The 72,089-nt window shown below is 41.1% G+C and overlaps 1 protein-coding gene across 2 annotated transcripts; it reads left to right on the forward strand.

The window, feature by feature from the left end:
• The first annotated feature begins 571 nt into the window (after window positions 1-571).
• Window positions 572-53,703, forward strand: mafa (v-maf avian musculoaponeurotic fibrosarcoma oncogene homolog a (paralog a)). Of its 2 annotated transcripts, XM_037247300.1 has the most exons (3): window positions 573-2,151; window positions 8,472-8,537; window positions 47,784-53,703. In XM_037247300.1, exons 1-2 carry the CDS (start codon window positions 1,136-1,138, stop codon window positions 8,497-8,499), a joined length of 1,044 nt encoding a protein of 347 aa, XP_037103195.1. In that variant the 5' UTR covers window positions 573-1,135; the 3' UTR covers window positions 8,500-8,537; window positions 47,784-53,703. The 2 variants fall into 2 exon arrangements, with proteins under 2 accessions (XP_037103194.1, XP_037103195.1); XM_037247299.1 differs by lacking the exons at window positions 8,472-8,537; window positions 47,784-53,703 and adding an exon at window positions 8,348-8,457 and having other exon boundaries at window positions 572-2,151.
• The last annotated feature ends 18,386 nt before the right edge of the window (window positions 53,704-72,089 follow it).

The raw sequence follows: 72,089 nt of genomic DNA on the forward strand, positions 1-72,089 counted from the left end.
CACAACAACATCTTCACTTAAACTGTCCGATAATCCCAAAACTGATCATATATGGCTATAAGGTATGGCTATTGCATTGAGGAAATACAAACATTGGTGTGTAAATATTTTTATTATATCGTTTTTTTATTGTGATAATTATGTGAGGGAATTTGAAGAAGGCATTTCAGTCCCTGGTATGCCCAAAAGGTGGCGGTGTTGAGTTTTATACTGGTCCACAAGCGCACGCGGCGTGCTGTTGAATTTACAGTTTTTTCTTTTTCAAACATTTTCTTCAACATGAAGAACATAAGTTAGGCATCTGTATGTTTAAAGACTTTGTAAAATATATGCATGAATATATACATTGCAGAAGTGTATGAGTTACTAATGGACAAACAAAAAATTAACAATGTTGCCTTATATTCCAAAGGAAAGTTTTTAAAAGTGATCCATAGTTTCAGAAATAAAACTAAGAAATGGGAATGGCTCAATGGCATGCATGTTACTCTACCTTCCACCGAAACAACTGTCATTTATGCAAACAAGAGTAGAGAAAAGAGTTGGGACATTCTGCTTCCCAGCTGAGTGTCAGCTGACGGCCTTTGACAGTTGACACGGGAGGAGGGGGAAAAAGTTTTGTTTCTGTAGTCGACTAATATGCTAATTAGCCATTGGAGTGTGCGACCCCATTGGCTCGTCGTCCGAGACAATTTCCCACTTGCAGCCTGACGTCATGTGCGCTCCAAAGCTCTTAAACTCAACTGTTGTGTGATGCCTGCTTCAAATAATCGCTCCCGTGTCCAGCCTTCACTCGCTCGCCCGCCCGCCCGCTCGCTTGCAGCCGGCTGCTTCGGGTCGCGATGTCTCCGTGAGAAAAGGCGCGTGAAAAGTTGTTAAATGTTTGAAATACAACGCGCGCGCCGAGAAGGGACTCCGCTCCTCGTGTGCGCGACACCCGGCCGGTGTGTGTGCGCGACAGCCTGCGCTGAGCGACGGCCAAAGTAGTCCCAGCCAGGACGCATAGAAACTCTTCTTCGTGACGCTTTCGACAAACTCCCTCAAAGTGGCTCACGTTCTCGCCAACCAGCCCGGCGCGACGGCTGCTCTTCAGCCCGTCTGGAGGACTGTGAGCAGCAGTAGCAGCAGCAAGAGGATGGCATCAGAGCTGGCAATGAGCAACTCCGACCTGCCCACCAGTCCCCTGGCCATGGAATATGTTAATGACTTCGATCTGATGAAGTTTGAAGTGAAAAAGGAGCCGGTCGAGCCCGATCGCACCATCAGCCAGTGCAGCCGCCTCATCGCCGGGGGATCCTTGTCTTCCACGCCGATGAGCACGCCCTGTAGCTCTGTGCCCCCCTCCCCGAGCTTCTCGGCGCCCAGTCCGGGCTCGGGGAGCGAGCAGAAGACACACATAGAGGACTTCTACTGGATGTCCGGTTACCAACAGCAACTCAATCCAGAGGCGCTGGGCTTCAGCCCCGAGGACGCGGTCGAGGCGCTCATCAACAGCAGCCACCAGCTCCAGTCGTTCGATGGCTACGCCAGAGGCCAGCAGTTCGCAGGCGCAGCCGGCCCGGGAGGCGCCATGGCCGGGGAGGAGATGGGCTCAGCCGCGGCGGTAGTTTCGGCGGTCATCGCTGCGGCCGCCGCACAGAACGGGGCTCAGCACCACCACCACCATCACCACCACAACCACAACGGGTCCGGGGGAGGAGGAGGGGGCGGCGGAGGTGGCGGTCACCACCACCACCACCAGGCGCCGGGCGTCCAGTCCAACGGCGTCTCCGGGACAAATCACCACCCGCACATGCGCCTGGACGACCGCTTCTCAGACGAGCAGCTGGTCACCATGTCCGTGCGGGAGCTCAACCGGCAGCTGCGGGGGGTCAGCAAGGAAGAAGTGATCCGGCTCAAGCAGAAGAGGAGGACCCTCAAGAACCGAGGCTACGCGCAATCGTGTCGCTTCAAGCGCGTCCAGCAGCGGCACGTCCTGGAGGGCGAAAAGACGCAACTGGTGCAGCAGGTGGAGCACCTCAAGCAGGAGATCTCCAGGCTGGTCCGGGAGAGGGACGCGTACAAAGAAAAGTATGAGAAGCTCATCGGCAACGGCTTCAGAGAAAGTGGCTCGAGCAGCGACAACAACCCTTCATCTCCGGAATTTTTCATGTGAGTTTCCATATATTCGCGCAAAAAAAGAGAGAAAAAAAGAATCAATGAGTTACTCAGCCCCGCTTTAAAAGTTTCTGTTTGAACTTTTTTCCCCCTTTCCCCATTTTGGCGCAAATGCCCGATAAGAACAATTTTGTCTTTTTTTTTTTTCTCCACCTTACACATTTTAAACAGGTTGTTGGTTTATACAGGGAGCGATGTGCTTGAGTTCACAGAACTCTCATCTTTTCTATTATAAATGACCCATTTGTCACAAGTTCTCAACTCTCATTAGATCATGCAATGTCTGATTTGGATCAGACTTGGTTCAGCGAGTGCACGCGTGCACTTAACTTGCCCTTTGACGTTTCTTTTTTGTTGTTGTTGTAAGTTTGACAACAGTGTGCAGATGCTTGTTAAAGTGCATTCATGTATTTGTTTTGTTTTATTTGCCAAACTTGGAGGATTGCCAGCCATTTCATGCATTTGCTTCTTAAGAGACTTTATGTTTTCATTTGTTCAGGGTTATTGAACTATTCTGCATGCTGGACATGTATGTTATCTCCTTTTTAAATGCTGTTTTATTTCTCTGTGCGATGTCTTTTTTTGTAATTGTTATTATTTTATGAGATGACTACAGCATGGCATTTTTTCATTTACGTCTCCTCACTTTTTTGGGACAGCTATACAAAAAAGTGACAGGACTTCCCCACCTGTGTACAGTGCGATGGCGTTTCAGCTGTGTTGAAGTGCACCACCACCCAACGTCTTTAGGGTGCAATGACTATGACGGAAGTGGATCAGCGGGGATCCTGCATGGGGGGTGAAGGAAAGCTTTTTTTTAAAAATGTTATTTAAATATTATTCCTCTGCATTCGACAAAAGATGAAAGTGTAATATAATTACAAAGTTTTATTATTTTAAGTTGAAGAGACAAACAAAGGTGCCACCGTTTAAACCTGATACAGCTCATAGGCAAAAACATTCAGACTTGGTTTAAAGTGACTGGCTCGGGTCAAGTGGCTGCGGTGAGTAGGAGTGTACGGTATATTTGGAGCAAGAACTCCCTTAGCCACTATTTTCAAAAAGCTAAATTCTTCAGCATTTGAGCTTGTAATGCTTTTAGAGGGGTTTTTGTGAAAGAAGTATTGTGAGTGCAGTGCACCAGACACTCTGGCCTGTCATCATGATGTAGGGAGTTAAGAACAACTCTTTTCCACAGTTACTCGGCCCATTTAGATATTTGTGACATGCAATACTTTCAATATCACTTCAGGAAAGTTAATTTAACAGACTCAATTTTTGCTAAGCAATAATTCTTAGAATTGATCATGTTTGGACAATGTTAGATGGTCAGGGATTGATACCCTGCATGTATAAAAAAGAAGAGGGAGCTCCTTATGAAAATATGTGAATTAATCTTCCATCATACATACATCTAAATATATATATTTTGCTGTGCAAAATGATTTCACTCACTAACCATATGTGATGTTCATATGTGCTCCTTTTGTCATTTCATACAATTAAATGATACGCAATAAATGTATAATTGCTTTCAATATGTTTCTCACTTTTTTTTTTAAACTGGCTCTCAGAATTTTCATTGTGATCCGAACAAACAAACAAAACAGCACAAAAAGACGATTATTTTCTTCATGTATTGTTTTCCCAACCACCAAATAATTTGATTTTAGCAGCTTGTATACACCCCCAAATTATTAAGCAAAAAAACGAATGGGAACACAGTGCATGTTGAAATGATTAGAAGCAGATATGTTCTGCATGTAAACATTTCAACACATGCTACAGAACCACATACCGCATTGATTGATTCATGCAGTGGCCTCCATTGTTGTCCATTTATACAGTTGGCAGTTTGATTCAGATGTTTCCTATCCTCCAACCAGGCTGAAAAACACTTTCTATCAGTGCAAGTCAATTTGGAATTAGATTCACAGCAATGGAATTGGTCCATGAATCAAAACACGACTAAGAAAATAAACGTAGTTGCATATAGGTGTATTTTATAAATTTGGATATTTTTTTTCTTTCAATTGCATGTTCTCGTCAATGAGTGTGTATGTGTGTGTGTCTAAGCAAGCATGTATGTGAGGATGTATTTTTTTTTTAGACAAACGTGATATGTGCATGGAGCTTATTCACACTCATGTCATGTTGCGTGCTGCTTGATCTGTTGTCAGATTATTTAGACAATATGTGTGTGCTGACGCTGTTATTTGTGAATCTTTCAATTCCACCCCACTTCATCCTGTTTGTCAGAGGGCCTGAATGTTGGCTCGGAGCAGAGTCCGAGTGCAAGGGGGTGGGGGTGCAGGGAGGGGATGGTCATGTCATGTGAGAGAGTGCTGCAAATGGGCCAGGAACGGTGGGCAGAAGAAACACAGCTCTGTAATTTGCTCACTTTTGGGAGATTTCTCTTAGACTTAAAAAACTCAACTTTTTTTCCTGGCAAGAACTTCTTTTTAAACTTCTGCAAGTTGTGGGTCAAAGAAAGTATAATGGGCATGATGTTTTCCATTGTTTCAGGACAATTAGGATAAACTGACAGACAGCGAGCCTTGAACATAATTGTGCAAACTTTGTGACCACTTTGCATCCTACATTAAAGACACCATTCCAAAGCTGCAAATGAGGCACCCGCATTTTATCATCAAATCACATCACTCATGGTAATGTGGAACACTTTGGGTCATTTTTGCCAACCAACGCATGCATGTCCACTTTTATTCCGGTGATTTCCTCTGAGGTGTATGCTGTTTTGCGCAGCCGACAGAGGGGAGAGACTGAGACAATAGTTGGGCTTGTGCTGAATTAAATGGTTTTGCTGATGATTAATAGTCGTGTGGCCCACTAGCTCCTGCGATGTAGAGATGATAAATCGAGAGCGGAGCTCCGTGCAGCTGTGCCGCTGTCGGGTTTTTGCATGCGTGCACATGCTAGGCAAGTCACGGCCAAGCCGCTCTCCTTCTTCCTCACTGAATCTAATTACATCTATTTGATCAGAGACGCAGGGCTGCTATTTTCATATTTCGTTAAAGGAATGATTATATTTCGAATGGATTGATACTTGCTTGCTTTTGTTCCCATTCGGAGAGCATATTTGCAAATGCAAAGGGAATCTTTCAAATAGTTGGGCTTTCTTTCATTTGTTTTATAGCCACGTTTTTTTTTTTTAGTGGCATGTAAAAAAATTACATTTGGGTTTCTGGTTAAGATGTCCCCTTCCAACTTTTTTTTTTTTTTTCATTTTGATTGTTTCCTCATTGGCACACATTGAGCTAAACTAACAACATGCTTGCATATTTTGGGAACTGAAAACACACAAACAAACATTCTTTCTGTTATTCCTCATGTCACGCTGACATTTCACTGTTTGGAGAATGATCTTGTTCACAAAAGCACCGTGCATGGTCATACAGAGATAAATCTGTGGCATTATATTGTGGTTTGGAGTCAACACGAGGGCAAAGTGTGGATGTGAAATCTTTAAAAGCCTCACAAGAAACTTGAGTAGCAGAAAATAATCTATTGTCTTGTTGCTCATGTGTGTCAATGTTTTTTTTTTTGTTAAATGTGCATGAACATGCATGTACACTATAGGTGTGAACATGTGAGCATTTGTCGACTCATGTATGAGTGCTTGTACGGTATCACCTTGTCATCTTCGAGAGCCGAGGATGAGTAGAGGTCAAAAGGGACAGCGCACAAGGCTGCTTTCAAAGTCATTAGAGTAATCTCTACCCCAGGGGAGCCCACATTCATTTCCTCTGCCCAGAACCCACAGAATGGGATGGACGAGCACATCCGACATACAACACAATTCGGTCAGTTTGAAATGATTTACTTTTTTTCAAACCCATTTCCTGTTTTGCCTTAGACAAATTCAGTGAAGTAATAGTGACATCTTTGCATATGCAGTGGATATGAAAAGTCTACACACCCTTGTTCAAATGCCAGCATTTTGTGATATGAGAATATCGACAAAGATTAATCATTTATTCTTTTCCTACTATTAATGTGACCTATGAAATGTACAACTCAATTAAAAAATATATATTTTTGAGAGCGGGAGTAAAAAATAAGTGACTGAGAAAATGGTTACACAAGTTGGCACACCCACTTAGAACGAGGACTGTGGGTGTATTTAAAACTCCCCAATCATATTCCAACTCATAAATGGGAGTCAGCATATACCTACAACTATTTAGAATGCCTCAAACAAACCCCAAATAAAATCAAGATGTTCTAGTAGGTACCAAATATATCGGTCACAATTACGACAAAAAGGTTTAGCTTTGGATTCATCAGACCATAACGCGTTTGACCAAATGAGATAATACAAGAGTGTTTTTGTAAAATGTAACTTCCGTCTTGTCACCCTACAGGCATAGACCGGACGTATAAAGACAGGAGATTATTGTCACATAACCTAAATGGCCAGCGATTTCCAGAAATATCTGCAGCTCCAACAATGTAGCTGTTGGTCTCTTGGCAAATTCCCTGATCAATTTCCTTCTCATCTTTTCATCAATTTCAGAGGAGTGTCTTGTTTTTGGGAATATTTTGGACCATATTTTATTCACTTGATTATTGTCTTCACTGTGTTCCCGTTATATTTATTGCCTTGGGAATTTGTTTGTACACTTCTCCTGATGTCCATTGGACAATGAGATTTCTCTGATGCTGTGGATGCTCTCTGCAGATGATTTTGCTGAAAAACATGACAAACAAAATCCTAGGAAAAGACTACTAAAACATTTTGTGTATCCTAACTCGCATTTAAAGAGTCTAAATGTCATGGGTAAATTCTGAATAGAACCCTATTTATTTATTTATTTGATAAAATATTACATGTCGTAGGTCACATTTATGGTGGAACATTTTTTTAAAATGATTTATCGTGGTCTTACTGTTGCATCACAAAAATCTGGCATTTCAAAAAGGGTGTGTAGATTTTTTTCAACAAATAATTATTTTGTCAGAATTCCATTCTAATTCAATTTCTTTCACATTACTCGAATACAGATTGTAACATGACGCAAGCTTGTTTTATTTATACCATTTTGGAGTTTTCAAAGTGTCTCAAATGGCTTTCACATCTAAGGATGGTATTTTCAGATTTTCAGCAGATGAGGAAGATAATGAAAATCCGGTCCCCTGTCATTCTATATGACTGAGATAGTGTGGAAACACTAAACTCCTTCAGAATTAAACTGACATCGGGGAGCCATTAAGGTGCTTATTCAATCCGAGAATGCTTTTGCTATTTCTATAAATCCCTCCTCCTTTTTTTTTTTTTGGAAGAGGGAAGTGACTGTGTTCTTCAAATAGACATTAAGCGGATATGTGTGGTGTCATTAGAGAGTTGTCCTTGAAAGACTGGCTGCAGGTTATGTTGGTAATGAGGTGCTCGGGACCTGTGCTGTGGTAATTTTATATGTCTGTAAATGGACCCAGACCAAGAGACGGTGACTTTTAAATAAATGCAACATCATCTCTCAGCAACCCCTTTGCACAAAATGGTGACTTGATAAAAATGTGTAGGAAAAAAAAGAAATCAGACACAATCCATATTCGTTGCATAACGAATGTTCAGATGTAATGGGAATATCTTTTTTTTTTTTAAACCCAAAACAAAATTGAAATAATTAGTCCGTATTTTTCAGTTTTGAGTGTTCTCTCTTCCTCACCAGGCCTGTTGGGTCTCCCAGCACAGGGTTTCGCGCTCTAAGCTAACATTTCCACATAACATTTATTGAGCCGCTGAGTACCTGCTGCACACACCTGCTCTAATACTTGAAAACAAAAGTGTCTCTCATGAAGTGTCAATGGCAAAGGTCAGAAATGCCAAGCATCACACTTCATTCCTCAGCGTGATGAATGTAGTCCCTTTTTTGAACAATTAATAGAGTAATTGAATGAGCTGAGCAGGTAAAAAGTATTTAGTCAACCCTGTGCAGCGACACAGAGAGATATTTCGTCTCTGGTGGTTACAGTGTTTTGATGCATGAGGCTCTTGCCTGTAAAGTCTATTTGCATGCAAATTTTTACATTTCCCTCTACATCAAACACTTACTGTGATCCATGTACTGTATTCAACCAGACAGACAAGGTGAGAGAGAATCTTGCTCAGAGTGGAACTATTTGTTTCTTTGTGATTGTGCGACGCGTTTATTTGTGTGTTTGACAGGCAGGCAGAGAATGACACATGCTGGAGGAAACTGAGGAATGAGAGCAAATGGCACAGTGTGTATTTACCTTGATAGTCATTTATCCTCTTCTGTGTTTTTTCCCAATCTTATCTGCCTCTCTAGGTCATCCAGAAAATTCCTCCATCTGTGATTTCAAGCCCCATTCCTCCGCGCCCTTGGTTCCCTGAGGTAAAAAAAAATAATAAAATAAAATAAAAAAGAGAATACCATCTTTCAGTCAGCTTTTTGTTCTTTTTGTGTAACACAAACAGTCTTTAAAAAGTCAACATAAGTTGACAATCCTGGATAGCTTTGCCATGCTTGGTATTGCTAAACTTTTGCATGTAATAAATTGTTGCTAGAGTATTTTTTGCCTAATGCCCACAGTGTCTCTTCCTATTTAAATTCCTTCCATGCTCATAATGTCTTAAAATCTGTGTATTGAAAATGTTGAATTTAATACGCACATGAATGCACTCTGGGTAGACAACACATTTTGCAGACAGATAACATTTTTAGGAACCAAAATATTTAAAATAAAATATGATAATTGATTGTGTATCATCATTATTAGTTATGGTCATGTTTTTCTTAGAAATATTTGAATTCACTTTGAAATTATTAATTCCTGTGCAAAATGTTGAAAAACGGTTCACTTACAGTGAATGCAATTTTGCATGAATGCACTTGGTGATGCTGGTTGGTTTCTTCTCATTTTTAGGCTTTTGTAGCGTGTTTGCTTTAGTTTGTATGCGCACACTAGTCAAGCGCACACTCAGATGACAATCCTCGCACACTCAAAGCCAGTTAATAAGAGACTACCTGTAGAATTTGGGAATGGAAAGGACGGAGTGGCTTACACACAATCCTGAGCCTACCCCAATCAAATCTTGTGGGATCATATTGGGTGCGCTGCATGTGCCATAAGTTGCCAACCTTTTAGCTCCTCTTCTTCCAAAAAAGTAACTAGTAACAAGTTCAACAACCTTATCTGATGTTAGTAGATACGTTTGGAGACTCCCTGCCAGCTGCAGTGGAAGCTGGAGGTATTCGTCCGACACAATCGTGCTTGTGCAAAGCTGCCGCTGGTTTATTGTCCTTGTGATTCTCACTTGAGGAGTCAGCATTTCAGCACCAAGCCGCCAAATTACACTTGTCAATTTAGCGTGTGGATCTACGTATTTATGTGGCATGTGTTGGGCACACGTCCTCAAACTCCAACAACCCCTTTACCACATCCACAACTTGATAGAACAATCATGGATTTGCTGTTTGGCAAACTCATACACAAACACCCATACTGCATGTTTCAGGTAATCAAGTACCAACATGGCTTTTACATAACAACCTCACACCAAAATAAATAATTAGGATTGCTTAAAATCAAACCTTCAGGATGTGGCTGATCATATCATTTGGAGGATGAAAGACACTTTGCATTTCAATGTTGGTACTGGCTTTACAATTTGGTGTTATAGTTTTTATGTGTTGGGTTATTTACTTGATTGTGTCTAAGTGGGCCATGTGGTGTCTGATTCGAAGCTGGCCTTTCTCCAGATCTACTTTACTTCAAAATGGAGATAGGACAAAAGCCATCAGGAGAGACAAGGACAAATCTTGTATAGATGAAATGTTTTAAGTGATGCCCCCCCCCCCCCCCCCCTTCCACACGTCACCACTGTGAGTTAGGTGCCCTCTGCTTGCGGCTGAGAAGTGGCGGGGATAAACAATGCCAAAGGAACGGATGTTAAACAAATTAAAGTGGAAAACTATGAGGATGTCTATCTCAGGCGGCCTCGTAAATCTCTGCTCCCTGGCAGTATCGACGCTCGCTGCCGATGCGGCGAAGCGAAGAGAGGCCGCGTACGGTGTGGTCTGTTCTTAGCGGTAACCATGCAAGAGGTGTGTCTTTACTTTATGCAAATCCCAGTATATGAGGAGAGCCTTTGAGCAGTCTGACCACGTAGCTCCAGGGGGACAAGCTGAGTGATGGAGATGGAGAGCCAGGTCTTGGTGTCCTTGCCTGCGGAAAGTGTGTCTGACTCCGGCCAGGACTCCGTAGATGTCACCAAAATCACTGCAACTCGATTTAAGACAAGCAGGATTGTGAGTGAGTTCGATTTTGAGATGATAACCTTAAATAATCCCACCAAATGTCCAGTATGTGATGTGAAAGTAGATACAGCAGACAAAGAAATGCTAGAGTTCAGAGTCCCAGGAGAGCTAAGGACCCAGGAAATGCTGACACAGATAAAACACCAGGTGTGCGTGTGTATATATATATATATATATATATATATATACGTATATAAGTATCAGTGTGTGAAAAAAAGTGAGATGAATGTGTGCAAATATAGATTCCAGCCGGCTGGTGTGTGATCACATAAGCATTCTATAAAGGGCTAACTCAAGCCGAGCTGACGTCAACAAAATAACTGCAGGGGTCCAATTGCTGCTTCACCTCACATCATCTGTGTTGCACTTCAACACGCTAAAAAAGCCACCTGACATCAACTGGGAATTGCAGCATTTAGATGCTCCACTTTCGGTGTACAAATAGTTAATCAGACCATATAGTATAGTACAAACTCTAACTTGCTTCAAAAGCTTTCAGAACGTTTCTGTTTCCAACCGCACCACCAGCACACTTGAAAATATAAATAATGTAATGTAATATAATATAATATAATATAATATAATATAATATAATATAATATAATATAATATAATATAATATAATATAATATAATATAATATAATATAATATAATATAATATAATGTGTAGGGTGAGGGGTGTTGTTGCAGTCTCCAACTGCCCACTTCACTTTACATCCTGTGCAAGTGGAGATCTACGTAAACATGTTTGGCGCATGCTGCTTTTCTCCACGGATTTCAGTGCCTAAATGTGCCTATCTATGTAAATACCAAAAGAAAGAAAACTCCACCCATGCACACAATTGGAATGCACTTTAGGCTAGACTTGTGCTGCGCACAAAATATATTGATAGTTCCCTTTCCGTCTTTAGAACAAACATATCCTTACAAGATAAGCTAATATCACACAAGCCCAAAAAAATAAAGGAAATTAGCCATCAATCTTTTTCACCAACCAAAACTTGTTTGCTGCCATTTTCACTTTCTCGCAAACTCATTTATTGAAGCTGACCAGCCAATTAGACCTCTGCTGCCAAATAAACAGGTCCAATCGGCTGGAAAAGCACACCACTCAGACCACTAATCGATGAGCACTGGCCGACCCCTTGCTTGCATGTGTTTCACTCAAATTGACCTGGCTGCAAAACAATTTGGTTCTTACCTGTCACATTTACACAAAATGAATCTATTTCCCTTTCCTATCGTTTGTGTCCTTACGCCAATGTTTTGCCCATCTTAACAGTTGGTTCACGTCAGTCACACATGCTCAGAGCTGCATATAGTTACAGACAGACTCCCATATCACAGTAAGGTCTATTTCTGGGTCCCAGGATGTTGCTCTCCGCAATGGAGGGCAGGTGACATCGATCCAGATTGACCTCTCATGTGGAGGGGAAAATTAATGAGACAGACGAAGGTGCAGAGGCCCGAGAGAGACAGAAAGGGCATAGGCAGAAATACATAAACAACCTTCTGGATGATTACTCCACTACTGGGTGTGATCCCTCCTTACCCCATTCCACTTCCTTCTCAGGTGGAAGAGAGAAACCGGACACTTCTAAGGAGGAGTTCACTATTTTTAGGGCTGATGTCCAAAAGTTAAAAATAAAGAGAACGGTGTACAGTGAGCAGTTTGCGTCATTACCACGTATCAGGCACACGTATCAGTTTGAGCTTTGAAGGAGCCAAACTGGGGGTACGCGGGGATCCATTTGTACGTGAAGTGGTGCTAGATTTAGTGTAGCCTGCTCGGGCAGCGCTCCACTCTGCTAATTATTTCCCTGTTCTCAGCAAGGAGCACCTCTTTCTCGCAGACAAGGGAAGCTCGGCAGTAAGTGCTTAGTCAGCCGACTTTGTGTTTGAGATACTGTTGGGTCTCTGGTGGACTGTCAGGGAGGCGGAGCAGCCTGGTACTTTGGGGAGAGGGCATCATCACCCATCAGTGAAGGGGCGAGGAGTAAAATGCTGCAGTTGGGGACATTTTTTGTCAGCACAGGCCTGATTTAGTTGCTTCCTATCGGAGTTCCAAAGAACTCATAGCACTTAAAAAAGAAGCGATTGAAATTGCTTTAATCAATAAAAATATTAGCTACTTGCAATATGAGTGGCCCAGAGATACAAATGTTTGGCTTTTTTTGGCCTCAATTTGCAAGTGAAAGTTTAATAGCGAAGCACTGTATAAATGGCATATCCTTTCAAATCAACGATGTGTTTACGGTGTGGTGACGGAACAGGTTAGAAAAATATCGCAAGGAACCACTGTAAAGGAATGAGGAACCAAAACAATGCAGAAACTGAAGACAGCTCAACAAAGTCACACATACTAGAAAATAAATTAGCAAAAGATTTGACTAGAAAAATCTGCGTTGAACTGAAAGGCCTCTCAACCCGTCTTCTGTAAGTGTCTCAACCATATTCCGTCCAAACACTTCTTCCAGCATGACCTCTTCTTCCTCCCTAACAATTGTCTTACTTATTTCTTCCATTTCAAAATCAAGTTCACTTCTGCCCTGTGCTCACCACATTGCACCTGCTTGCCTATGCTCCCTCTCCCATTACACACGTCTCCCCCCACCACATACACACACACCTTCTCCACTTCCATTCTCCCCCTCGTTAGCTTGATGAATGGCTTCACTGCAGGGAAAGTGCTGATTTTCATCCCTCTGTCTGATTTCTGCTGGCTGTTATTAATTTCAAACACTCAGAGAAAAGCAAGCGAGTCGATAAATAAGGAAATGAACACACTTCATCCTGCCATGCCATAACATTCGCAGTCAGTCACCCTCTGCAGATGCTAAGCCTGCATTTCGAGAGTTCAGATCCACGCTTGAATCACTACAGTCTTCAATATTTGTATTTCTAAAAAACCAACACCAAAAAAAGTATTTTGCAGCTGCATAATAGCTCAGGAAAAAAATATAAATAAATTGAACCACCCAAAAAATCTGACTAAAACTAAATGAAGAATAGAAGCAGTTCAGATGGGTGTTTTAAATTCATATATGCAAAGAAATTGAAAATTGGGAGGGGGGTAACATGGCAAGAGCAGCCAAATAACGATACAAAAATAAATGTTCAACTCCATTTTCACCCAGGCAATTATAAGTGATTAGTCATACAGTGACAAACAAACAATAACACCGTCAGAGACAGTGCATTATCTTTCTTCCAGATGGAAAGAATGTTGCATTTTGTGTTGGTAGTTAATTAAAACCTTGAAGCGAATTTCAATAAGCCGAATTGGCCCAGGTACTAAAACCTCAAATATTAGAAAAGGGAAAATATAAACAGGTCTGTTGCGTTTTCAGTTAATATACAGAGACTTGAACACATATTAAAACATATCATTGTGGTTTATTCTTCCCTGGGCAAGATGAAACAATCATAATAATAAACAGATAATTCTTTCGAAGAGGGGAACACAACATGAATATTAGATGAGAGAAGGCTGACAAGGAAGACAGAATGGACAGAATAGAAAATGGGAAGACCGGAGGAAAGGAAGGAGGCGTGGAAAAAGGGGGGAGAAGTGTGGAAAGGAAAGAAAAGGAACAGTGAGGAGAGAAAAGTGGAGGAGATTGACGGGAATGAGAAAATGAAAAAAGGGAGTCGAGGCGAGCTTGTAGTGCAGCGGAGCCTGCAAGTCTGCTGCGAGGCTCTCCGAGTGTCAACAGAACAATTGGATTTACAAGGCCGAGTTGCTCTTTTTGTTAACTTTTAAGCCTGGCGCTGAGTCGGAGGAGTGCGGGAAGTAAATATTTGCATCGCTCAATTTCTCTCATACTTCTGGTTAACCAGCCAGTCAATGTTCACGTTGTGGTTTTATCAGTACAGTTTGGACAGTCAGCCTCAAGAGAAAATGTCTGCTGAGGAGGCGGACAAGTTGGGAGGGCGTATGAGGGTCACGGTGGAGATGATATTGCGGGCACAAAAATGGACAGACTTGCTTTGTACTTTTCATTTGAATGTCATAAGAAATGTTTGAAAAAAGTGGAATCAAATATGTACACAACACAATCTCCATAACAGATATAACCAGGGAATTAATGAATGACTTGTTCTCTACGCTATCATAATGTGCCAATTACTAATGCTTGACGATCCCTTGAGTGATCAAGATATCAAACACAAATGCAATTCCAAGTTTTGATGAACACAGTGGAGGCATACAAACTCTTATTTTGTTGCCACGTCTCTTGATAGTAACCCTAATAGTCCTCCTTCCCAGTGGCACGCTGCAGTTGCAAACACTCACCTTCGATGGCTGTAATGAGATGTCTGTGCAGTTTGTGTATGCGTGTGTGTGACTCTGTTTGCCTGCTTGAAAAAGATGTTAGTGATCCTCATGGCCCTGTTTATCTCCACCCTTGTGTCGGAGTAGAGGGAGGTCAGAGGCAGGGCTGCCTGGATCCTCCTCCGTTCCCACAGCTGCTGTCTCACAAGCACAGTGGCCACAAGAGGATGAAAAGACTATGGATTTTTTTTCACCCCTTCTTGTCTCTACACTCACCAGGAGGAAAGATTACACCTAAGATGAAAGCAAAGCAGCTTTAAGCCCAACATTAGATGTAACCGACCTGAGCAAGTGCGCACACACGCATAATATGTGTAATTATCGTCATGTTTATTTTGACAATGAACTGGCAGTGGCAATAAACAAATTCAATTGTTCACTTGCAAAACTGCTGTATTTTGTGGCGAAAGCGAAGTCCTTTGCCACCATACTACATAACAGTAGTGTGTCAATAATTTGCTCATAAGTCAAAGCAGAAAATTGGCCAAATGATGACTCTTGAAAACTTCATAAATTGGGTCACTTGCATTTCAAGGAACAAACGTCAATCAGTAAAGTTATGCAACCACTTTTTTTTCTATCAACAAAAAATTTCAGCCTTTTGAGAATCTGAACCAGAATATCAGAATTGTTTTTTCAAAGAATGATGATCATGTTACACTGCATCAATTGTGAGGTTTGCTAATTCATACTTCATTCTGGTGCCCAGAGAGTGAGGGCAACTTTCCAGTAAACAGAAGGCCTATGCCATGACACGAGAAGGACACAGTATCTTTGCCATAGACAACCCTTTCACATATGGAGTGGTCAAGGTTACACACACACGCACACACACGCACACACACACACACACACATACACGCACGCACGCACACACACACATTTTTAATTGGCAGAAAATACATATACTATTGAACTATTACCATCCTATAATACTATTGCCAGTCAGAAAGTATATCTTGAAAAACATCCAATCTGTCAAGTCCTTTCCCAAATGTTTCAAGTCAGTTAATGCCGTACCAATCACAAGGCCTCTCTGAGATGACACACCTTGGCAGCATCTCGAACTCGCACCGCGTGTGCTGTAAATAGCCAGAGTGCGCAGAGCATCTCTGCTGTGTTTGGACCTATTTTAGAGCTGACACAGGAAACACGGCCATCCTGACAGTCACCCTGCCAACCGGTACTGCACACAGCAGCCCCGGAACCTTCTGTCACGCGCGCATACATACGTACGCGCATTCACACAAATGGCTGCTATTTTTCACCTATCATGCCATTTATTAACTTTCCAGCACATCATCCGTATAGCAAACTTCCAGGGATCATTTATTTTGCTGCATCTTCTCTCATCTCACAGTTCGACTTTGTTATTCCACAAACATTCTTTGGAAAGACAAGCACCCCGCAGTGCCTCTTGGTGTCCACTACTCATCCACACATCTCTACATCAAAAAAATCATGCATGCCCAGGGTGATTTTATATCCGAGACAGCTAAAAAGAAGCGCACTATTTGTGTCGAAAGCATCTGCCTAGTAAGCAAAAGGTAAGCAAAGGTTCACTTGAGCAGAGAGCTCAATTACTCACAACACTGATTTTTGCTTTTCGCTGCTCGGGACAGCTGGAGGGCTCGTGCTGATTGGACAGTTAATTTGGATCTAATTGAATTATTGTTTCTTTACTGGTCGGTATTTTTGGTGTGAGTCGATAATTCATTAACCTGCGAAACATTTTGGTGAAATTAAGTGAGGCTGCACGAGGAGGCTCATTTAAGCATAAAGACATAAACACGGCTTCAAACACTTCCTCAGCAGCCTCTCATATTTGAGCTGGAAGATAAATGTTGCGGGCTTCTTCTGCTTCCCTGTGTAATTATGTGCGTGGTGATGTGCTTTTACAGGCTGCTTAACAGTCGGAAATGATCTCCTGGAAATGAACTCCAATTAATTGTGACACTTTGCAGGCACACGAGTATGTGCAGAAAAACTATAATGACGCTTAACGGGAAATTGGCTCCGGCTGAAATATTTCATAAACTCTATTTTGAGTTCGAACTACTGTACCTTGTATGATTCTGACAGCTTGTTCCGAGAACACAGTACCTCGCCAAAAAAATAAAAAAATAAATGTAATGCACGCAGGGAGACAGATGGCAGGAATGTCACACTGACCAGGTACAATGATGAGAATTTTTGTACAGGTAACATTATGACTGAGGAGCTTCAACTGTTAGTCATCATCATAAACCAGAAATGTTATTTTTTTTGTAATAGCAAAGTCAATAAAAAGAAACAAAAGGAGATCTTTAGGTCTTTTAAGGTCAGTGACATACTGTGCCATGCCACGGCTGATACCTTTTGTTGCACATATTCTGATGAGTTAGCATTTTTTGCAGAATAGCACCTTTTGTTTTGTGAGGACAGGGCATTATGGCTGAATCTATGAAGGCCAAATCTATTGTTCAGACACAATCCGCTCATGAATTACACTTTTCCAAAAGAAGTGATCTCCTTAAATGGATATTTGTGACAAAGTTTGAGACACAAGTGGTGCTTTTGCAAGCTGGCAAATTGTTGCCTATCAATTTGTTATTCTTTAAAAAAAATGTGAATGCTAAATATTTGTCTACTTATTTATATGGAAAGAACTTTGGATTTATTAAATTAATACTTCACTTCAATACTTCACTGTTTGAGCCATTGCTGCTTCTTGCATAAATAAATGAGCCAGTCTTTAAGTGCATTGGATACCTCAAAAGTAGAAAAGTACTTTTCAAGTGAAACCCCATTTTCCTTTTAAAGGCCCAGTCTCCATTTTAATCCCTTTAAATACAACTTTTCCTCAATTTCAATTGAATATTTGTTCTCCTTCAACAATCACAAAGCTTTGCAGGGCTTTATTTAAACAGATAATCAGCTACTAGAGGCCCCAAGCACCACCCCAAACCAACACCTCATCTTGCCTCCCAGCCTTTGCTTCCATCTTTCAAAAACAACAAAAAGAGAGAAAAGAGGAAACCCCTCCAGAAATTAACACTATTTTTTGCAGATAGTGCAAAATAGTATTAGCCTGCAGTGCTTCACTTCCAACGACTAAAATACTTGCCTCCAGTAAAACAACTCCGGTGGAGGAGGTGCATCCCCTGCGCGCTCGACTTAATCTGCATGAATTCTTCCGTGCTTCATCCTTATATTTGGGTACGTCGCTAGCAAACAGCGTGAAGGACTGTGAATGGCAAAGGAATCTATTTCACATACAGATGCACAAGGCTTGGCGTACAGAAATAGGCAGAACAAGGAACTGATGTATTTTCAATTTCACTCTGCTTTTTACTTCCAGTTTACCACATTTGTGCACTGTCTAATTCTATTTCTTTGACTGCTTCATATATGTATATGTGTGTGTATATATATATATATATATATATATATATATATGTATATATATACATATATATATATATAACCTAAAAAATAAAATCAACATGTCAAATGTGAATTCCCAAAGCTATTGGGTTTGATAAAATGTTTCAACTAAGTGCGTGTGCTTGAGGGAGTGTGCACAGTTGAGTGTTGCACTGAGAAAAATGTTATTACATAAATGGACTATACAAGACAAAGACGTTGATATTATCATAATTAAAAGTGAACAGCACCATATGGCGAGGGAGAAGAAGCGCTCATAAACAATCAAACTGAAAGCCTCTCAGTGAACACAAGTACATGAAACCCTCATTTTTCAACGTGGACAAGTGTGAGGCTGTGATAATATGCCTTGAATAAGCGCAACACAGGTGTCATTGCTGGGCGGCCACATGTTTGGAGAGCAAAATCACTCGCACCTATGGGCGGGTGTGTTCGTATTAAAAGATGAGGCGAGATGCTTTACTGCTGCTCTCTGAGCTTGATGGTCACAACCCAAATGTGTTCTGCTATCAGCTCCATTAAAATAGCAGCTTGGTGGAATTATAATTGTGATGGTATGCTGTTAAGCAATGTTAGGGATTATTATTCAATGCGCCATGTCTGCGTTACCTCAAAAAGCCTCTCAGCTCTCATGGATGATACTCTTGCATGCATTCAAGTTTGAATCTTCAGTCCAAAAGCTGTCAACTCCATTTCTTATTTCAATGTCCCGACACACTGACGGGATTGATTAAGATCTAATTGTACTTTATGCTCAGCTATCAACTTTGAAAAGGACAGAGGAGAGTCTCCAGGGGGACTAAGAGTGAAACATTTATCCTCTGGAACATTGCTTTAAAAGAGATGATTGAGATATTTCCAAAGCCCCCCTCTCCCCAAATACCTTTGCGCCCATTTTATGCATCATTTACATTTCACTGCATAGTACGCTTTGGATAATTGAAATCAGGCCCACGGCTGTACGGCTCGATAACCCTCCTTTCTCTCATCCCGTATATGTATATACCCGGTACGTATCTTGAACCGGCTATGGTGCTGCGGGTCCAGAAATAGTCGAGTCACGTGGTTGCTCAGTGGGATCTGTTCCCCTGGCAGGAAGCTGTTATATGGTTACAGTTATTTCTGTTGTATGTCTGAGGATAGTTTTTACTGCACTCCTAAGGATCAATATATGTCATAAAAAGACTGTGTCACCCATTGCCCTCTTTATGCAGGACAGCAAGGGTGTGTGCGTGTATACATTTGTGACTGCTTGCATGCATGAGTAAGTGCACACTTGAGCATCCTGGGAGAGCAGGGACCTTTGTGTAAGTACTGACAGTGCATATACAGGTATGTTAACATTTGTAGGCTTGGGGGGTGTATAGTATGGGGTTGATTCTATGGAACCTATGAACAGTCTTTTAGATGAAAGGAAATGAGTCACAGAGTGTGATATTTGAGGTGATTTGAGACATGTTAAAACATTTAGGCCTCTATGGTCATAGTAAAGACCTCAGTGTAAAAACTGTCGCATTGTCGTTTTTGTGCCTGGAAAAATCCAGTTTACCGTTTTTGGCAGATGTTAACTTATATATTAAGATACAATTATATTCCTGTTTATTTGGATAGGGAAAATATTAATTGATTGCACAGTCTGCTGGTTGAAGCAATTGACTTTGAAAGGCTCAGTTGCTTCAAGTCTACAATTACACTGATATCAATCAATGTCATATTGATCAAGATATCTAAGAATGTATCATTTGATGAATCAATTTAGCATTTCATAGCACATATGCAGAGTATCTTTGCTATATGTGCCACCAAAGTTGTAGTCAAAGCCTGGGGACTCCCAGATGAGGTCCTGTAACAGCAAAGGCAACGGAAGTGGGCTTCCAGCTAATTGGTTCCTGTGTTAGCAACATGGGGATGGTGTCAGAGTCAGCACTTTCCCTCTCCTTTTCCCTCTCAGTCTTGCCACCTCCTCTGCCAACCGCAGATGCTTTAGGTCTGACACCCCTTAATGGCGCACAAACCGAGCTCAGATGGTTCACGTCTTGAGAAAGAAACCGTGTTACCTCAAAGATCGAACACAATTCGTTCTGGGAAGTTGGTGCAGATTTTGAAATTTTTTACCGTGGTTCAAAGTTGTCCGAATTGTATGACCTCAATGGCTTTAAACTTTAGAGGTTACACTCGACTTTTTTTCTATATTACCACTATCACAGTATATATTTTTTCCTTCTGAACAGTTCAACACTGGTACTGCAGATGAAGGTCACCATGTAAGTGTGGTTACATTGACCCTCCCCCTTCAAATACACACCTCTACCACCTGATGACCACAATGACAGTGAAGGTCCACCGTTGCTGGTAATCACAGGTTGTTCAGATAATATGTGTGCAGCTGACTCTTCTATACTCCACTCTTCCTGTTAGTTTATGTCTTTTCCAACAGTGGAATAGAAGAATGTGAAGCGTATCCCACTGTGATGAGAGTGGACCCGAAGTGAGCAGACTTTTCCTGCTCCGATCACAAAGCAGACGTCTGTCAGACCGCAGGCTGCTGTTGCGTGTTTATCATGGCAGGATGTCCTTTCACAAACAGCCTCAAATTTATGAGGCTTGAGCTCCCCCATAAACTTTATCAACACTCTCTTGGCTTTGACAGAAGACACATGGCTGGGCTGTATTTTCTTGACAGTTTAGGATGCCGGGGTGATTTGTGAACAATCTGAATGAACATTTGAGTCAGCGCAGTTGATTGCGGTCAAGGATCAGTGCTGCATCACTACTTAACTTTGCCTCATGTGTTGTTTAAGGAGCCTTGAAGGAAAGGTCAGAGTGGCCATGGCTATATTTCTGCATAAAGGGTTGTCTTTTTGAAATGGAGTAAGGTGACTTTGAGGCAGTAAGCAAACTCTTGTTTGTTGATCATGTTTCAGTGTTGTGGACAAGCAGGTGGAAATGCTTCTTAGGTGGTATCTGTAACTTGCTCTTTTCTCCTTCTGCTTAGTGCAGACACGCAGACCCATATCGGATCATTCACGACCGATACATCGCTCGTTAGGAGATATAAAACCTAAGTTACTTGAAGTAAGGGACCTTCATTCTAAATTATCCGATTAGATTAGTGATAATTTTCCATCGTCAACTCCTTTTACACTTACCGTGAAATTAAACTTGTTAAAAAGTGAAGTTCTCAACGTCCAGCTATAGAGTAAGTCACATTATACATATTGCATTATACATCACATCTGTCATTTAAGACTGCTTTATTGTTTATATGTTTTACTATTACCAGGGTTTAACCTTGTATGACCATTAATAATCTAAACTTTAGTTGAAAAAGGTTTGACAAGTCAGAGGTCGACCACCATCTTGTAACAGATTGTGTTGGCCTGATTACTTGTGTTGTTAAAGAAGATCAAGCTCCTGAACTGTATCAAACCCTACAAAAGATTGTGACCTCCAATGTGCACATGTGTCTGCTTCCAATCCTTAACAAGACCTGCGCTCACGCTCCAACCTGACGACTCCACCGCTGACCTCCTCTATGAGGATGACAGCTCAGGCTTGGCCCCCTGGCTGCCCCACTACATTAAACATTGATGGAGCTTAAAGCGGAGGCTGGAGCCTGTCTCCCACTGTGGTCTGGCTATCGCCCGCAGTAGCCAAGGCTCTACTCTGGTTGCAAGTGAGCTCTCTTTTTTTCTTAACTGAATTCCCTTGTTGACCTGATTGTGCCTTGTCCTACTGTAACAGTTATTTACACATGGCCATAAGAGGCTGCCTGCAGCTGCATGTGTTTTCAGTCTTCATTGAAATACATCGAATCTACAAAAAATGGGAGTGATAAGAGTCTTTTGCTCTTGCTGCCCGTGGGCCGTTTCACAGCAGTTAGACGTGGCTTCCTGGAAATGACTATGTGTTCGATTCCTGTATTTGCATCACTGTCGATGTGAGGTGCATTTATGTTGTGCATTACGACTCTCACCACACGGCTCGGCTGTATGAAAGGAAGTGGTAGGAGACACCGATACTTTCCTTCCTTTATCGCTGTGTAAGTGTGCGCGTGTATGTTCCAGTATTGATGCATAACACGACAATAAAAACCATGATCTGCCTTATGGTTAAAAATCTTACAACACTAAAACATGCAAGAATGTGTGAGTCACAATGTTGAGCAGTTAAGAGATGTTTTCTAGGAAGATTATTTTATTTCAGGTTCTTTTGTTTCAAAAAGTGTCAAGTTTCCAATCACAAAACTATTTGTAACATTTACTGTATAGCAGTTTTATATATATCTAACCACCTCAAAGTTAGGATATAAGATTTTCAACAAATTTGTGCAGTGATCCTCAAAGGTTCAGAGATATTTTTGGGGTTGTTTTTGCTCAACATCGACTTGTTATCAAGTTGAGGCTTAGCAGCATACCAGGCTGGATGTACAGCGTCCTGTTACGGTTGTACATGTCAGAGCAATGTGTGTGTATTTATAGAGGGAAACATAAGCTGTGTGTGAATCAAGGGTCATATATTATTATTTGTGTGTGCGTGTAAATATGAAATACTAGCTTTTTACCATGTATGTGCTTGCTTAATTATGTGCAGTGGTTCAAACTTGTGCTCAGAAATGGAGCAGAATTAAGATATAGTGCATCCCTTACATACAAGACCTTACACGGTTGGAGAAAAAAAAACCAATCACTTCTGGAACTCTAGTCAAAAAATGGAATGAAATATAATTAACTATAATATAAATAAAAAAGTAGGTGACCCCGATGCACAGCTGCAAATCTACATCTGATTTGATGAAGCACGATGGAAGTGGAGTGATTGTTGTTGATGACTGAAACAATGTAATTGCTGCATACATTAAATTGAAATTAAAACACTCTTTAGTTATGCGTGATGTGTCTAGGAGGGGATAGAGTGGATCTCTGGAGGTCAATGACTTGAAGGGACAAAACACAGCTGAATTGTCTGTTTATTCAGTTCTTTTATTATTGATGTAGAATTATTGTGCCTGGCACACAGCACAGAGGTGCATGTTCCTATTCTGTCTTTACACGGCCACTATACTTTAATACGTTTCCGTTTTAATTCAGGTCATTGTCCCTTATTCTTCACTGATATTATCAAAAGACAAGATCCATTGTCTATTTTTACATAACCATTTGGTCAAATTCCAAATTGCACTACTTTAGGCCCATTTTAATATTGGGTAATTTTGCAGTAAAATGTCTTCGCTAAATTGATTCTTTTTTTCAACCTGAAAGAGGCCAATTGATAAAATTATCTATATTGGCAAATGAAGCTTAAGGATTTGTATTAATTAGAAGAGCTCAGAGCATTTTTTTTCTTCCCTCAGGGTAGCAAAATCACTTGAGAATAATCCTCTGTGAGAAAATCACAGCTCCAAGTAACAGCAAACGGCGATGAATAAATAAGTCTGTTTAAATAAATGATCAGCGATTGTTTGGCTCTAAGTGGCGTTGCTGTAGCGCAGCGTCCTGATTTAGTCGAAGCCCTCAGCCATCCCTCAGCAAAGCCGTGGTCTTAGCGGAAGAGAAACAGCTAAAAAGCCTCATTCTTCTCCATACCTTCAATATTCATTGAGAGCACTAATTGCACCTCACAGACGGAAAGAAAAGGAGGAGAGGTGGGAGATATCTACTGGCTAATAGTCTGTTGGAAATAAAGGAGCGCAAGAAAAAAGCAGACATTTGGGGAAAAATATCCTCAGGAGGTTCCTTCTGTCTTTTCACCTGAGCATTTCTTAGCTCTAATGTTAATGCTCATTAGCCAGTCTGTGTGATATTCCACCTTCACGTATCCATGATATGGATACATATTCAGGGCTCTTTTTTACCTCCCCTGCCTTGTTTTTTCTCAAACTTAAAAGTTAGTTGGAAATAGATTTAGGAATTTTCGCTCAAGGTGCGCCCATTGGATGGTGTGGTGCTTGTCTTTGTGTTTATAAACTACAAGCACAGCAGTTTTCCAGCTGTTCTGCGCACCTCTTACTTTTACCTTTAATCTTTGCAGGGTTGATACAGTTTTCCTAATCACTGAATCTATGACTTTTGATTTAATTGGAATGAATGAGCAGATTTAAATGGGTGGGGAAGAAAAGACAATTAAACTGAAATCAAAATGAGGCATAAGTAATGTCAACATTGTTTTATAGTTTTTTTAGGGTAAATGTGCTGGCTTTGTCCACTAGGGGCACTGTTGTATCCCTTCTTCAGTGAGCCCTCTCTGTCCGCATGGAGCGGTGGAGAGGGCACCTGAAAAATTGCTGATATGCAGATTTCACAAAAAATCCAGCCATTGCCAAACGAAGCAAAAAAACATGTTTGTTTGCATTACTACAACGAATGTCTAAGGTCAGCTAAACAATGTGTGAATGTGTGTGTGTATGTGCGTGCGTGTGTGTGCGCGTGCAACTAGCATTTATAGAAAGGAAAAAAAAACTATGTCTTAGTGTTGATATTTCTGAATTAGCTGCTAATTATTAGTGTGAGTGACAATTATAAGATTTACGCTACAGTGTATAATTTTACTTTACGCGCTCTTCTTTTGCATAACATTTTAAGCCTATATTTTGCAGATTTATGCTGTAGGATCATTAGATCAATTCTCTTTGTTTGTATTGATCACAAAAGCTGCTGCAACATGGATTTTTCTCCCTTTTATGTACTCTTTCAAAGAAGACCTGCTGTTCTTTGTGGTTTGTCCAACACTTGTCTTTTTGTTACGTCCATATATAAAACTGTGTCATGCAAAGAGACTAATTCAAATTCACTACCAATATTTCCAATAACATTCTTAGCAAACATAGTTGTGTGTGGTATATTAGTTTGTGTAAAAAGGCAGGTGTAAGGGAGACAAGCACGGACGTCTTTTGGGGCCAGTGTGAACAATGTAAATGCAGGTTAAGATTGAGAAGTCATTGATTAATTGGGCCTGATGTACGGGCTCACATCACTTCTAGAGGTACGATATGGTGTACTGGCCACCATGATACCCTCACCTCTCCAAAGTTAAGTTCGAGATCTCCATACATGATGATAGGTGCAAGTCTTTGATCAACTCCCCCACCAAAAGACTTTCTTTGTTTTCTGCCCACTATTGCGACATTTTATTGTTCTGTTTACTCACATTCTTTCCGGTTCATACATTCCCATACGTAGCGAAAACTTACAGTAAATCACTTGCCAAAATAAGGAGGTAGGGAATTACCGTTTTGTGTTATCTTAACGCACAGCCGCATGAGACAAGCATCAAACCCTCTGCATCCTCACTTCACACGAGAAGCCTCAAAAGGAGAGTGGGGGAAAAGCCCCCGGTGACATGGTCAGCGGAGTAAGCGTGTCCTGCATCATGGGCCTGGCAGCTTTATGTGCCCTGAGGGACCATTACGATACGGCCTTCCAGGCCCTCGGCTGCTCCCAGAGTTGGGGTTAGAAAAGCATGTGGGACAGTGACAGGATGCCTGTTTGTTCGGACCTCATTCTTATCTAAGATGTTGCCTTCCCATGCAACAGAAAGTCGGTTATCCAACTACTAAAGAAATAATGAAATTGAACTTTTGTAATGAATAATAGGGCATGTCTAAAATATCCTTGTGCAAAAACAAATAAAAAAGGAACTTAAATTTAAACAACTAAATAGAAGTAGTAAACCGAGTCCATATGAAGACCGGATTACTTCCTGCTGTGCACGTACCTGTGGCATGTCACTGACAGATGGATGGGTCAATCAGTGTTTGTTTTAGCTGTGAGGTCGTTGCAGAAGAAAACTCCGGATTCACTGTATCAGTGTTTGGACAGATACTGTTTGGCCTAAAAGATACAAATGCTTTTTCCAAGTCAAAAGGACATGGATATTCCCTGTGGCGAATACAAACAAAAGGTCAAAGACATTTTCAAGGAATCAGAATATGATGTGAAATCATCTGTACTAAGAAACATTGCATCCCTTCACATGAAGGCGTTAGTGAGACCAGGTGTAGAGGACTGAGACAAGGTGAACCTACTAATTGAATTTGTTGGTCAAGTCTCCACCAATGATTGAATCCAACAAAAAAACGTTAAGATATACAACATAACAAACAAAATAGTCAAGTCCTGAAACTCATGGCTATAGAAATAATATGGTACGTTTCTTTGCTCTCATGACTAAAAAGCAACTCCCAAAACAACACAAAGGAGGAGACATGAGTCTATAGAAGCCTCACTCTTCAAGCAGCGCGTTGATTTCTTCGAGATGTGAGCAAGTGTTCCCTTTACTACATCTGACAGTAAAATGTGACTCATCCGGTATTTCATCATCATCATCACACTCTGCCTCCCTCAAGAACACAGCATGGGGGCTGTGACCGCTACGGCCCTGTTTTCTAGTAAGGCGTGAGCAATTTGTTATTTCGCCTTGTTATCGCAAACCAACACCCTCTCTGCAGCTGCAACATTTGCGCCATTGCTCAGTCAAAATAAATTAATAAACAGAATAATCTGGCTTTTACATAAAGATGTGTGTTATAAGTACAATAAGGAAAAAGCAATTGCAATGCTGAATGATTTGAAAAAGGGAGTTCCAACACAAATCTGTGGTTGAGGTGGTGGCACTGAGGTTCACAGTTATGAGTGAGTGTGTGCGAGAATGTGTTGAGTGTGTTTGGTCACACCTTGTGCAACATTTAGCTAGGAAAGAAGATAACACTTTTGGTCGTTAAGTTTCTGTTACCACAGTGGCAAAGTGAAACCTTAAGGAAACTGAAAAGTAACTCATAAAACAAATTAAGTGTGTTTATTATAGAATTGAACTACAATACATTGAGCTGGTTTTAGTAAGAGTTGTTTGGTGCCGTTTTATTTATATAGGTATATTTTTTTTTAACCTAAACCATTCAGTAAACAAAGGTGTATTGAATTGCCCTGAATTTGCAGGTCTTAGAGCCATAAAGAAATGATAGATGAGAAGCATCCACACCAACGCTGTCATGCAACATTTAGGCGAAAGAGTATGTTGGCATGAAAACAATACCGAACCAAGTGCACTTAGGCCCACCTTAAGAAAAGTGTCTGCATAGACAAAGTAGCAGCAAAATAAAACTCCAAGAAAAGTTATGACCAAAATAAATCTGTCACAGAACTTTCGCTCTTCTGTCAAAGTATTTCACATTACAACAGATGTTCAATAATGTGCTCTGCCTTAAGCTACTAAGGAGAAGTACATGCTCATTTATTTGTTTTGGCTTAAGAATTACTCAGTTGACATAGTGAGCATTTGGGATATGTCTTCCAATTGTTTTTAAAGTGATTGTATAATATGAGCTGCACCTTCCCAGCATTGCAAAAAGGATGGTTTCTATTTCCGCTCCTTCCTGCAATGGCATCTATATCTCACCATAACCCCGCCGTAGTTCTTGAGACTCATATCTGTCCGACTCGCACATGTAAAACAAAGCGTCCTGATTAGTTTGTGTGACCTCTGCCACTGCCAGAGTGAGCTCCTTTTGGTTTAAATACAGAATGATGCTGGACCGATAAAATCCAAATTCTAAATAATAACACCTAGAAGAGGAAAGAAATGATTCAGGGTGGTAATAACTTCTCCATGGGGTGAGCATAAGTCGAACCTTTTTATAAGAGTCCAAAAGGTTAAAGACGGGAATGAGATACGATACGGAGAGCATAGCATCTAAGCAGCATAATCATCTGAATTAACAGAAGCACTGCTAAATTTATTAAGGTGAGTTGTTTGGAGAATAAATCATCTAACCTCCTCCTGTTCAAAGCCTTACCTTGTCAAAGCTAATCTAACCTACCTCTGTCTGCTCCCTCCCAAGCCACCATGGGCCCCGCACCGCCCTCCCCAAGTGAGCAAAGCCATTTACAGCCTCAGGCAAGGGCTGGGGAACATAAGAGCAAAGTCACAGCAGAGCTGGAGACACCATCATTGTTTCCATGCAGACTACGCTATTTGCATCACACGGAGGGTCTCTCAATGTGACCCAAATAACTTCTTCCATTGGTGTATGGTCACCCATCAGTTTTGCTTCTTTTTTTTGTCAATTAAGAAAACGACCTCAGTAAAATTGTGAAGAGAAAGCATGTTGAGATGACCAAATGCTGGAATGAACATGAGAGTATCTGTCTTCATGTCTCCTCTGTGTCTGTCCACAGTGTGGTTTTCACCACAAGACTCATCATCTATTCTACAGGGAACTATAAGGACAGCCTAACAAACAAATAGACTCTGACCGCGACTAAAGATTTTGAGAAAAAACCTACACACTGACGGTATCACTGGCAAAGTTTCATGAAGGACTACTTTCATGCTTCTTAAGTATGCACCTATGTTTTGGAGCATTCTTCAGTGAGTGACACTGCTGGATAAAGGATAGTGTGTCTGCCGACAGTGCAAGTGATGAATGCCAGCAACCTGATCCAGAGATACGTGTGGGTTTCAAACTCAAATGTTTTGATCTGGTTGAGTTCCACGTTGTAGCGGTCAGCTTCAGTACATTCGTGGATTCTTGAGTTAAATCCTGCGGTGTAATGTAGAAAAAGTGAACAGTTTGCTCCAAGCGTGGCTTTTGATGACTTAATGATTGACTTGTGCTTTTGCTGTCGATAACTTTGAAAGTAAGATGGCGGCGCGTGCACACGCTGCGGCCACTCTCTGTCCCGAACGGTGTTTTGTTTTGTCGTTTAATGTGGGTTTGTCCGCCAGTTTTGTGTGTTCGTCTCGTCGTACCGGGTTGTGCTTCAAGTGCGGCGGGCTGGTTCTGCTCGACATCGGCGAAAGCGAGTTTTGTGGCGATCTGCACTTTGAAGCGGGGACATTAAAGGCGCTCGGTCTGCGCCGTCCTGGAGCGTCGCCGGACTCGCCTGCTATTCTTCCCCCGGTTGGGCGTCCGGGCCTGGCTGGCGGCCACCCCAGCTCGCCCGGCCGTGCCTTCCATTCTTCTGGCGGACGTTCGATCGCTGGACGTCAACATGCCTGCTGAGTTCTGCGGACCGGACAGTGCGTGGCTGCTGTGCGTCTGGAGCGGATGGCGCGCTATCGGGCGGACCGGGCCATTGTACGAGGGGGAACATCGCGTGGAGGTGGACTGTGCGTCTACATCCGTGAAGAATGGTGCCGGGACTTTGTTGTGGGATGCCAGCACTGCTCGCCACTGGCGAAGTTTGTGATCTCCGGGCTGTTGGGGTCCTGAACTCTCTCCCCGTTGTTTTACTTGTGTGTTAATCGTGTGCTGTGTCTCGTCACCGTGGGATAGGGGGAACGGTATTTCGGTTTCTTTGTGTGTCCTAGCATGAAGGAATTGACAATAAAGCTGACTCTGACTCTGACTCTGACTCTGACTTCCATCACAAATCTGCAATGTGTTTGCCGTCTTTCCTTAATAGCTGCTGTCAGTCTCTATTATTCCCAAAGCTACCACTATTCAGAATTCCTGTTGGGCCAACAGAACCTTAGCATTCTTTATGTTTTGGAATATTTATGGGAAGTTTATTTTTATCAGTATTTTATTGCTACTCTTGTGCAAATAAGGCCCCAATAGAGCGTCTAGCCCCTGCCCTTGCAGTAATGGCAATGTAAACATGGGAAAGTAATTTGAATTCTAACAAAGTGGAGATTAGCGGGTGACAGTTTGTGGCATGGATGATTATTTCTAAAATAATCCTGCTTTGATATGCATCTGCGGCCTGGCAGGAATTTTCAATTTGTTTTCCCATTGCTGCATGTAAACAAGCTCTAGTGTCTCCTTATCGTGGCGTCGCATGGACGTGGAAAATGCACAAGTCCTCAACCCCCCCTGCACTCCTCCATCTTTCTTCTCTTGCTCGTTTCTCCATCCTGCCAGAAGCAGGAGGAGTCCGAGCAGTGGTGCTTGTCTGGGTTTCAACAAGTCAGTTTATCATGAGCATGTAGCAGGTTTTATGTGCCTAGTTGCAAGTAATTTGCAAACATGAAGTCCTCACAACGGGCCTCCCTAAATGTGTTCTGCTTGAGGAATTTGGGCCATTCCCCTGTCTGAATAGGCAAATATGCAACATGGCAGAATGGACTCCTGTGTGCCAAAGGAGCAATCCCAACTCCAGGCCTGAGGCCTGTGATAAATATTTACACTTGTGATTGTCAACTTGGCAGTTACGGAAAGAGCTGGATGCTTATTTGAACGACTCTCACAGGAAACACACTTCAATTTAAAGTTGCAAACTTCATCCCAAAATGCAACGTTTTGAAGGTGCATTTGGAGTTAATTCCGCACGTGATTCGGCTCATTAAAGGATGCCGTGATGTATGTCACAAGGTGCCAGAGGTGGGAATGAAAAATTCAAGGTAAAAGGTTGGTATTCATTCATGAGGATGGAAAGCTGGGGGGCTATTTATCGCTCTCTCTGATTGACTGCTTTTGCCTGAAGCTAATCAGCATGTAGCTCGCTGTGTCTTAATGTTTATGGGGATTATAAAAGGATAAACAAGGTAATCCCCAATGCTGTCCAAGACTTCCAATTATCACACCGCTTCACCAAAAATAAGGTCACCATAGATTTAACCTATTAATACAATATAAGTCAACTGACATCCCGTTGCTCTTAATTTTCACCAAAGTTACACCTGACTTTAGAGAAGAACCTGGCTGGGAGTCAACGCTGATTCATCTCGGCAACAGCGGGTTGTGACTGTAGATGACGAGCTCGGGAAAGCTGCGGTCGCCGCCGTGACCGAGGCAGGCTTTATTACAGATAACAGGCAGAGGTGAACGTCTGGTCTATGCTGACAGTCCGGATCGATTCAGGGTGGATCATTTACACAGAGCGATCATTCCGGCCACACCCCATTGCTCAGGTGAAGCCAGGGAGTGACTCATGTCATCACAGGGACTTGACAGCCCTGATTTCTGTGGTGACCTTGTCAAAGCAACTACCTGAGCTAATTTGAACTTGGATGGCATGAGGGATAAGTTTATATGTTTTTTTATAATCTTTAAAATAAGAAATATATGTTGACGGAATATTCCATTCATCCTCAGTTCAAATTCTTTAAATACCGTCTTTAGTTTGAACTGTTTGAACCTTGGAGACTTGACACCTCTTTTCGTGTCGTGAAAACGTCTGACTGACTGATTTATCATACCCCACCCATTGTTTTGGTTTCACAGTTAAATTAAATAATAGGGATTTGGTCAGTGTTGAAACGAAGTGGAACATGCTTCACCTGTCAAGCCGATGACCTCGTAGAACTTGCGTATTGATTTTGAGTTATGCAGCAAGGAGGTGGATCAACAGAAACTGGTCGAGAATGTCAGGCTTAACGGCAGTGAAAAAAAATAATTGCACTTATTCTTCATACGATGGCTTTGCATGAATCATTGGTGACTCAAATTGGACTATGACGTGTTTTTTTTGCTAAAAGTGAAATAAGTAACCCATTCGAGCATTAATGAGGGACTAATTTCAATGTGGCATACTCGACAGTCATGAAATCTCTTCTCTGGGTAAAAAAAGAACAATAAGACAAAATCTGAGGGAAGGAGAGGAAAGAGAATAAAAGAGTTTCTTTTAGTAGCTCTGTGTGTGGCTTGAGGTTTTTGGCATTGAGTCAGGTGAGGTTTCCATTTCTCCTTAATATTTTATAGTTTTCTTCAAAGAGGTCCTGCTGCACTTACACGAGTCTCAATGTGCGTTTAAGATTTCCACTTCCTGGTATCTTGGACCTGTCGAGTGGTATGCTTCACTGCTTCGCTGATCTACTTCCTAACACAGGTTATCTCCCCGAAACAGTGCGTATGAACCAGAACACATTAGGCAAGGTGGAGGAGTATCAAACTCCCAAACATATTTTTAACTTGGCTTGAAGATGTGTAGCCTATTGTTTTTTTTTGTTGCTACATGTTGACAACAGCGTATTTTCAACTGATCTCCTTCAAACTATATATACTGTAAATTATATTCAGAAACAATTGGATTTAGCGTCAATACAAAAGGGTCAACTAAAAAATAATCATCAAATTTGCACGTATTATTATTCCATCAAACAAAATATCTCTTATTTTATATAATAAAAAAAATTCCGCAATGATCCATTGAAGTTCAGTTTGACTGTAGCGCTCCGTGTGGAGCCAGAGTTAAACATGCATGATGATCACACTGAGAAGCAAAACCTTGGGGTTGGCTCTGCAGACTGAACAAAGCTGTTTGCCATTAACATCACATTTTCTTGTGTATATGAAGACGTATATAAGTTGAAAGGAAAAATATATGGATATATATACAGTGTGTGTATTCATAATCAGTGCCTGGTTAGCATCAATGGAACTGCGGATTTTTGAGAAAGATAAATGTGGTATTATTTGAACTTCAAAGCCAGGGAAGGGTATAAAGCTCCTAAATACACCATGCATATTACAAAACTGTAAAGTTACTCTTTCTAATCTATGGCAGAAACTTTTTAAAGTGGTACAAGCTTGCCTCATTCAACATAAGATAGCTGAGTGAATGTCCAGTCCATTAACTATTTAGGTGCACACAGAGAGGTGGCCAGCATTTTGATGAAAAATAGCAAGTGGAATGGATCCTTGTGGAATGGCTCCTTGTAATATTTAGATTTTTTTAACTTAAATTATTTAAATTATTTAGATTTCAACATTTGAATCTCATTTGAATGAGATCATACTTAACACCTTTAACCAGACAGCATTGCCTACGTATACGTTTTTTTTTTTTTTTTTAATTCCTCAATGTCTATAGTTCTCGAGGACAAAACACTGCAAAGAACATGAGTCAATACCAAGGAGTCCTTGCATTTCTCTTGAGGGAGTTCTTGTCAACCTAGAATGTGCCTGTGTCAAGTGTTATTTCCCCATGTTTTGAAGTTCACTTCTCACATTAGGTTTGTTTGAACTTGCTCGTGCTCTTAGCACAACAGGAAGCCATTTAGCACGCAGTCCCCACCATTATTCCAGTCTGTTTCTTTCAAAAGTATTTACGGCGAGTCCTAAGCACTCTGCCAAGGGAGAAACAAAGCTTTGTTGATCATTTGGTGCAGTTAAAATTGCACCCTTGAGGTTTGCACAATTATGGCAATGGAATAATTTACAAACTAATTGAGGCAACCGGGGGTGAGTGATGACAACACGGTCGGTCATATAGTCTAGCCTGGACAGGTAACTGCCAACTGTGCACGTTACAGGGCATTTGAATGATTATCTGTGTTCACATAGTCTCACAATTTTTCTGAGCCAGTAATATTTTGCACCACATGGTCATATGGATGTGATTGTCCCTTGACCTGTCTTTCCCAGTCTTGCTCCATGCTTAAACATACATCTGCTCCTTGACCCTTGCTGATCCAAGCTGCTTTTGGGTAGTCAATGAACATAAGTTAAAGTTAATTTCCATGACACAATGTCAGAGTCACCGACGACTTACCATTAACAATGTGTGTGGGCAGTTGTAAGAGGATTACAGCGACCAGATGTCTGAGTGTTTATTTTGGGCTTTAGCTCAGACAGGTTCAGGTCCAACGGGCCTTTAAATACTGTACATTTATGCTGTGGAAAAAATACACGAGATTCGCAGTGTTCACTCAGGGAACCTCCCTAAACCATCTTAAACCACAACTCCTCATTGAAGTATTAATTGATAGATCTCACTGTAAGTAGCTACTATGAAGCTGTGTTAGCCCACCCTTTATTTTCTAATCCACTATACTCAAGTATTTATTGAAAAAGACATTGCCATATTAGATTGTTTTAATATTTTGAAATGTGTGTACAATATACAGAAGACTCTGATAGCACATCTGCTGCCATTTCTCTTACATTATTTATTTGCGTAGTTTAATCTGTAGCTATTCACAAGGCATGCCGGCCAGTGGTTATCATCCTCTAAAGCCACAAATGATTGGGAGGAGCATTTCTCATAGCAGCTGGGGTACCACAAAAAGACAGCACAGAAGTGGTCCCAAAGAGAACTCCCAAACCTCAAGACATCAGCTTTTTAACATCTATCAAAAAGCCACCTGCCCGCACCCAGAGGGGTTGTGGCGAGGGGCAGATCTGACCCAGAGCTGGCTATAACCAAGGATTTGAGGTAAGAACCTCTGTGCATGGGGCATGAGTCAATCGGCTGAAGTTGACTATTGCCACTGAGTCACCATCTCTCTTCACTGTCCCGTCTGTGCCCTCATGCACATGTGGGACTCCATTACCTCTGCGTGCATGGTGGGAATTTCAGGGCCTCCCCGAGCGTAGAACGGAAGGAACTTCAGCTGTCAGGTTGATGGATAAAGGTCTGAGTGCGACCTGGATGACTTTCACTCTTAGACATATTCAAATGGGGGGAGGGGCCCACATTGCATTGTGCCAAGAGGTTGAGATGACTGATTTATAAATATATTCGCATGGCATTTCTAAATGAACAGCACTGTTTTAATTGTAAATATGTGCTCGGAGTGACAATTTACTCACATCCTGACACCGTTAATGGAAACAGTACAGCTGGATTTGTCTATTTCACATTGATGCATTTTTAATCCATATTAACATTACATGCTCATACTAGGGATCAAACATTTATAACTCAATTAATCAAGTCTTGACATCGGCTCCTTGGAATAAATTATATTAGCCCTCTCGCAGGTCCTATATCAGTGACCTATGACTTCAAAATGTCGTAATTTTCGGTTGGTTGAACAAATATACCAAAACACCCAATATTTTCATATACTTTTACCGAAGAAATTCATTCCAGAAATATTTTACAGAATTACGTAGAGTACATTGGAAAATACAATTTTGTTGTTCATATGTGAGAGGGGATTTTCCACTTCTTGAGCAGATTTATAAAGCTCTGCCTCTCTGACATCTCTTGGCATTGGAGGTGACGGCCTCGCAGTAGAGGAAGAGCTTTGAACCTGAGCGCTACTCTGCACCAGAGGCTAAGCACCACTTCAGATCAGGGGGGCTTCCCCTAAACAAACATTTACTGCAGTAAAGACAGGGTCGGGCCCTAACGATGTAGGTCAGCGGGGCTTTTTACAGCAAGGCCCTTTATGAAGACGGAGGCCAGAGATGGACAAATACCAGGACATTAGCGGTCAGCAGCATCAGCAGGAGCCAGATCTGGACGCACTTTAATAGCTGTTTGTTGGTGCAGAGGTAGAGGCTCATAAAAAAGGAGAGAGACTCTTATCTTTTCTAGACCCATCTTTGTGTCACAGTCCATTCTGACTACGGTGAGCCGCCGTGGACCAGCCCAGACCAGAGATGGACTGCAGGTCACGTACTAATAACAATACAGCCTCGTTTTTTTGTGTGCCGCATAGCTGATTCGCAATCCTCACACCTCCAGTAGCGCCTAGCAATCATAATAGCAAACATGATGTATAAACACAGTAAACACAGACTATGACAATGGTGTAATAGATTTTCTTTCCCCTGATACCATAATCAGTTCATCCAAAAAGGTTTTATTTGGTGACTGCTCTGAGGGTCTTTCTCTGCCCGAGGAACTCTCCTCCACATGCTGACACCTTTAACGACTTCTTAAATGTCACAGAATGTCAGGCGGTGGGATAAAAGTAGAGGAGCACCTCTTGCTCGCCGCTGAACCACTGTAGTTTTTACTACTCTACAGTGCTGCTAGCCAGGACACATGCACTCAGGTGTGGCACACATTTTTTCACTAGTGACATGATTTAATGCACTTGCTACTAAGCAGGCGAATGATAAGAGCTTCTTGTCAGTGAGGGAGCACTGATTGAACACAGCTTGCCCTTACAAATGTGTGCTTTGAGCAAGTTTCTTATGAGACAATCATCTATCACATCCAGTTTCGTATAAAACATTACATGATAAAGCTTTCTCTGTAGTGCACAATCTAGTCTCCACACACGCTGCATTTTTCCCACTTTCCTCTGCCTTTCAAGAGCTTTAAAATCAGTTGTATTCCCAGGGGAGCGGACTGCCGCTGGGATGAAATGAGCATCAACTCTGCTCAATTTTCCATTGAGCTAACCAGGCAGCTCATCTCCATTAGTGTCCGCCTAACCAGCCCCACTCTGGATCTCTTTGGCTTGACAAGCCGGCTGGATGTGTGTGTGTCTACACACGCTTGTGTGATTTTACGAGAGCTCCGAGCCCTACAGCTGTGCGAGATCTGAGCGTTAGGCCGCAGCGAGGTTCCGTTAAGCTCAACAGCATGAGACTGTATCAATTACGCTGCAACAGCGATACGGACACAGCGTGCAGCCTTCAAAGACAAAGACTATGATTGCACAACATCTTAGTTCCTTTAGCCACATAGTCAGCTGGATAACCTTCGCGCAAGACCTGCATCCTGGGTGGAGGACGGGAAATGGACAAGTTTTGTTCAGATATTCAAGGAGCAACTTATTTGGGGTACACCTTGTTTCGAAACAATAACAATTCAAGAACGAGCCTTTTCACACATGTAGAGAAGGTGTATGTCACCATTACTGTCTGACAATTATCAAATTTATACAGCTCCGCCCACCAGTTATCACCAAGGAAGCTGCCAGACAAGGACCATAACTGTATAAAGTTCCCATATGGCATACTGCAAACAAAATGCAGATAGTTAATAACTCAGAAACAGACAGAACATAATTTATTTGGTAAAAGATTGATTATGTATTGTTTTACGAGGTAATATATATTCCATATAGACAGAATGCCACAAACACAATTACTCTCAGCACACATTACAACAGTCTCTTTGAAAGCTAAAGATGGACAAATTGACTGATTGTTTGGCTCAGCACCAAATAACAGTGTCGGAAAGTGCAATATAATGACGGCGATGATAGAAAAGATTCATAATGAATACAAATACAAATATTACTTAGTTTGAGATAAAACAATGATAGAAAGTTCACATGCTCGGGAATCCTGAGTAATTTCTTCATCAAGATGAATGTACTGCATTTGAAATATCCACAGAGTTGCACGTGGCAGAGTGAGCATGAGAAAAACAAAAGAGCGAGTGGATGTGAGAGTCTTCTCAGGGGACCTTAAACAAACCGATTGGGCGCAGGGAGAACACTTAGCACTCCTAGAGACACTCTAAACAGCCACTGAGGAATTGGGCTCTTACTGGGAAACTTCCTCTCTTCCAAACTAGACATCCATAGATCCCTCGCTTGTGTGTATACACGCATATCTCGCTGTTTGTATGCCAGCAAGATATATCATATCTCTCCCATGTAAACATAAAAAGTTACCATACAGTAATTGTTTCTGTAATCAAGCAGCGATAGTATACAACGAACGTTGTGCTCATTTTCCCAAAAAGTTTCGCAAGTGACTTGAGAAGAGGCAAAAAATAATTTCCACTTAGGAGACGCGGTGACCTTATTCCTTCTTCATGTTCATGCAAATCAGCATTTTGCCTACATCACCACATTTGGCTAAACAAGATGAGCTTAAATTTAGGCTGTGGGGTGTCAACACAAACACAACATAGAAATTTCATGTTTAATTAGGTACCCCCTCCCCCATCCCAAACCCCCGTCCCCCCCACTGAACACACAGACACACACAGTCTTCACTAAAGTTCATTTCAATTAGTCCCACCTCGGCCCCACTTCCAGGTCTCAGTGATTTGTCAATGCCTTAACTTATTTGTAGCATGGCAGGACACATTGCAGCATGCAAATGTTGTGTATGTTTGTGTTGCTGTTTATGTTTTGTGTGACCTCGACATGAGGGGGGGGGACTCCTGTGCCCTTGACATTTTCTTTGCGTTCTTAAGATGAATTGCCTGCGTTATTTACGTTTTCAGAAGAGATTCATGTATCCCTACTTTGTTCCCAAACACTCAAATATAATACACAACAGCCATAAAAATAACCACTGTGTAGAATGATTTAGTTGCATGTAAAAGATTATTTGTGTGTATTACATATTCTGTTTGTTGTTAATTCCAAATCGACTCTAAGCACTTGTTTTCGTATTATTTTACATCCATTCTCTCTCAAAAATAAGTAACAAAATAAAGGAGGTACAGGCATGACAGAACAAGGTACCATAAATCCCAGATGCTGTGGTCAGACGGCCTATACGTCCTTCCAAAGATCTCAAAGGTGTTTTGTGTCTGCCCTGTCCATTTTGTGCCACCCTCACCAACATAAGCCGATCAATCAGCTGTAAGTGAAGCCATCAGGTCACCTTTGAAATTTATCATTTTTTGTGTACTTGTAAAATGAAACGCCCCCGTGATGGTATGGCCGCTAAATTTAGATTACGTATATGCCAACATCCTCTCCCCTTCCTGCCTTCTAAAAAAACAAGGTTCCTAAAAGGTGCTGAGACACAGAAAGACATGTACAGTAATGCAGGTTTATAAGTCTTATAGATTATTTATTTATTTATTTATTTATTTATTTATTCATTTTTGTATTCATTCATTCATTCATTGCAAATCCATAATGATCCCAAAGTGGTTCAAATTACGGTGCATCATACTTGTGTTTCAGTGTTCATATTTTTGATAGTTTTGATAGTAAACGAGCTAATTCACTATGCATATGGGATGCTGGAAAGGTTATGTATGCAGTTAAAACAAATATATTGGCTCAAGACTTCTCTGTACTGTAAGAGTAATGCACACACATAATGCTAAAATTTTAAGGAGTTGTGACAGCAAAATATTTTGTAACTAATCAGCAAAAAAAAAAAAAAAAACTAAATTCACCTGCATGAATTACTTTCCATGCAGCTGCAGAGCCTTTTTGTTGGTTTCAGAGGTGCTTAGTAGCTCTTGTTTTCACACAATCCGTCAGTGATTATTTCCTGCTTCTGGCTTCGTGCGCGTTGATGTGTCTTTTCACAAAGCAGCTTCATTTGCATAGATTTGGCGACGTACCTCTCAAATCTCAGAGTGTGCTTGAAGGAGAGTTAAAAAAGCAATCACGTCGACGGATCTTTTTGTTTGCGTTAAAGGTCGACGATATGCCTATCAGCTTGTGCTAGATCAGCTCTTCAAGTTAAGTTGCTTGTGAAGCGATCAATCATCTAGAACAATTTTGGAAATAATGGTGTTGAAACACAAAGGTTTGTGCAGTTTGGCTGCAGGAAAAACTCTCTAAGCTTTGAGTTGGGATGTTTAGGTTTCTTTATTATGTGCTGCCATTTTTTTTCTGCTGAACGCAGCTGCTGGGGTTCCGCCATGCAGAAAGGCCCAATATGGCTCTGTCTGTTAATCAGAGTCCGGAAGCCAAAAGACAGAAAACAGCGGAGAACCACCCGTCGAAATTTAGCACACGATGGCTCCCAGCGGGCATCATTTGGGGACCGGGGAGACTTTTTCCCCCTCCTTCTCCCTTTCCTTTTTCCTGCATGGTTAGCAGGTTGGAAAGCTCAAGTCCAACATTGGTGCTGACACAACCACTCAGGGACGGCTGTAACAGCTCTCTTAGCATGGCACCTGTTATTGAGCCGTCAGAGAGAGGAGGAGGAGAAAGAGGCATTGGAGGAGGAGGAAGAAACATTACGGGAGGTCGGTGGGGACGTCCAAAACAAAGTCGAACTAACTTTTTAATTCTACGGCTTTCTAAGAAGCTGGTAAAATGGCGGCTGTAACCTTTACGGGTATAAACTCGACACGTCAACCGCGATCACTCCTGTTATATTCCACAATGTGAGCATCGATCCAGCATGTGAATAAAGCACCTGATTATAATTGGATTCACCATAGGCTACTTTTGAAACATAACCATGCATGTGTCTAAACTGTGGTCACTTAAGATACACCACAGGGACTAATAAGTTGTTTTATTTATTCACAAATAGCTGAGCAAAAAAATATATATATTTATATATATTTATATGTTTAGGTACCGTTCTGATTCCACTCTACTGTTTTTGACTAACGTAAAAAATGTCTTTCTTTTAACATTTATAAGAATTCATTGTTGTTTTGAGGTGATACTAAAGCAGTAAACAAATAAAAGTGGATCATAACCTGATCAATTGATTTAAAATACGTCACATATTACGAAAAAAAATATCTGATGGAAGAGCACATTTGGGAGGAAAAAAATCAAGGTTGTCCAAGCAAGGACAATCAGAAAGGATTAAATCCAACCACCCGCTCTCATTCACATACATCAAATGTGTTTGTGATCACAGCAATCAATCAGAAAATAAAAACAACAAGAAACTTATTGTGTTGTTACAACACATAGATCAAAATAACTATGCATTGAAATGATTTATGAATTAAATAAAAAACAAAGCGTCATCAAGCTTATGAACACCCTCTTCTGGGGGTGAGCCAATAATACCATTAACGGCATTGTTCCAAGTCATTATGTGATGAGAAACACAATAATAATTGCCGGGCTACTAATGCATAATTTCTTTTTATTGAGCTAATCACTTTGCCAAGCATTATTTGTTTGTCTTACTCTAACTCTCCGCCTTTTCTTTCTTTCTTAATATGCCATAAATCCTGCGGGAGGCTGCAGTATAAATCCCCGGTGCAGACTCAATATTGTATTTTGTGGTATGTGAGACATGTACACTTAGAAAACGAAGACATTGGTCTGGGGGGACAGTGCACGTGGACGCAATAAAATGAGCCGTTGAACTCTATACTGGATTGGACTAACTGCCAGTTCTGATCAAGAGCATTTGGAGTCGCACACGTGACATCATGTGGTTTAGGACAGTTTAGGCCCTTTCTGACAGAAAACTCTTATACGGCACATATGGCGCACTGACAAACGTGACAGATGAAACACTCTGTTTGCTTTTGTTTAAGCGCGGCTCTTCTCCTAATACGAGCCTTTTAAGTGATCAAAAAGGCCCGGCGATATTTGATGTTGTCTGCGGGGCGATGGTAGCGGTGGTGGGGCGAGGCAGGGGGTTTTAGAGGCAGACGAGGTGTCATCTAGTGATATAATGCTCCAGTCTTCTGTCACACTGCGCAGTGTCTGCTGGGAAATAATCTGACATCTTGTGCTCAACACATTGCAGCGACGGGTGGAGAAAGAGATGGGGGAGCAAAATGTATAAGGCAGAGTGATTGGACAAAGAGCGGAAGAAGAGATAGGGAAGTAAAAGCGAGTCGGCACGATCAATTGCACAGACCTGTCTCCATCATGTCATCACCTGTCAGCATAGATTTAAGAATCTAGCGTTGAGAAACCTTCATGTGCAACGGTATGATCGATGCATTCAACAGTGTATCGTGAATAGCATGGGAAAACAAAATAAAATGATGTCCTTATCATAAAGACCATCATTTGCAATTAGGGAAACTTTTCCAGACTCACAGAAAGAATTGTTGAGAAGAGAAAGTGAGAGCTTGAAAGGGTGTCTGGGTTAATCAGTTGGCGAAAGGAGAGCAGAAAAAAATGAAGCGACGGTGACAGAGTGAATAAATCGAGTCATTAAGCATGTGTTTGCGGGAGCCTGCCTTCCATATGACAGCGCGGGGTGGCAGGATGCTTCTGTTTCTGTTCATGGCAAACAGAGCAGCACACTGGCTCCTTTTGCGCTCTCCTGGGCACAGCTTTTGCCTCCTGCTTTCAAGGGCGCTGGGAAACTTTATTTACTTATTTAATTATTTAAGCAGTCACTAACCTAGGTGAAAATTGCCTTGAAAACATTCAGGCCGTGTTACATAAAATTCCAAAAAGTACACAGAAAACCTGTGACATCAGAATTGGTGCATGACCAAACTTGCAGGTGGAAAAAAAAAAGCGTCCAGTCAATAATTAAATATTCCTTCCACTGTATTTTTCCCCTTGTAATAAATAACAGCAAAACTGCAGAAAACAGCACAATAAATTAACAAGCTATGACAAGATCTTTTGCTCCATTTGGTTGGATCTAGTCAAATATTTCTGTTCCTCCTGTAATTGCAGTCCGCGATTATATTAAGTGTCCCCACTGCAATGGAACAAATTATTCACTGGCCAGTGGAAAGACACAAGACCAATGATTCCACCTCCACACGTGGAAATGTTAGCAATGTTCAAAAACTGACGTGATACATTCACATGTGAAACTGAGATGCACTTCATGACCTTTTCAGTTCTGCCTATCTGCGTTTTTGTTGACACAAACTGTATTTTTCTTTCTCGTTTATTCGGTCCTTTACATCTCTTTCACTCTGTCGTATTTAGATCTCAGTGCAGAGCTCAATCGTTACTGAGCGATGGTACCATCAGTATAGTGCATATGTTGTAAAACTGTCAGCTGCTGACAGATTGACAGACACGGTCAAGCCGTCGATCACGCCAGCGAGAGAGGCAGAAAAAGAGAGAGAGAGGACGAGAAGGAGGGAATTACACAATACTCGTGTTGGAATTGCTCTCACTATCAGAAAGTTTTTAGCATAATTTGTTTAATAGCATGACTAGATAAAAGCTGCCCAATGGTGAAACTTCAGAAGAGGGTGTTTTAAGGGACAAGGAAAATCTTTTATATTTTTGTGTGGGAGACCCTGTTAAGATTGATTTACTTAAATCTTGACCAAAGTTAACAGTGGAACCTCTAATGTTGAACATTATCCAGTTGACATTGAGGCAGATCTACTTTCCAAATAAAATTTACCGTGGAAAGTCATTATATTTTGAATGATTTGTTCCAGAGTCCAAATTGTCACCAACAAAAACACTTAGTAATTGTCCATGCAATTATTTAATTATTGAAATAATTGGCATGTATGAGCAGACTGATTTCAGATTTCATACTTTTTTTTTTTTTAACCATGAAAATTTCAGTACAGAAGGTATAAAAAGTCTGCACACCCCTGTTGAAATGGTAGGGTTTTTGCAATATAAAAAATAGACCAAGATAAGATATTTAAAAACATTTTCCACCATTAATGTGACAAATGGATTTTTTTCCCATTTGAATTGTACAGGTTTTAGTGTGACATTAATGATGGAAAAGGTTTTGAAATTATTCAAAATTCAAGGTGTTGGAGAGCTGGATTTATATCATCAATTAAAATGCACAATTTGATGTTAATTTTCTCTTTGCATGGGAGAGGGCTACGCACTACTGAATACCGCTATTTTCTTGCAGAATAATTCAACTGCATGACAAACACAGTTGATTTTAGAGCAAGTGCAAAAATAAAAGGACTATATAGAGATTAAGTGTTGCTGTGTAATTTCCAACAGATGTTGATTCAAAGGGGAAAAACTTTATTTGGTCCAGATGGTCTCAGTCAGAGGCAGAATGTGAGCGTTGACTTCATTGGCTCCAGCAATGTGTTTTCCCTCCTGATAGGAATTAAAATGGTCGTTCGTTTGTCACCGCTCACTACACAGTTTAAAACGCGGCAATGAAATGTTCCTTGGCGATAATGCACCATAATTACTCAAACGCCTGTTCTTTATCTGCAGCAGAGGGTGGACATAAGGAACATTTCCCTCTGATGAAATTTTAAATGCCACAGAGCTTACTTGATTGAGAACACAGAGAAAAAAACAAGACTTTTTTTCGCCAGCCGGAGCTATAATGCCTGTCATCATCTTGCTCAAAAACAAAGCGGCGTGTTATGTGACCAGTTTAACAGAAACGCTCGAGCACAGTCTGGCAGGAGCGTCTCCAGCTGCTGGATGCTCTTCAGTATCTGCGCCTGCAATCAGATGTAACACGCTGTAGCAACGAGGTGTAGCGCACACCTATCAGGCTTGATAAATGTATTTGTTTTAGCAGGCTGATGGGTATTGATCTCCAGAGGCGAACATTAGGGGACCCTGGAAGACGAGAGGACAGGCAGCAGCATATACCCCGCACGTGACAACACTCGCCGTAGAGGTTCGCAGTGGCCTGTGACCGCCACTTGTTTATAACGGGTGGCACAACCTCCGAAGATGGATGGAACATGCCAATCAGTGAATGAATGAACTAAATGAAATGTGCTTATTTGAGTGTAAAATTCAGCACAAATTCCATCTTGTTTCTGCTTGAATTGCTGCAGTGGAACAATCGCGTGTACTGTTCAGTGCATCACATAAGGAGATTTTCTCAATACTTGATTGTGTCCGGCCGCAGGCTCAGAGCAGTCACAATGCTTCACGGGATGCAGTATATCACAGACACGCTCGTTTCAGCCCAAGTTTCATCTTTTCAGTTTGTCTTTGAACACCTCGTCTCTGTCCGTCTCGCTCAACCTGTTCTTGTTTAAAGCTGACAGATGATCCTTCTTTAATGCCTGCTTAAAATGTCACCTCTCCACTTTCAGTCACGTTTTTCACTTTTCTCCCTGACAGACACAATGTTTTAAATAATATCTACTAAACTACTCTTAATGTGTATGCTTTAAAAATCTAGAGGTGTTTAAATGGCATTACCACTGTGAAATATATCTTAATGTACAATAATTTTGAAAATTTTGAAAATAAATTTTACTCTTCAAAATAGACAGCTGAGTCATCATTTGCCTTTTTTATATAATTTGCAGTTCCTATTAGAACATATTCAAGGTCAGAGTTGTGAGACAGTGAATGAGAAAAATGCTGCTTGCTTTGAGAGATAATCTGGTAACACACAATGTGCATGGTGCCTCCAAACTGCGTCTCTCCAGTCTCACTCTCTAGCATATAAACTAGTAAAACCCCTTAACTTGATAGGGAATTTCCTCAGCAGTCCATCATAATGTACACTTTTTATGATCTACAAGTGATATATTTCACGATGTGTGTGCAGTCTATCTGATTAGAGTTTCCACCACAGTGCTTTTTACTCATAGATGAAAGACGAGTGTTAAATGATGACTACTTTCCGCAGCGCTGCACTGAGTCACAACCCGCTTGACCCAGTGGCCTGTAAAACGGAACTTATCTGATGTAATGATTGCAATCTCTCAAGAATAGAAAAGTTTGTACATTATGTGGACTAATCAGACATTATGCATACACTGTCAGGCATCGTGGAATGTTTTAATGCTGATGATTTCAATGTCAGTGATATTTTACTATTTTGAACAAGGAAGAGATTTTCTGTTTAAAGTTGGGGTGTGTGGTAGAGAGATGGTGTTAAAAAAAAGTAGATATTGCTAAAAAAATAAAAAGAAGCTTGCGGAGCTGAATACTTCAGTGGGTGGTTACCGCAACGCATTATGACATACTTTGGGTGTAATTTGTTTTATACAACTGTTTAATAAATATGGATTTACTATCTTAATTACATGTTAATCTCAAAACACAAAGGTGCCAGGGTTATGACTCTCTCAAGCCATCCTCCAAATTTCCTGTTTTCCCCAACGGCATCCCGCGAGGGCTATAAAAGTGGATAGCAACCATTAAAAAGACAAGTGTCAATATCAGCAATACAGCCTGACCTAAGTTCTTATCAATGATGTGCAGCAGGTTTTCAAAGTCATTTGTGAAATGCAAAGACAACAGAAAAGTGGAGTTTTCATTCATTAACTGAGGATAATCTCTTTCTGAACTCTTGCATTAAGCAGATATACATTGTGGCTGTGACCCATTGGAGGTCTTGGTAGAATCAGAGCTTATCTAATGTTAGTCTTCTTTGACAGCACACTTATCAAGAGTGACTCAACAGTTCCACTACTGTTGCAGGCAAGTTGTCTCGTCATATTGTGGGAAGGCATGATTCAACAACCAACTTCACCTAACTATTAAAATAATATATATATATATATATATATATATATATATATATATATATATATATATATATATATATATATATATATATATATACGTATATAATATAATATAGTATAACCGGGACTGATCACCCACCAACCACCAGGCACAACACTTTTCTATGCGGTGTGTTAAATTTAGAAGCTTTTGTTTTTTCTTTACAGGGACTTTAAAACTAAGCAAGAGTCTGTGATTTTGTTAATGTCTTTGCAGCAATTTGCATTTTTAAGATTTGTTCCTGAGATCAAGGTTGCTGGTTTTATTGAGCCTGTACTAGACCCATGGCTGAGAAAGCAGGCAGAGAAGCATTGATAAACTATAAAATGGTTCCAATACGGCCGATCAATGTTTGTGAGAAGTTCTCGTGGGGCTTTGATTTTCCTCTCAAACAACAATCCGGGATCTCAGCTCTTCAAAGGCAAACGCCATCTTTGCTGTTATTGTAGTTGTTGCCCCGCCCCAACCCACCATATTTGAGTGATGTCACTGAGGTCGATTTTATCCATGTCCATAAAGGCTCTCCCACACTTGAATCACCCAGGAGACGGCATCTGTTGGTCTGTGCAATGGTAACAACCGCCAATAAAGGTCAATCTCCCATGGTAATAGCCAATTGGGTTTGTTCCCATTATTGGCGCTCTGAGCTGTGGTCAACAGATGGAGAACTGGCACCACCGCAAGTTAGGCTGCACTCTGAGCTGGCTTGGTTCAGTCTTGAAGCAATCTTGTGTCTCGTGCTTTGCTTCAGCTTGCGTTGGCCCGCGCATGAGTCCATCAACTACAGCGCCAATACGAGGAGACAGTTGCGTCACAAGAGCGTTGCCGGTGAGGGTGAACTGTCTAACCATTTCTGCTAATTGCCTCATTAATGATTCACCAGTGTTAGGCTGCTCTAGCACTTCGCTGTGGGGAGCAAATTGTCCTGATTGGTTTGCCTCTGTCAATTATTGATGAGGCGGTGAGCTGAAGTGCTAACACCTGGCTTTGCAGGTCCAAATGGCCCTGCATTCCCATCACATACTCTGTTATCACACACCCTGGGACCGCATTGACTCTTGAAGAGCTGCCGAGTCCTGACTGCTGCTGTTTCTCTCAGAGTGGATGTAGCATGCCCGGGGCAATGGCTGTGATCTCTGCGGTGAGGTTATTGGCTCGCTTGGCTCTCCGCTGTGCAAAAGGTGGACAATGCAGTGATGTAGTGCTTGTAGCAATTTGTGTTTTAAGTGGCGTTATCACATGCAGAGAAGCAATTGATATGATTGCTTCTATGACACAACAGCAACTAGAATGTCCCTTAACACAGTGTAAACCTCCACCAAGATGGAAAGATCATCTGAATATGAACACCAAGGATTCATATCAAGCTAAATGCTACAAGATAACTGCTGTGTTGCAAATAAACAATGAATATTACCTAAACATGTACATACTGCTTATAACCAAGTTACAAAAAGAAATACCGTGATACACGGAAACATTGGAGTAGCACCAACATTAAAGTCGCTTGTCTACCTTTGGCCTTAATTGAAGCTGATTGAAGAGTCAGCCGCTATGCAGACGACAGTGTCACTCTGAATCTCTGCCAAGTGGGCTCACCGTGCACACTCACAGGGTGGTCACTCTGCCTTTGTTTTTACACTGGCATCAGTGACAGCAGAGCCCTCCCACCCCTTATATAATGTGACCGTGACTCACTGTGTGTCACCATAAACTCTGCACACTGAGACAAAAGTACCATACAGCTCGTAATGTGCTCCACAGTTTCTCATGCTCGACATTATAGCCGTTGTATGGAAGCACTACACGCATGTGTGAGAATGTGGTTGTCTGAATCACTCTTGAATAACTACACTTTTTTTCCTGTGTTCGATCCCTCCCCTCTTTATTTTCACAGACAACTCCACAACTGAGAAGTTAGGACATCAGAGCGGATGGCTGATCGCACGAAGACACCAACAAAGCACAACATTCAAAAATGTCTTCACCAAAGTGACAGAAAACAAATCTCCCTCAAAATTGCTACTTCTGACTCTTCCCTGATATTTTATCTTCAGTTTTTTTTCTACATAACACAAAAAGGGAAACAAAAAAAAGAAAAAGACTAAACTCAAGAGACAGTGACACCGGGAGGACTACTTTCCCTTCAGCAGGAACTTCACTAATGCATGCTTCTGTAAATAGATCATAATAAAACCGTCCCCACACTCCTAATGCGGGCCACATACCAAGTCGTTCTCACCATGCCATAAACCTTCACGACTGTGTATGGACCTCATGGCTCACCATTTTCCACATGAAGCCACTATCCTTGTTCCAGACACCATGTAATTATCGTTTCCAGTATCATATTCTCATCAGCTTATTGGGAGTGTAAAAAAAGCAAAAGTTGCTTATGATTATCACTGGCTTGGTCTTCCCCCTCCAGTATTCGCTTGAGTACATGTAAATAAAGGTGGATGAAGATAAAAGCATGGAACACTACAGAGTGTGTATCCCTGCAGCTGTTCAGTACTATATTGTAGATCTTAACATCCATATGTGGATATTTTAGAAACGGTTTCCAACAAAACTTTTTTTCTAATATGAACACAATGATGTGTTTTGCTAGGCTGCATTAAGATCATAGATATAGTCTTCATATTGGTATTATTCAGATGTCTCCCTCATTCATGATCTATGTAATTCAATTGTTTGTTGTGTATGTTCTGCCCACCTCCTCATTGAGTGGCAACTTCTTTCTTTTCACGGCGGTGGGTGCTCTCATCTTGACCTAATAAACGGGGCAAAGAACACCTCATCGATTGCAATGTAAACGAGGACACCTCTGTCTTTAGTGGACCGTTGTGATAACCAAATGGACTGACAGATAAGATGCCAAATCGGTGGACAGACAAACGCAGTGGAAACGAAAGACAACCTTTACATGGACTACAGGGAACTGAACACCGCACGTCCACCGTTTAACACCCCCTACCTCTCAGTGAGTGATCTGCACAGAGGCTTCTGTCACTTATTTCCGACAACATCAATCTGCTTTTCTGCTGCATGACACCATGGAGAACCTTTGCTCATTGTTGGATGCTACAGGCGGACACTTTGTTTGGGGAAATAAAATAATTCTGACGCTCAGTGAAATAAGCTAGCACATGCTAAGAGGTTCACAACCAAATCACAAAAGTACTGCTCAAATATACCGCTGTATATATGTACAGTATTCCCACAATGTATAGCCAGAGAAGCTGCATGTTGAGTTGGAACTTGATCACTACATACGTAAGCCTCATCATTTCTCCTCACAAGTAACACGACTCATGTAGTTTTAGCTTACCTATTCCAATAGTAAAGGTTGCAACTCGGCCAAATGGGAAGCAGCAGAGTCGCTAGGTCTTAAACGTTTTAAGGGACATGTAACCTCACTTTTGATGTCCCACAGAACCTGGCCACAGTGAGCGTAGGTGGGGGAAGAGAAGAAGGGAGGCAAAGTGGGGCGCGCCAATTCAATGGCAGCGTACAAAGTGGTACAGGGCATCCTGCCAGCAGCTGTCCATTCATCCAACGTCAAAGGGATTTGTACATCTCAGCGAGTCGACAAGCTGCCAGAGAAGTCCAAAACCAAAGTAGAGTTCTGAAAGTTAATGGCATCCAACTTTCGGCACAGTTACAATTTTGATCCGTTCACTCTTTAAAGTAATACAGCGGAGGGTCCCTGACATGACCGTTGGGCAGAGTTTCCTTACCTTGACCCTCCCCACGTTTAAGGTAAGGCAAAGGAGGAGAGCAGGCAATATAAAGAATTGGAACACGCACACAAATAAAGCAAAATTCGTAATTGTTGCTGTCAGACACATGCTCCCACACAGACTAATCTAAAGAGCAAGACAATATGTAAACAGATCGTCAACATAATGGGATTGTTCAGTGTGCAAACAATAAGCTGTTAGCGTAATCACAGGTCAAAGATATATTACCCAGTTGGCCATGTTGTAGGTATATTAACATGATGGATATGTGGGTGGGAGGCCTGGCCGTTGCAATGTAAATGATAGCAAATTCTATGGATGTATTGTAGAGTCCCACACAAGGCTATGTTTCTCCTCTCAGCTTCTTCATCCAGCTCTTCATAAGACATTTCACCCATTGTTTACAATTCCCACTCTCTAATTTTCGACACAATTTACATAAGCCTCAACTATCAGAAAATCAACTTATCGATTTATCCTCCCATCAGCCCAACCCAAGTGTAATCATATTTACTGGAGATGAGTTTAGCCTACTCATAAATGTTGTATCTGCACTTTTCCGTGCTTGGCGTAAATAAGTGTCAGTCAGGATGTAGGATATTGTGTACAACAGTGCACTTTCAGCTAATTAACTTACGTGGCCTTCATTGGATTGCTTACCACCTTAGCCATTCTTTCAACTAGTTGAAAAGTCTGTGTCTATCTGACTAAACACCCCATCAATGTAATCTCTGCCTCCATGGACCACTGAAGCTGATTCATGGGAGGACAGTCATTAAAAACTGTTTTTAAGGTAGAGCATAAGTAAAAGAATAACTGTTATTCATTCAGTGTGAAAATCAAAAACCGCAAGAAATCATGAGACTAACAATTGAGAATAATTGTAAAAACAACTTTACATCAGATGGTTTGCTGGGGCGTCACGATTAACAGTGACCTCAAGCCAGACATGCTTGTGGGAACAGGGTCAAAGGTGAAAGGATTATAGAGACGGCAATTGCTCCGCTCTTAATCCCCACCTTTTGGCATAAAAACTGTACTCTTCAGAGGGTATAAAGCTGTTGAAATACAATTCACTGTCTGTTGCATTGCTTATAGAAATATTCCTTTGTCATGATGTCATGATATAAACAGACAGAGGCAGTAGATGAGGCGTATTCCTGCAGCCAGGAAGTAGCCGAGACTGAGCAGCCCTCCTTGTGTCAAAATGTAATGACAGGGATAAATATGAGTCTTTAAAGCCCATCCTCCGTCCTCATTCTGGCCAGCACATATGAACAGTTAGCCATCAAGCCATTCACTATGACGTGATCACCCAAGAAGATTTACAGAGGAATAGAGAGAATCGGATTAACCGAAAAAAAGAAGCTCTGGGCGGACCTGCCATTGATAAATGCTTTAAACCAAATCTTTAGTGTCTGATTAGGTAATGGGGGAAAACAGATGCTTTAAACTTCTTTGTTTGTGAACTCCTCTAAAGGAATCGTAAAGGATCAAGGCAAAAACATACTGACTGTGTTCAAAGCAGGAACGAGAGGGATTTATGAATATGTACAATCCTGCTGTTGAAATAAATAAATGGCCAGAAGGTGTAGACAGGTGGCGTTCCACCCTGCAATGTTTAGCCATACAGTCTGCCTTCTGACAGGTTTGATTTACTATGCTATTTGCATGCTTTAAAGCACAACTGATGAAGCTAATGTATTTAAAAAACATCAAATGGACTTCCTGGTAGCTGAGACAGGCTTATTTAAGGCCATGCAAAGATGTTTTGCTGCTATTCAGACTGAGGCCGTTTGAACTGCTGGCTGGACATCAGGGTTCACAATGTAGAGTCAAGTGGCTTAAGAGGATAGCGTAGGATGCATGCTATTCTCCCTGCTGTGAACAACGCGTAATCCTTCAGTTTAAGAGTAGTGAAATGTTTGGAGCATTCGAGACAGTTACACATCCCTTTCATCCTCGCCGATACATAAGAAAAGTGTAGCGATAAGCGTATGCTAACAAAGCGGTACGTTTAATGGCCACATCATCAATGGATCTGACAAAAAATGTTTTGTAGTGCATAAAGAAATAGACAGTACATTCTCACAACCAGAGAGTTTGTTGCAACATCACAGTTATTGACAGTTGGCGAGCAAAATTATGCAAAAATGACTGAAACTATTTGCATAAATGTGAAGGGGTGGGGCTGTACGTATTACGTTTCATCGTAGATGGACTATTTTTTAACATTCTCTTGCGTTCCGTTTTTTCTGTTTTTATTGAAACACAAAGAGGGTCACTGAGATTGCGAACTGTATTTCGCGTAAAAACTGCTGCTGGTCGACAATTACGTCTTCTCATATCACATCGCAATGGGCCCCGTCTCGGTTAGCAGAGGTTAATTTGAGTACGCCCTATACTGTTGTAAAGGTGGATATTATTTCCCACGGGCTTGAATGAAGACTTTGATTATTCAAAAAAGTAGACCCTGGGCTGGCTCCGTTATCGTCGGAGGAGTCGTAAGCTGCACTAACAGCTTCCAGGGTCTTATTGCAATGGCGATCAGCCCCTTGCCACTTGGCCTCTGTGACCCCAGTCTGAGATAAGCTTCATGGGAAAGCACATTAACATGCTCCTGGAGTCACTTGACTCCTTTATCAAAGGCGGTTATGTGAAATCGAGTGTTTATGGACCCCCGGTGAGGACGCGGTACTGCCAATACGAGAGGCTGAGTGCAGACAATGGACTTGTGGGGAGACCGGAGAAAATAATGCGGATGTGTTTTTTTACTTAATGAGCAATATCTTTTGTGACTGCAATAACCCATGAGGAGGTTACCTAGCCATGAATCATAAACACTGTCACTACAGTATATCCATGTCTTCCTTTTCTTATCAAGATGGTAACCTATGCTTAAATGTACATATCGATATAACACTGTATGATAGTTTTCTCCTTTTGTTAATTAAATGACCAACCTTTCTCCTTCATTGCTTTTGTAAAGAACGCTTTCCAAAAGATGCCTTTTTTGTTATATAGCATTTCCCATAGACAAAAACAAATACAGTGTCAGAGACGTGTACCTGCCAATGGTCGGATCACTGCTGAAAGACCCTCTCAGTTTGTCCGCGATGATGGATGGTGATGTGTCTTCTTACACGATGTTTTTACTGGACAGACAGAGGGAGAAAGATATGGCCTCAGCTTAATGTCCTTCCCTGGTGCTGTGCATGCTCTTTCCTATTTGCTTTTCCCTTCACGGCACAGTTAACATCATAAATTAACTTTTCCAACTACCCTGTGCACAGAGACTGGCGTGTAATAGAGACAAATACATTTTAAAAAAAAAAGTCTTATGTAATGTTGTGGCATTGGTCAAATCCATCGCCTGCAACAGAATTAAGGTATTCCTTTGTAACAATAGAGTATTAAAAAACGATCAAAGCATTCTATTTTAATGAATGTGCATCGACTGTACGCTGTACGCTACAACCGACATTTGTTCTCCATCTCCATACCTGACACATAGTAAGGTGAACGAGAAGCAGATCCCTCTCATCATAGTTCACATATGTAAATAGGGTGTAAATATCAAATACCTATGCATGCTAATATACAAGCAATTTGTTCAGGTACTTTTGTAATCCAGAATTCTCATATGGCATGGAAGGAAAAAAAGAATAAAGTGTGAAAAAAGCATACCGTTTGTAAATAATTCAAATAAGAAGATATGTATTTAGTGTTAATGTTTTCTTACTGATGCATCGGTCTGACATTTACAGTCCTCTGCTTGTATTATTAATCCATGTTTGTATGTTTCGTAAAGGTAGGACTGAGGCAAGAAAGGACCATTCATCATTTTTTGTTTGAAACTTTGTGTGTAGGGGGGGAAACGTATTGGTCTCCAAATGCTTACAATTCATGTTTAATTGTGGCTGCTGAGAGTCTTACAAATGATAAAATGCCATGGAATACAGTTTAGTGAGAAAAAAAAAAAAACTGAATACTTCAGTGAGGCAAAAATGATCACCAGCTGTTAAGTGTGCTGCTATTTTTGAAAAAGCAAATTCTGGGGGGGAAAATGCAATACAGTACGACAAAAAATTAAGCCTCAGGTAAAGGCGATTCAACAAAAATTCAAGAAAGTTGATGATTTCACTTTCTACTCAAAAACCTTCTTATGTCTGTCAAATTTGCCTCCGCCCTAGTAATTTGGATGTGACATTTTATTATGATTGCAATGAGGGATGTTGAGTGAAAATGTCTGATTTCAAAGAGTGTTTATTTTCAACCATGTAAAAACATTAAATCCCAAGGCGCTCATGGTAGAAGGAAGTGTCTAATTTTTAACCAGTGCTAAAGATATTTTAACTTTAATAAATAATAATTGTAACAATAAGCCTTGTTGTTCTGCTTTATCATTTCAGATTGCACAAATGTCACTTGAGTTTTCTTTTTTCTTTAAACTTCACGAGTGGCTTTAAATATTGCTGCCGTAAAGCATTATGGCCGGGTAACCTATGATAAATGTGGATTTAAGAGGAACCAATAACAATACATTACATCTTTATCTATCTGGCACTTTTACTAGAGCTTTTGCTGTAAAAAAAAAAAAAAAGTGGTTTACAAAAACATAAAAAACAATACAATTTAACTGAAAATATCACACAAAATATTGGCAATAATACAAACAGAACAACTACCCCTCCATATGCCTTGTTGTTTGAAGCTAATGGAAGAAGAGAGATTCAAAGCCTCCTTTCTTCTTATTCCACAAACACAACATTAATCAGAATACCATGTCCAGAATAGTGGGGGCACATACAAAATATTAATGCAAGGAAATTGTTTGCATTTACTTCCTTTTTAAAGTTCAGCCACCTTTCCTCAGCATACTTAGAATTCAAACACCCTTTCTTCTAACTACTCCCAAGTTCACCTCTAATTCCTTGATTTTTTTTATTTTTCATTGGTAGAGTTCTAATAGAAACAACAAAGGACATACCTTTTGTGCTATATTTAAAAGGAGAGAATTTTCTCATTGGATAAGATGTTAAATTGTGGCCAAATATCCTCCTTGTTCATTTAGTTCAATTTAGGCTTTTGATCTCTATCTTGCCTCTAAAAGCAACAAAAGAACCATCCCTCTCACTATGTCGTTTTCCTCACTTTCATCCGGTAGCGGAGATAAACAATGCAGTGACAGTCTCTCATCACTCAAGAGGATAAATCTCTGGGCCGGACCCGATAGCATCAAGTGTACTGTGTCACCTGTCAAGTGGTGTGTGTCACAGTTCAATGGGAGCTCAAAACAACACAGTGCGTGTGTGTGTGTGTGTGTGTGTGTGTGTGTGTGTGTGTGTGTGTGTGTGTGTGTGTGTGTGTGTGTGTGTGTGTGTGTGTGTGTGTGTGTGTGTGTGTGTGTGTGTATGATGGTGGGGGGGTACTGCTGTCGGTTTAAGGGTGCCTCTTGGCATGCAAGTGGAGGCCTCTCCAGGCAAGAGTGGAGTGGAGAGTAGCGAACGGGGGATGGTGCTTATGAAGGTGTATCATGAAGCAGAGAAAGAGAGCAGGAGGCGTAACGAAGCAAATGAGAAGTACTTGAGCAGACACTGTGAAACTATGCCATTTTGTAAGCTCAGCTAGTCTCATTGGCATGGCGAGAATAGGTAGGGGATCTAAGAACACAATTATTTTCACCTATAAAAGGCAACATATGCTGGGATCATAAAAGTTCTTATTAGACAGTAATTTATTAAAGCAAGTCAGAGCAAGAGAGAGGTAGGGGAGATCATTTTAATATGTCCGTTTTTTTTTCGCTCATTAAAGGGAGAGTGCAAAAGAAGTCCAATATTCATGGTGGAAGAATGATTGATAAGTGAATCTGAACTTTATAAGCTAATTCTTATATTTGTACTCATAAGGAGTGCACAATTAATTCCTTGAAGGGAGAGTCTAAGACTGCTAGCAAGATTTTAATGTAGCCTCATTTCACTAATTACGGATTATTGATTTATATGAAGAGATCATGTTGCTAAGATAGACCATCTATATAAGTCCAAATGAGATATGTGCATACTTTTAACAACAATCATGGACACAGGAAATAATAAAACATAGCATACAAGGAGGACAACAGGATATGTACCCATTGTATATGCTCAAGCTATTAACATAATTCACATTTGCATGCAAGAGTTTACAAAGTACTACTTAGAGGAACATAAATATCGGAGTTGAACTTACGTCAGGGAAGACATTAGTACAAGAAGAACATCACCCAAAATAAGTATCCAAACACCTGCACAATTGTTCATTCTAACTATCCAATGTTCCAGTTGTATACTCTGACAATACCTTGTTTGTAAATTTTGACGTCTTATCATTATTATCATATCATAATTATCCATCACCCTCTTCATCCCTCCAAATATTTAGCCCATTATGCCATACAACCTCCTTTTGTTGCAGAACTGTCCTTTACATTAAATTTCTGTTGGAAAAAAAATCTTGTAGTCTGAGCCGTCTGCTGTCTTGTGAGACTAAGAACGGCTCAGACTACGAGATTTTTTTTTCACCAGAAATTTCATGTAAAGGACAGATGCTCCTCAATGCCTAAGTAATCTGAGAGTCTTTGTCCATGTTTAAAACATTGTTGTGCCCAGAATGAGAAATATCCCACAATTGTGATCATTACAATACTGGGAGAAAAAAAAAGGATCGGCATTGAAAAGATTAGTTTATTGTGAAATTCATCATCGTGCTTTCATTATCTATTATATAAAGAGCAAAGGGGGATGGTGATGCGCGTGGCACATTTTTCTCCGAATATCCGAAGCATGTGCAATCTATTCATTTGCTGCACAAAAATGAACAAGGAAAATATATGCTTTTGTACGTTGCTTATTGTGATGGTAAAACTCACTTTTGTTAATGCAGATGATTGTCAATGACTCTTCTTTCAGACAAGAGCAAGGTATTTGCATCCTTTAGCGAGATGAATACAATCGCAAATGAGCCCTCGCAAAACAAAGGCACAACAAGGAAAAACATGCAATTGTAATAGGCAACGGTTTTATGGCTGCCTATTGTGTTAAATCTGGCAATATGCTTGCATGTTTGTTGTTGCTTTAGACTCATTCATGAGAAAAAACAAACAAAATATATGCATAGTACTTATGTACAGATTCTTGTATAGCTAACAGTATACGTAAATATTTGCATTATCTCAGTGATTAATTGCTACAAATATTTAAAAAATGTATTTCAAATAATTTGTATGCCCTGTGTTTACTTTATAGCGTGACGTATACAGATGTTCATATTCTTTTTTGTTTCACAAGACACAACACTGAGTCCCTCTTGTGCAAACATCGACTCTGATCACTGATGTCTCTCCAGAGTTCTTTACTTGGCAATCGAGAGTCAGCGGAGCATGAAGGAGTCACTGTTCATGGATATAACAATCACTCTCTAGGGCTCCTCACTCACATCCGGAAAAATGAGAGGAAATGTGAGGAACTACCAGTGTGGTTCGTATCGTAGCAGCACAACTGGCGAAGAAAGAGTTGACTCACAAATTTGTATGCCAATGATGTTTTACACAGTCTCAATGAAAAAAATCTCACAATTTTTCTGAGTTTTATTTCCTCGAGCTCTTTATTTTCCCACAGCCTTTTAGTTCTTGACAATCACATATCGATGTAAACTTGGTCAAGGTTGCTCAGGTCACTTGGCTCGCTTGTCGAACATGTCCAGCTCATGAATGCTGAACTGTCCGGAGGGCAGACAAAGCTCTAATCCCTTGTTTGTACAGTAATCAATGCCGTATTGATCACAAACTAATTATATAATCATATTTGTATTAATACCATGTACAAATGATTAGAGAGTAAAAACACTTGCACTCTAAATTGAATGAACAAGTTCAAGAGAATATCACACTGGCTCTTCCTTGCATCTGAAAGCAACATTTATCAAGCGTCAAAAGTGTTTTGATTTTTCTTTAAGCTTTGGCGACAAACACCAAATTCAAAAAAGGCTGTTGAAAAATAAAGAAAGCAGACGTACATTCACATTGACGGAATAGTGAGAGAAAAGTGATCCTGTCCAATCCTGTTCCAAAAATGAAAATAATTACTGGATTGAAAGAGTCTGCATTAAAACACTTCTTGATGCTCAATAAGCCTTCTGACCGGTGGTCTTATACATTTTTAAGTACTACACTGTATGTAAATATGCGTGACCAGCCAGCCACATAAGGATTGTTTAGTTAGTTTGACCTCGTGCCAATCTAGTCACTCATAGAAAAAACAAAGAGATGAAACGCACAGACAGAATTTGACGAGGCGATGAAGGAAAAGCCCTCCCATCCTCCTGACCTTCACCTGTTGTAGAGACAAATTGCATTAGAGGATGGCATGTCATTCATCTGAGCTATCACTTGGAGGATCATTTAGTTAATTTAATCATTAATAACTTTTACACCTCTTAATAATTTCATTTAGCCCAGTGATTGAAATCCTGGCACGGTGGGCAGAGCACAGCGGGAGGCAGAAGAGGATGAAGACCGTCTGACTGGGATATGTTAGAAGGAGAGGGGCGTTGAAAAGAAAGGGAAGGATGGAGAGAGGAAATCTCCCCGAGGACTACAGATCAGTCTATTACCACCGTGACCTTTTCTCTCCATTGCATATGCCATTAGAGGGGGGTGGAAGTAAAAGCCTTGATTAACACAGTGATCCAACATGTTGAAAGAGAAATGGAAAAGAAAAAATATGTTCCTTCATTAGGAAAATGTTCTGCATTATTAATGTTAGAAAAGCTGGGCTGAGGGGACCTTGGCACATTAAGGATTCTTGGTTTAACCAGAAGTGATGAGCGTAGAGCCGCAAAGTCTGTGTTGTACAACGCATTTCCACACGTCCCACTCATGGAATCACAGGGATCATTAGAAATGAAATGTCAATGACTCTTTGAAACTAAATATCTGTATTATTGTATACCAATCAAATGGAGTGGATTTGTTTGTTTGCTTGTTTGCTTATTTTGATGTCCATGTGAGCTGACCTGACAACCTACTTCAGATCACCTCGTCGCTTTCCACCTCGTGACCCCACGTCAAACAAGGTCACAACAGATCCGAGCACACCGGTTTCCAAGCGAGCCCCGTGGTGTTTGTTTGAAAGCAGAGCTAAACACAGAAAGACCTCCAGACAACCTTCGAGGGCCCGTTCCAATCTATACAGCCAGCAGCTGATGCTTATCTGTGCCATGGCAGGAAGGAGTCCTCTCTAATTGTGTGAAGCTACGTATTGTTACGGAGGACAAAGAGCCTCTATTAAGTTTGTGATATGAGAGAGGTGGCGACACGTAAGCCAAAGAGAAGCTGGCATAAGCTGAGGGTGTGCGCAACGTATTTGCCAAAGAAGTCTGCACAATTTACCACACCCACTACCGTTAATGGGGTTTGTGAGTGCAAACGAAGGTTTTATTTGTACTCCAGTTTGACTTTAGAACAGAATATTTCTATTTCATTACTACCATAACTGAAGCATAACTTAATTTAAACAAAACTATATGGACCAGCGTGGCACGGGCCAAAGATAAAAATGTTATGTTCATCCGACACACACACGCACGCACGTGCACACACACACACACGCGCACACGCGCACACACGCACGCACGCACACACGCACGCACACACATACACCCACACATACACAAACACACACACACTTATGCCATCACATTTGTCTTTTTAACATATAGAGAGTCAAATTTCCCCCATCCTAACCTCAGGTTGATCTAAAGTGGGACTCGAAGCAAACTGAAGTCTGCTGAAACGCACAGAAGGCAAATGACTGATTTGGCCGCCTGTGTGCTTAAAAAGCATAGATGAAATTCAAACCTGTTCAAAAGCTACTTTGAAAAATAAACTTGTCCTCTTTCCAAATACATTTCTGCTTGAATTGAAATGTCAACCCAATATTATAGTTTTGGTTATTCCTGAGAGAAAGGAATGGAACACATTTGCTGTATGAGTTTTTCAGAGAGGGGAGGATTTGAAGGAATCTCACTTTGAGGCTGGTGCTGCGGCTAGAGGTTTGTGCACTGGCTGTTTGTAGAGGCAGAGAACCAACAGCCACAAAACTCGTGACAGCAGCAGTCGTCCTCAACAGGGTGCACCTGGACAACATTGGGGCCAGTGTTTAGACTAAAGAAGTCTGTACTTTCCCTTTCAACACCTTTGTTCCCACTCAGGACTGCAGAAAAAGTCCACCGAAAACATGTGCATGCAAAGATGGACTCGCATAAAGAGCTCTCTCTCAACCTCTGTTAATTACCATTCAGCTAGGAGTAATCATTGCTTTTGTTGAAGTGATGCCAAGGGGTTAAGATGCATTTCATTTAGCAATTATTATTCTATCGGCCGCTTTTCCTTGAGTGGGTGGTGTTTATTTTGCGTTGCCCTGGGTGTTTTTAGTTACTCAGTCACGTTTTAATTGCCTGCTTCCACCTGTAGAAAGTGGAGCAGGGAGGTCCCCTTCTCGCCGGCAAGCGCAGCAGGCTTTGAGATGTCATCTGCTCTCTTTAACAGGCCAATGACTGCTTCCTCCTGTCACAACTTTGACTTCCTGCACAAACATAACCTCATTAAAACTGCCACCGCTGGTTAGTGGGCGGGCCTCCTGGCCCTCCCCTCCAATTAAGAGTAGCAAGCTCCGTTGCTGTGACAATTCCCACTTTGAGTTAAATTCGGAGTGCTCTAGGGGCTAACGCCATGTGTCAAAACATAATTATGATCTCAGTCATGCCTCTGTCCAAAACAGAACAGGGAGTAACAGCCAGAGCGTGACAATTGAGAGAAGAAAACCGGGATAATGAAAGTATTTGACCGTTGAACATCATCAGCCTTCCTCTCACATCTTCAAACTCAAGTCCTACATTTTGTATGTGTCGACGGGAGACGCATCATGGATTCATAGACGCAAACACTCGACTACAAGCTGTGCCCTTTGTCACGGCTGCCAGTCAACCACATCTGATTGATACTTGAACTGCCAAATGTTACTAATGTAGCCTCCCATGTGAACCCCTCGCTGATAAAGATGTTTTAATTAAACTTCAATTCTGGTAAATTAACTACGCAATTACCGCGAGGTATAATCTACGGCATGCTAAGATTCAAATGCGGCATCTATGTGCTATGCGGGTTACGGGTGGATTTTTCTCCCCCCTTGCAAATTGCAATAATGTCGGTGTCCTGTTAGGTGGGATGAGGTAACCAGACAGGTGTTGAGGTGCGTGATGTTTGACATGATCGCGCAGTGTGCGTTCAACGCTGGGAGGAGGCCTGCTTGACAGCGTCAACTCCCCAAGCATGATTACATTATCTGCTTTCGAAGGTCACTCCCTGTTGTCGACACAAAGCAAACATTTGGGAGACAGGAGTAAAAATCCACTAATGAAAAACGCCATAACGAGGGTTGATTCTTGGGTTAGGTACATTGTGACATCATTTACTTGATTTGTTTGAAAAAAAGTTAAGACATTCAAATAGGGTCTTTTGAAATTAAGAGCAGTTACATTAATTGTGCAGTATGTTATGGCCAGTAAAAATATAGACAAAATACATACAAAACATGAAAAAAAAATTTGGATGTTGAACTGGTTATTTTATTATTTATTATTATTACCTTTATTTCATGTGGGAAATTGACATCACAGAGAGTGATTTTCTACTCTTTGTGTGTCTTTTATAATTATAGTACATTCATAGGATTGGACATAAAAATTAAGAAAGAAGAACTAAAAAGATAATCTATCAGTTAAACAATGTCAGAGGCATAAGTCAGAGGTAGATTGCATAACATCTCCTACGTTATCTTCCAGCTTAGACATAAAAGTGTGTCTGGCACAAGATGAGAAATCTTTTTGGGACTTCTATTCTTTATGCCCAAACCAAGCAAAATAAAGTAATCAACCAATCTTTTTGGCACATACACTTGCTACAGACCTATTTTGTGACTTCCCCCCTCAGGGGAGATGTGCAATTGAAAGGGGGAGGACTAGAATAAATGGGCCCAGTGTTTGCAATGGAGAGCGGTGTGGCTTCAAGCCAGGGATTTGAGTTAGCGGGCCTTGGTCCTGGAGAGGAACACTTCACGCTCTGCCAACTGGGGCTACCCATGCAGGGAACGGCATTGAGTGTGGTGTCTGTGTGTGTGTGTGTGGGGGGGGGGGGGGGGGGGGGGTCCTTTCTTTTCAATCTCCTTATATGTCTGTGTTTGGATGTTTGAGGGTGATTAAGGGAAGTCCTCTGGAGTATGCCCGTGAGCTTCCCTGACAAAGAAAACCATGCTTTGGCCTATCCTCAGCATTTGCTGCAAGAGCTGTTAGGTAGCCATGGCAAGCATGTACTAAAATGCCACATCGTGGGAGTGTACATATGTCTCCTTGGACAGAAGATCGTGCCTATTGTAGTTTTTAGAAGCTGGCCAGCTTTGTGGACGTTATGTACGCTGGCGAGAAACAGTGAAACACAAACGTGTACACAAACTAATTGCTGCAAGTGAGCGAGCGTTCGGAGCGGGTGGACAAGTCTGGCTGAGCGTACGTACGGTTTCACGCGTTCATGCACTGCTGCTCTAGCAGCATAATGGAGTGTGACGCATCAGACTAAGTGGCTAATGGGCTGTGAAGTCATTAGAACACTGCCTGTCTAACGCCATCTCACCAAGCAACTGTATCGCACATTTGTTTGCACCATCCCATCCCTTCCATTACATATGCTGCCCACTTTCTTTTTCCGATAACTTTATGAATATCTATGGTTATTTCGTGAAGCCATCAACTCCCGCAATAAGCTCTTCATTGGTGATCAAGCATGGCTACTCACCCAGATGCCCTTATTCTGGTGTGTGGTGAAAACAATTTTCCAAACTTTCATGGAACAGCCCAAAAGGAAGAAGTGCTTAAATATTGCCACTGTACAAAAAGTGCTAAAATGTGACAAATCCAGGCAATAAGTTGTAGATACAAAAATTTTAATTTGCATTGGAGAAAAAAAAAACAGAGCATAGCCACCATCTGTAACAAATAGCTTTGTGTATAGTTTATTATTGTACATCCATCGTATTTGCAAATTAATATGCTAATAAATGAACTCTGTACTGCTTTATGAAATCCCCGAAAGAATAGGCTCATTCACTCACCTGTGTGAACTGTATGGTACAGTATAAGACAGTAAAGAACCTCAGTGGATCCAATATATTACTTTATCTTTGACAAATACAAAGTATAGTTCCAAATAAAATTATGTTTATGGGCTCTTACACCGATGCTCATACATAATGACAGCATCAGCTGGGTGCTGCTTGCAGAATGCATTTAATTTGAGGGCCCTCGAGAGCAATCTATGTGCAATTAGATCAATACCCACATTTGACCATTTTAATATGAAAAGATTATAAGTTCCCCAAAGGGATTACATGTTCATTGGCGGACCAGCTATCATTAAAGAATTCAAGAGAGTTTGCATCTCAAACTAAGCAGTAATGGTTATCTTACATAGACACAAAAGTGTCTTGTACAGTTATAAACAAATCATTTTAGTTGACCACATCTTGAATCTACCAAGAGTGAAATTGAATATCTTGTATCAGGGTAGGAACATTTTCAAAGTGTGATCTTGCAAGTGCTTCTTTTGGCCTTGTCCACCATTAAAGCATCTGCTCACCTGTGAACAACCACTGCGGTGGAGCAGGTGTGACACCCTATCTATATGCTAGCTGAAGTGCGGACTGGGAAGAAGGACGGAAAAATTGGTCATCATTGAAATGATGCTAAACAAGAAAAGTGGCCGTGCTTGATGGGTAAAATCATTATGGACCGCAAGTTGACTAGCCTTGTGGCAGCCAAACATTTGAAGATGGCTGTTCTAATGTACAAACAGCAGGAAAATGTTCATAGTGTGACCAAGAATGAAATATTTACAGCCACCCATTACTCTAGACAAGCAAGCAACAGATAGCAATGACAGCAAATGGCTTGTTCTTGTGGCACCATTAGACCAACGACTTCCCTTTCTATGACATGTCAATCTGTAACGTTCGTAAAAGTGATATTCACTTCTCATGACTGTCCAACTGTATTCCATATGTCAGAGAAAGGCACTATTGGCAAGCCACTGAGAAAGGGGCATTCTCTCAACCCTAAGTGCTCTCTTTGGGTCATGTGACTGCCAAGTACTCTGGAACACTCGTTATGGAATATAGGAGCAGGAAATGATTATCAGGGGGTCAATTTATGCGAGGGAGAGGCAGCATGACAGAGTGAGAGGTCAGCTCTCGTCCATATCTCTCGGCATTAAAGATTGACATGGTGAATCTGAGAGGGCTCCTCCGCTGCCTCGCTCCTTACCACACGCGTGCACTTCCCCATTTAAATATCTGACAGACGATGAAAGTGCAGCCATTAAAACGTCCACAGAGCGCTTCAGGAATGAAATGGGGGAGATAAAAGAATTCCCCTGGGTAATCAACGGGGCTATGAATTAGCCCTGAGTTTTAGATGGGGGGAGAGAGTATAGTTTAAAGGACGGCATGCATGTTTAACACATTTGTGGTTCATTTTTTCAGTCAGTCCAATCGGTCCAGATAAGACTCTAGGAACGAGCTCATATACTGTAAGCACCAAATTGCCCTTACAGCTAGACTACTATTGTAGTGGATATCCTGGATAAATTAATCAAATGTACAGGCACACGATCAAACTCCTGAACTTTCACCTTTGGTCAGTGTTTTTTGTTCAAGCATAGTTCAACCAGATATTCCAATGCTTCCAATTTCCAAGGGAAACAAGGGTGAAAATCTGCACAAAACATGACAGGAAAGATTGCTACTTGAAAATACAACAGATCTATTAGACGTCCTTAAAGTTGGAAGTTGGACAGATTAGTGTTTTCCTTACGGAAATTCCAGAAAAAAAGCAATGAAGTAAAAAAAAACACAAACCCATCTAAAAAAGTGGGCAACCAGATGGTGGATGAATCAGCTTGATGGACTCTGTAAAATTTGGTCAAAGTGGTTCTCAGCTTTCAATTTTTATTCAGTCACTTTTCCTGTCTGGTAATGTAGTTGTGTCGTCAACCAAAGCACTTGCTCACCCTCCCTTTTGGTCATTGAGGAGGTTCAAAAGCGGAACATTGTCTTTATTCATCTGAAGATACGACATACTTTGGATCCAGTCTGACTGTTGCGGTTAACATGGCTCTTCAGTGACGGAAATAATTTAGGACAGTTCAGAGAATGGGATCTGACTTGATCTTTAACAGTACAACTTTGACTGAATCATAATTTGAGTTCCATTTTTTTAACTAAAATCAAATAAAAGCTGAAATGAAATGACAACGATGCACAGACAGTTGGATTTCTATGTTGCCACACCATTTTATGCAACCGTGCATTGAGAAAACTCATCCCACCATCAGATAAAACTCTCTGCGAGGCAATTTGGACCAGACGTGATATCATTCAGCTGTTTAAGAATGAACGCATTGTGTGTCCTGAGCAGCAGTCACTTTTATAAACATCTTGCAATGGGGACTTTGACAAGACATTTTTTTCTGCTGCTATTCCATAAAATGATATTAAAATTTAACTCACAAGGATGTACTAACTCCAATCTTTAGATGCGTATCATCTGCTTAAATGCTACTCTACATGGTGAGATAAACCCCCTTTAAAGCAATAACAGCTAAGCTATACCCTAAAATCCATATATAATAATTGCAAGATATGCACAATAACTAGCCAGAGGAAAATATACAGTTGGTCATTTGTGAGTAAAAGTAATTTGATTCTACTTATATAGATTCAAGAAATTGAAGCTTTTAAAAGGCTGATAAAAAATGACTATAATGCGTCATTACACTGCACTTTTCAGGAGAAAAGGATTCATCCCTACATAGTCTAAAAATAAATACATAAGTGCCCCATAAGGCGTGTTAATTGAAAAAAATATTTGTAAAAAATGAGACGGCACAGTACATTTGTTTTTGTTTCCCCTTTGTTGGCTGATTAATATTTTTGAGATTGTGAGACCAGCAGAGATTCAAAAACCAAAGTGGTTTACGCAGCAATCCAGAACAATATATCTACAACAGTCATACAGTGACAATAATAAGGCTACCGCCTGCTTTGACATATCGAACCCCCATGTGGCGTCTCAGCAATCTCCCCGCAGTAAAGAAACATGGCGCAGAGTTGACTTTGGCAGACATGCACTCACTGGTTCAGCACACACATGTGGCCTGTGCTGCTACAAAGTAGCCAAATTGCATCGCTCAAAGGTGAAATGACTTCAAGCATTGCCTGTGCATAAAACATACACAATAAAGGCAATTTAACCCCACACCCTCAATTTACATTATTTCCTATGGGGGAAAAAGCTGTTTGAAATATAAATAAACCAAAGGTCAACCAGTATATTCGAACAATGTGCTTTACACTTTATTGCAAATTTTTGCTGACCTTGCCAGGAAATGTAAATGTTATTGGATGTACTGTATGTCCAACAGCGGTACAAATATCCCGGTAGTTATTTTAAATGTCATGAATTTAAAACCCACGGTGCCAACACATTAACGTCCAATTTAAGAAGCATTTTCAGAGCCAGCCGCTAAGATGTTAAAAGGTAGAGCTCGTCTCTGGGGTGGGCTGCGGCGATGCTGGGTGAGGTGAAAGGGTTAGGAGGGGAACGAGCACAGCAACAAGGGCCTCTGTCCCGGGCCAGGCTGTGAGCTGCAGCCTTGTGCTGATAAGACTGTAATAGTCCTCCTTAGAGGACCCAGGGCTCTGCTCCCCTTATTAGTCATTTATCACACCTGGCAGTCTCACTGAACCATAATTACTCTTCCCTTATCCCCCCACACTGTCATGTCCATGAGAGCAAGCGGACTAGAGGGGGAGGGAAAGAAATAGCTGTGAGAAACAGTGTTTGGAGAGACTGGACGGTGAGGAGGCAAGAAGAGGACTTTGTGGGAGGTCATGCAGAAGCAGAAAGTGCTAGTGGAGAACAGTTGTGAGTGGATACAGGCCAAAGTAGACGTGAAGAGTGTGTAGTAGTACCTGCATGATAAAATAAATGATGGACATTGATTTTTTTTTTTTAAATAAAAAAGATGTGGGGGGAACAAAAGCCTAAAAGCTGTAATTCAATTTATTGTATGTAAAAATGGAAAGGAATGCAGTCTCACAAAAGATATCCCTTGAAAACAGAACAGTCATTGTGCTCCAAATGAGAACCAGTTGTTTCCAACCACAGTGCACCCACTTAATGTTTGACAAGACACGAATTAAGGGGTGGGAAGAGTAAAAGTTATCTGGACCAACCCGGCAAAAATAAACTCTTTGTAAATGTCAGATACTTTACATTAAATGCAAAAATTGAACAGTTGGTTGCACCGTTCCATTCTTAAATGTCTGTCTAAAGGTGTAACGTTTTTGAGCAGACCCAGAATATAGATTTTTTTTTAACTGATCATTAAATCTCTCCCTGTTCCCCTCAGTTCCAAAATCCTATCTGCGGCCCTGGTAAAGGATCATTGCGAAATATCACTCAACCTAAACTAATTAAATCTATGCTGAGAATAAATTTTACTGTCATCAGGTATTTTTAAACATTTTTGCATTAGCACTAGAGCGCTTGTTGTTCGTAGCAATCATATCATGGTTGAACCATGCTCAAACTCTCCTTCATGTTTACACTTGGTATAGAATTATACGCTTGTCAAAATGACTTTCCAGACTAACGTTTCTTTCACGACTGAGTTACAAAGACATTTTCTCCGCAGGTTTTACGTCGTTGCCACGTGCCTGGCTGTCACAAACTTGACATTGTAAGCAGATCCAGATGTGAGTTACATGCTACAAATCTCAGGGCGTGTTTCTGCATACAACGCCCAAACACATCTCATTCTAAACTGGTGGAATCAGGTCACACACGCAAGTCATTCTTATCCAAGTGGTTCCAATTAAAAAAAAAAAAAAAAAAAGCAATCACGTTATCATCAAACAATAATACTTAGCTGGGGTTCGGTACATGCACGGTTACATGTTGTATTGACACACAACAGTCAGGAAGGAACACTGTGCTTTCACATGGCTAGAATGATTTGCGTCCCACACAGATGGGGACAACACCAGGGCTCCCCAGTCACTTCCAGATGTGTGATGTTCTAAAGAACAGAGGGAGCGCAGAGGAAGGGAGGGATGCGACTGCATGAATTTTGCCGCTATTAAAAACTCAACAGATGTGTGTGAATCCCAGAGGAAAGACATCTGGGTTACACATACTTTTTCATCACCACGCTAGGTGCTCTTGGATTTTTAAGATCCGTATTGCTGCCTTCCTCCATTTTAACAAGCATTTTATGGAGCAGCTTCCTTAATAGCCACTCACTTATAAAACAAAGCTGTAATGACATGCAAATGACTCATGGAAACACTGTAAAGAGGACGTGATGGATGGACCGTCTGTGCACTAAAAACACTCACACACCCACACACCAAAACAGTGATAATAAACAAAAGAATTTGTATATCGTGCATTATTATTTATTTTTTTACTCCTCTAAGCAACTCAAATGTAACAATAGGCAATGGGCGCCATTTTTTGTTAGATAAAAATATGTGTATTCCCTAAAGACTGCTAGTGGGAAAGATTACGCAAAAACTACTTAAAAGCATTCCACCATTTTGTGGAGGAGTTACACAAGACCCCATTTTATTTTGGTGCAGATCCAGTTATTTTTTTTCCACTATCTTTTAACATGATAAATCGTTTGTATTAATTTCACACAGAAAGACACACATTCCGTTGAAAGATTTCAGGCATTTGCAGGCATGGGTATGAATGTATGTGGAGAATTTTGAGTTTATCCAAATTAGGATTAGAATGTTGACCTTGGACAAGATCTGCATTCTCCTGATCTGCTTCAATAATTCATTGCAACCTTAAATTGGATGCCTCTGAAGTCAGAGAAATTTAACCCCAGGACAAAAAATATTAAAAGTAAAGGCTTGTGAAAAATGTGATGACCACCATACAACATAAAAACTGTACTAATTGTGAAGCCGGTAAGGAAAACATGTGCACCACACAAAAAAAATGGCTATCTCAATAATAAGTGGACAAAATAATTTAAATTAAAAGCTGATTAAGTCTAAAATTAATAACATAGACAGTACGCCCCCATATTGGACATTTTTGACCGGTTCACGTAATAACTGCAATGGAACACGCTACTGTTCATTTTGAACTTGCTTCCTGCTATATTGTGCAATAAAAATGCCGTATGGCATCGTAAAGTAATGTCATAGTTTAGATGGCACTCCTATCCATCTCGGGTTTCGATTTTTTCCTTCGAGAAAGAAAAGAAAAAGACATTTATTGTGGGAGTGAGACCGTTACATTAGGGTTTGCATAATGTATGAAAACTGCACTAGATTCACCAAAATGTATGTTTATAATAATGTATATTGTAGCATAATCTCGGCTAAAACAACCAGATTTAATGCAAGTAGTAATTTCCATTAATTCCCACAGAAAGCTTCTAACGTTGAAGATTTCTGGAAGCTGCTTCATCATTGTGTTGATTATTGTTCTCTATTTGCCTTTGTCTTTTCTTTCACTTCAACTGACCTTCTTTAGTTCATCACTGTGTTGGTGCTCATACAACAACGAAAGTGTGTACACAATGTATGGACCCTCAAGCTGCAGGAGCATCTGCACACTGACTCCAATTAGGAGAACAAACCACAGGGAGGCATACCCACTATCAGCAGTTCAAAGGTCAGCTGACAGGAAAGAAGATAAAGGGGGAAGCAAGTACACTAGAAGTGCAGGAGAAGGCCTTCCCTCTATAGAAAAAAAAAAGACTTTTAAATAATCAGTCAAAAGCACTCTCACTCTCTCACTCTGCATTTCCCCAGCAGCCTTTCAGTCTGTTTCCTCTTCCCTCCTGTCTTCCTCGGTTTTGTTCTATTTATGACTTCCTCTGGAATCGCAACACTTGTATGGGCCATAAATCAGCCGCTGAAAAGGACAGTGGACACGAGAAAGAGAGAGTGAGAGAGAGAGAGCGAGAGAGAGCGAGAGAGAGAGTGACAGAGTGAGAGAGAAAGAGAGAGCGAGAGCGAGAGCAAGAGCGAGAGCGAGAGAGAGAAAGAAGACATGAGTGAGGCCTTCACTAATGTCTGAGCAACTTTTCAAAAGTCTACGGGAACTGAAAACGTGAAACCTGCCGAAGGTACCCTACTCGCTGGAGTGGAGGGGTGGATGCAGGAACAGCATGCCAGTAGAATTGTTATGTGTCAGTATTACACAATTTGGGAACAGCAGTTATTTTCTCAAATTTTATTTTACATGAATTATTTCATCAATCAAAGGAATTATCAGTCAACCCATCCATCCGTTCTCTACCGCTTATCCGGAATCGTGTCACGAGGGCACCAGTCATCTTCACAAATGTATTCTGTCAGTGTTCCTTGTGTAACATTATTGATGCAATCGTGTTTCTGGTTCGTGGGGATGAGCGACCCTCTACTTGGCCTTGTTCAATTTCACCCGCTTCAGTCACTTAGACATTCATAATAGATGGCCATTCTTGAGTCTGTTGTCACAAAAGATCTATCATTCATTACAAATCCACCAATACAGCTCAAATTCATGAGATTGAACACAATCCACTCAAGGATATTGGTCAGAAGATTTAACGATTTGGATTTTTTTAAATTAAATTGATACTGATAATCTGTCACCTTCAAAATTAACACTCCATGAAAGTGGGAAAGCACAAAAGTTTTTATTTATGTGCAGGTGTGGGAAGACATTGTGAAAATGTTGTATAGTTTTGCCTTTGAACATTATTCTCCGAATTTTTGAAGACCCAGTAAAGTGCTGACAAAGAAGCTCAAGCAACTCTGTGACCCATCATCATCTCATATGTGGTCCTATGTAATCCAATGTGATATTGCCCTAGACATCAGGTGCACTGCTGCTCAACAGGAGACCTAAAATGGAAGTTTCTCTAAAAAAAAAAAAATGCTCATTGTGGCGTACATCCGTGACACCTCTGGAGAGCCATCAGCTGCTCGACACTAAAACTTCAAAAACTGATGATACTGCAGAACAATGGCATACAAAAAAGTGACAACAAAAGGCTTGTAAACAAGAGCAGCACACACACAAAAGCAATGTGTAAACAAAGAGCGGTACGTGTTTGTCCCAAATTCGAGCTGTGAGCAGGAGAGCAGAGGACCTGTGCACAGCTGTTCTCTCCGTGCTGTCAGTAGTCTTCACCAGGCTAGGCTGGTCCCAAAGGCCAGAAACTGGGAGGCCTGCACGCAGACTGACATCTGGACTACACTGGCGAGAGGGATCAGTCCCATTATGACTTTTTTATAAAAATTCTTTCTCACTTCATCTCTGTCTGGGTTTCGCTCTCTTTTTTCACTCTGCTGAAGGGTCCACAAGTTGCAGTCACATGGGAGAGGATGATGAAGTGCTTGACTACTAGGCCAGCTGACTCTTTAGCAGTTAAGACTGTCCCCGTACTCCCTCCTATTCACTTCTTTATTCTCCTTGGTTGTTTTTTTCCCAAAACTATCTTTTTTTTTTTAGAAACCCCCAAAAATCAGAAAATGTTGCCAAACATTCACTATGCATCTCCTGTGGGGAACAGGTGGAAATGTGGGGGGAAATAAATCATGCAAAAATCAAGTTAACACCCAAAAGTCACTTATCTGGCCTGGCACCTGGGGGCTCCAAGCATATTTGAAAGGGTGCCAGTGCCCCCGTGACTCCCCCCCACTAGCTCCGCCAGTCAGCTAAGTCTGAACCGGTTCTCGGTTGTATGTGTTGGAATTTTTATAAGATCTAATAAAAACAGGCCACTGGTTCGTAGCTGACTTTCTGTGCAGCTGCCTTGCTTTTAGATTCCCTCGCAATATTCACTTGAAAAAAATCCTACTGTAACTGACGGGGTGTAGTTTGTACCTCGGGTCATCTGGGACACGCCCAAGCCACTCCTTTGACCCTAAACAGGCTAAGTGGGATCGAAAATGAATGGCTGGATGACATAAGAAAAGCATCAGCCACTCCCTTCAAAAACACAGTTTTCATTCGCCCCCCTTCTGCTGCGAGCGGTCCCGTCTCATATGAAAATGAGCACACTCCCCCCGGCTGAAGTGGAGGGCTACATTAAAGTGCGGAGACCTTCTGAGGGAGCTCGGTAGTGATTAATGATATTCAGATCTGTGTCCTTTAGTGACCTCTCTATAAAGGTGCACAATCCTCAGCCTACATCTTGGCATCACCTAATGAGCTCAGCATCACTGGATACACTGACTTTGTATTCACTCTTATAAGAAGACAGAACTCATGCTTGAGCCTGTGAAATGCTTTAA

This window comes from Syngnathus acus, chromosome 3 (genome assembly GCF_901709675.1).
Source record: "Syngnathus acus chromosome 3, fSynAcu1.2, whole genome shotgun sequence".
In the NCBI taxonomy this organism is placed as follows: domain Eukaryota; kingdom Metazoa; phylum Chordata; class Actinopteri; order Syngnathiformes; family Syngnathidae; genus Syngnathus; species Syngnathus acus.

Coding starts and splice junctions, on each gene's coding strand:
- mafa (XM_037247299.1), top strand. CDS start 1,136: ATGGCATCAGAGCTGGCAATGAGCAACTCCGACCTGCCCACCAGTCCC. Junction 2,152..8,347: donor TCATCTCCGGAATTTTTCAT/GTGAGTTTCCAT, acceptor TGTGTTTGACAG/GCAGGCAGAGAATGACACAT.